Consider the following 57653-nt stretch of genomic DNA (forward strand, 5'->3'; position numbering starts at 1 on the left):
GAGTGTGATAGAAGATTTGAGGTTAGGATCAGATCAGCCATGATCTTATTGAATGGTGGAGCAGGCTCGAGGGGACGATTGGCCTACTCCTGCTCCTATTTCTTATGTTCTTATGTCTTTCGGATGAGACGTTAAACCGAGGTCCCATCTGCTCTCTCAGGTGGACGTAAAAGATCCATGGCGGTATTTCGAAGAAGAGCAGCGGCGTTATCCCCGGTGTCCTGGCCAATATTTATCCCTCAATCAACATAACAAAAACAGGTTATCTGGTCATTATCACATTGCTGTTTGTGGGAGCTTGCTGTGCGCAAATTGGCTTCCGCATTTCCTACAACAGTGATTACACTTCAAAAAGTACTTCATTGGCTGTAAAGCACTTTGGGACATTGTGGAAAGGTGCTATATAAATGCAAGTCTATCTATCTAAGGTCCCACAAACAGCCAAAGAACTAATGATAGTGTTGGTCGAGGGAGGAATATTGGCCAGGAAATTAGAGCTCCCTTTTTTTCTTCGAATAGTGCCATGAGATCGGTTACTCCCACAAGCATGCAGACAGGGTCTTAGTTTAACATCTCATCCAAATGATGGCACTTCTGACAATACAGCAGTCCATCCAGTATGACACTGAAGAGTACGTGCTCTGCTTGACCTCTTCTGGAGGTCTGAGTTATGTCATTGTTGAGGAAGAGTAATAGGAACTTTACTTCATGCAGACACAAGTTGTAGAAAGTGGGAAAGTATTCTATTCCCTAGAACAGACGTCCAGCACCTTGGTAAACACAAATAATTCCTTGGAAAAATACCTGTTTCTAGATACTACCCAGCATTGAGAGGTGGGCAGGTGCTCAGATTCCTTCTCCCTTACTATTTTCAGGTCCTTACTCAAAGCATATATCTATAGCAGGGACTACAGGAGACACATTTTTAAAAGATTGAAGTATTACAGAACAACAATTTGGTTCAACTGTGAATTGTAAAGTGGAGTCAAATTCATTTTTTTTTTGTTAAAGCACTCAAAAAAAATCTCAGAGCTGAGACTTGCAAGATTAAAGCTTTTATTCTTTCCGATATAAGCTGCATTACACAAATTAATCTTCTATTTCATGGGCCAACATTTCAAAAAATATTGCTTCAGAGCAAATATGGTTTTGCTGTAGTTGTACATTTAACCAAATCCAATATAACCGCAAGAAATAACTCTTGTAGGCTGGGGCTTGTTTTAATATTTCACCATCTTAAGCCTAATGACATTATCTGTTCAACAATTCAAACAAACCACACTCACGCAGCAAATGGTTTACCTGGCTTCTGATTTTGTTTCCCAAAAATGGTAGTTTTATATCATGTAAATATTTCAACAATTTTACACACCAGCCTTCTATATCTTGTCATCCAAGAGGCATTTCACTTATTGCTAGATACAAAAGAAGCTCAAACTGCCTCTTTAGCTGTGAAAAGTACAAATTATACCGCCACATTTAGCAGACAGATGTTTGGTGTTCAATACTACACTGCAGTTTAATCATGAGAATTTGCTTGCTTGAGGTGGAGGTCCCAGGAATCCTCCAGCCTGTTTGGTAGCTGCACGGGAAGGAGCCAGACCCAGTAGTTTCTGAATATTCTATGAGAAGCAGAAATAAAAATAACAAACCAAGGATATTGCTTGAAAGCAAGTCCAGTAATAAGATCATACAAATCTGAACAATGACATCAGTAACAGGTCACCTTTTAGTCAGTAACAGACAACATAAACTTGATATAAACACACAGAAGAAAGATTAAAATATTTGAGTAAGATTTCAGTACTGTTGGCTTTATAACATTCTGCTGCATGTAGAAATGTTTTTAAAAATTTACATGCTGTACTTAAGGGTTGTAACAAAAGTTCCCCAAAAAGTCTGCAAATTAAAAGGGTATTAGGTGAACATTTATGCATTTTAGTTTTAAAAAATTGCTAAATTCAATATGGCTGCAAAACAATGAACATCTTTTACTTAATATAAACACTAACAAAGGCTGATTTAGAAACATAGAAGATATGAGCAGGAGTAGGCCATTCGGCCCCTCGAGCCTGCTCCGCCATTCAATGAGATCATGGCTGATCATCCAAATTCAGTACCCTGTCCCTGCCTTCTCCCCATATCCCTGGAGTTAATAAATATCAAAACGTGGAAAACAGTCATCCAAGAAAAAATGTGAGGTAAAGATTTCTGCATTAAGGAACACCAGTCACAAGTAAACCCACCCAAAATAGTTTCCTAAACACAGGAAATACGAAGGAACTCTTAAGGCAGGATTTACAATTCTTCCTTCCCTTCCAATGTGGTGAGTAAAGAGCACTCCTGTACAAAGTAAAAATACTCAGCAAACCAAGTCATACTCACAACCAAGCACACACAAACCAATTCCACTCAATATTACTAAATAGAAAACGAATAGAAAGTAAACTTAAAAAAATAAATGTTATTGTACTCTAGGCTGTTGCTAATTATATTCAGTTTCAAATTGAAAATACAGGAAATATAGTACAGTACAAAGTCCAGCACCAGCTACTCTCGAGTGAAACTACTGCAGTGTGAAAATAGAGGTGAATCAGAAAGATACATCATGAAGTGAAGTTTAACTTCTAAGCCATTTGCAGTTAGTTTAAATCAGGCATTCTAAATCACGGGCAAATGTTACTAATTAATTTGCAGTATGCCAACCATTTATTATGCAAAAGCACTATGCTATACAGGCCACATCAGATACCACTCATGAAACAGTTTGCACAGGAGTGTACTGAGCACGAGCAGGACAAACTTTAATTTGTATTGAAGTCGGACTTAATCCATAACACAATGTACTATTGTATCATATGCCATTACTTTTCGTTCCATTTAGATTTATCAGCAGAAGTTAATAATTGTTAGCAGGGGCTCTCAAGCTTAAGAGTCAGCTTAAGAAAGATTGGTCTTTGCCCTATATAAAGTTGTAAGTTTAGATATTAATAGTAAGTTTGGTTTTATTTTCATGCCACGTCTCTGTTGGCAGTTTGGTGCTCTGTGTAAATGTTATGTTTAATGTCCACATGTCTTTCCACTCCCTCTCCTCTGTACTCCCTGCTCCGTATGAGCTATGCTTACCTGCCGAATAGACATTGTACATAAAATGTACAAGAAAATGAAAGAACAGTCAGTGTAATCTTCTCCAAGAAGGTTTCGATGGGACAGTCCCTGGATGTACGACAAGGGGACAAATGGGAGCTTTGCTACCACTCGGCCATCAAATCTGGAAGGAGAAAACAATTGCAAATTACACAATACAGTTCATGGCTGGAATGTGAAAGTTACCGCACATGGAGTGAACAGGAAATCAGAAGATCCTATTGTATAGTGCAATAGTCCATTTTTGAACACCACCTCATAGCAGGATATTTAATTTTACTTAAATAACTCAGAGCAAAATTATGGAAAGGAAGTGAATATGAAGGGATTTATTTAATTAAGGGAGCTCAGATAACCTCTTAAACCAGGAGACCAAAGCAAGTGGTTTGTGGACTTTTAAACCCAGAAATTAACATTGTTTTCTTATCATTCATTCTCTACCATCTACATTATTATGGTCTTAATAAAATGAAAACATCAAAAACAAAGTGGCTAGAGGATAAAAAGAACACATGATTATGATGATACCAGGAAATTATTTTGCTGCTCCAGAGCAGAATACTAAGTGAATAAAAGATTTTATGAAAATATTAAGACATCATAAAAACAAAGAAACATAGTATACTAGGGATACTGAACAAAAACCTGAGAATTGAGGTCTGTGAGCAAAGCAAAACAAATTCCCAAATGCTCTACATCAAAGTTTCTTTTAAAATAAAAGTCTTCTAAAAAAATGTTTGAAAGTTGTACTATTTGAATAATGGTTGCACCTCAAGCATTAGTGTGGGGGGAAAAATGATGCTGTGGCTTTTAAACAGTGCCAATGAACAGACTTCAACAGTGTTCAAACAATAGTCACTAAATAAGTTCTAAAATCAAACTGGGAACAGGCAATAAAATAAAATTTGAAGACTGGTAGTCATAATTAATAATTCCTCAGTCGCTTGTCTTGAAGCACTTACTACTCTGAGAATCCACTGTGCAACAATACAGATTTCCACCACAAGCAATTGGTCATTGCTTCTGTGTAATGTCATTTAGGGATAATAATTCATAAGAGTGCGTCAGCGGCGGGAGAAATCTCAGAGCGGCGGAGTGACTATAAAATGCCCCAGAGGCTCAGGTAGGCCAGTGCGTCAGTGGCGGCGGCGGGAGAAATCTCGGAGCGGCGGAGCGACTGTAAAAGGCCCCCAGAGGCTCAGGTAGGCCTCAGTGAGTCAGCGGCGGCGCGACTATAAAAGGCCCCAGAGCGTCAGCGGGAGAAATCTCGGAGCGGCGGAGCGACTATAAAAGGCCCCAGAGGCTCAGGTAGGCCTCAGTGCGTCAGCGGAGCGACTATAAAAGGCCCCAGAGGCTCAGGTAGGCCTCAGTGCGTCAGCGGGAGAAATCTCGGAGCGGTGGAGCGACTATGAAAGGCCCCAAGAGGCTCAGGTAGGCCTCTGCGCGTCAGAAATCTCGGAGCGGCGGAGCGACTGTAAAAGGCCCCAGAGGCTCAGGTAGGCCTCAGTGCGTCAGCGGAGCGACTATAAAAGGCCCCAGAGGCTCAGGTAGGCCTCTGCGCGTCAGAAATCTCGGAGCGGCGGAGCGACTGTAAAAGGCCCCAGAGGCTCAGGTAGGCCTCAGTGCGTCAGCGGAGCGACTATAAAAGGCCCCAGAGGCTCAGGTAGGCCTCAGTGCGTCAGCGGGAGAAATCTCGGAGCGGTGGAGCGACTATGAAAGGCCCCAAGAGGCTCAGGTAGGCCTCTGCGCGTCAGAAATCTCGGAGCGGCAGAGCGACTGTAAAAGGCCCCAGAGGCTCAGGTAGGCCTCAGTGCGTCAGTGGCGGAGCGAATATAAAAGGCCCCAAGAGGCTCAGGTAGGTCTCAGTGCGTCAGCGGCGGCGCGACTATAAAAGGCCCCAGAGCGTCAGCGGCGGCGGTGGGAGAAATCTCGGAGCGGCGATAAAAGGCCCCAGAGGCTCAGGTAGGCCTCTGCGCGTCAGAAATCTCGGAGCGGCGGAGCGACTTTAAAAGGCCCCAGAGACTCAGGTAGGCCGTGCGGCGGCGGCGGGGCGACTATAAAAGGCCCCAGGGGCTCAGGTAGACCTCAGTGCGTCAGCGGCGGGAGAAATCTCAGAGCGGCGGAGCGACGATAAAAGGCCCCAGAGGCTCAGGTAGGCTTACTAATCTCCAATCTCAGAGGGAGAGAAGTAAAAAGTAATCGAAGTGTGACGTCACCAGAAAGCAGGTAAGTGATTGGTTGGTGAGTATTTCTCTCTTTATAAACTTTAACTCTGTGGTTTATTGTTTCTAAAGTCTCTGTGGTGTAGCGGGGACTGTTTATAAACCAGGGCCCTGAAATATACCATTTAACTGTAGTGTAATTGGTGGGATTGATTTGATTTATTTAATTGCAATTAATTAAAGAGTAAGTCATGGCAGGACAGCCCGGTGCCGTGGTATGCTCCTCCTGCGCTATGTGGGAACTCAGGGACACTTCCTGTGTCCCTGACAACTATGTGTGCAGGAAGTGTATCCAGCTGCAGCTACTGGCAGACCGCACTGCGGCGCTGGAGCTGCGATTGGATTCATACTGGATCTTTCGCGAGGCTGAGGACGTCGTGAATAGCACGTTTAATCAGTTGGTCACACCGCAGGCAAAGGTTGGACAGGCAGAAAGGGAATGGGTGACCAACAGACAGAGTACTAGGCACAGGCAGGTAGTGCAGGGGCCCCCTGTGGACATCCCCCTCTCAAACAGATACACCACTTTGAGTACTGTTGGGGGAGATGGCTTATCAGAGGAAGGCAGCAGCAGCCAACTTCCTGGCACCAGGGGTGGCTCTGCTGCACAGGACGGGAGGAAAAAGAGGGGTAGAGCTATAGTAATAGGGGATTCTATTCTAAGGGGAATAGATAGGCATTTCTGCGGCCGCAAACGAGACTCCAGGATGGTGTGTTGCCTCCCTGGTGCAAGGGTCAAGGATGTCTCAGAGCGGCTGCAGAACATCTTGGAAGGGCAGGGTGAACAGCCAGTTGTCGTGGTGCATATAGGTACCAACGATATAGGTAAAAAGCGGGATGAGGGCCTAAAAGCGGAATATAGGGAGTTAGGAGGTAAATTTAAAAATAGGACCTCAAAGGTAGTAATCTTAGGATTGCTACCAGTGCCACGTGCTAGTCAGAGTAGAAATAGAAGGATATTTCAGATGAATACATGGCTAGAGGAATGGTGCAAGGGGGAGGGATTCAAATTCCTGGGACATTGGAACCGGTTCTGGGGGAGGTGGGACCAGTTCAAACCGGACGGTTTGCACCTGGGCAGGGCCGGGACCAATGTCCTAGCGGGAGTGTTTGCTAGTGTTCTGGGGGAGGGTTTAAACTAAAATGGCAGGGGGTTGGGAACCTGAGCAGGGGGACAGAGGAAAGGGAAACAAGGATAAAAGCAAAAGATAGGAAGGAGAAAAACAAAAGTGGCAGTCAGAGAAATCAACGGTTTAAATCAAACATGGCCACAGTAAATAATAATTCTAATAGGTCTAAGAGCGTTAAAAAAACAAGCCTGAAGGCTTTGTGTCTTAATGCGAGGAGCATTTGTAATAAGGTGGATGAATTAGCTGCGCAAATAGAGGTAAACAAATATGATTTGATTGGGATTACGGAGACATGGCTCCAGGGTGGCCAAGGCTGGGAACTCAACATCCAGGGGTATTCAATATTCAGGAAAGATAGGCAAAAAGGAAAGGGAGGTGGGGTAGCATTGCTGGTTAAAGGGATTAACACAATTGTAAGGAAGGATATTAGCTCTGATGATGTGGAATCTGTATGGGTAGAACTGAGAAATACCAAGGGGCAGAAAACATTAGTGGGAGTGGTATATAGACCTCCAAACAGTAATGCGGAGGTTGGGGATGGCATTAAAAGGGAAATTAGAGAAGCGTACAATAAGGGCACAGCAGTCATCATGGGTGACTTTAATCTACATGTAGATTGGGCTAACCAAATTAGTAACAATACTGTGGAGGAGGAATTCCTGAAGTGTTTACAGGATGGTTTCCTGGATCAATATGTCGAGGAACCAACCAGAGATCAGGCCATCTTAGACTGGGTATTATGTAACGAGAAAGGATTAATTAGCAATCTTGTTGTACGAGGCCCCTTGGGTCGGAGCGATCATAATATGATCGAATTCTTCATTAAGATGGAGAATGAAGTAATCGACTCAGAGACTAGGGTCCTAAATTTAAATAAAGGAAACTACGATGGTCTGAGGCGCGAGTTGGGTAGGATTGATTAGGCAATGGCAAACATTCAAAGACCGCATGGATGAACTACAGAATTTGTTCATCCCAGTTTAGCATAAAAATAAAACCAAAAAGGCGACTCAACCGTGGCTAACAAGGGAAATTAGGGATAGCATAAGATCCAAGGAGAGGACATATAAATTGGCCAGAAAAAGCAGTAAACCTGAGGATTGGGCGCAGTTTAGGATTCAACAAAGGAGGACAAAGGGATTAATTAAGAAAGGGAAAATAGAATGAGAGTAAGCTTGCAGGGAACATAAAAACTGACTGTAAAAGCTTTTATAGATATGTGAAGAGAAAAAGATTGGTGAAGTCAAGCGTAGGTCCCTTGCAGTCAGAATCAGGGGAATTTATAATGGGGAACAAAGAAATGACCGACCAATTAAATACATACTTTGGTTCTGTCTTCACAAAGGAGGATACAAATAACCTCCCAGAGATGTTGGGGAACATAGGGTCTGATGAAAGGGAGGAACTGAAAGAAATCAGTATTTGTAGGGAAATGGTGTTAGGGAAATTGATGGGATTGAAGGCCGATAAATCCCCAGGGCTTGATCATCTACATCCTAGGGTACTTAAGGAAGTGGCCCTAGAAATAGTTGATGCTTTGCTGATCATCTTCCAGCATTCGATGGAATCTGGAACAGTACCCATGGATTGGAGGGTAGCTAATGTTACCCCACTATTCAAAAAAGGTGGTAGAGAGAAAACGGGGAATTACAGACCGGTAAGCCTGACATCAGTAGTGGGGGAAATGCTAGAGTCCATTATAAAAGATGTAATAGCAGAGCACTTGGAAAACAGTGACAGGATCGGACAAAGTCAACATGGATTTACAAAAGGTAAATCATGCTCGACTAATCTACTGGAATTTTTTCAGGATGTAACTGGTAAAATAGATAAGGGAGAACCAGTGGATGTGGTGTATTTGGACTTTCAGAAGGCTTTCGATAAGGTCCTGCATAAGAGATTAGCGTGTAAAGTTAAGGCACATGGGATTGGGGGCAAGGTATTGACTTGGATAGAGAACTGGTTGGCAGACAGAAAGCAAAGAGTTGGAATAAACGGGTCTTTTTCCGAGTGGCAGGCAGTGACTAGTGGGGTACCGCAGGGATCGGTCCTAGGACCCCAGCTATTCACAATATATATTAATGATCTAGACAAGGGAACTAGATGTAATATCTCCAAGTTTGCAGATGACACAAAGCTGGGTGGACGTGTGTGCTGTGAGGAGGATGCCGAGAAACTCCAGGATGATTTGGACAGGTTGGGTGATTGGCAAAAGCATGGCAGATGCAATATAACGTGGGTAAATGTGAGGTTATCCACTTTGGTGGCAAAAACAGGAAGGGAGATTATTATCTGAATGGCAATAGATTGGGAGAAGGGGAAGTGCAACGAGACCTGTGTGTCCTTGTGTACCAGTCGCTGAAGGTAAGCATGCAGGTGCAGCAGGCGGTTAAGAAGGCAAATGGTATGTTGGCCTTCGTAGCGAGAGGGTTTGAGTACAGGAACAAGGATGTCTTGCTGCAGTTGTACAGGGCCTTGGTGAGACCACATCTGGAGTATTGTGTGTAGTTTTGGTCGCCTTATCTGAGGAAGGATGTTCTTGCCATGGAAGGAGTTCAGCGAAGATTCACCAGGCTGATACCTGGGATGGCAGGAATGACGCATGAGGAGAGATTGGGACGATAGGGCTTGTACTCGCTGGACTTTAGAAGAATGAGAGGGGATCTCATTGAAACTTATAAAATTCTGACAGGACTGGACAGACTAGATGCAGGAAGGATGTTCCCGATGGTCGGGGATTCCAGAACCATGGGTCACAGTCTAAGGATAAGGGGTAGGCCATTTAGGACAGAAATGAGGAGGAATTTCTTCACCCAGAGAATGGTGAACCTGTGGAATTCTCTACCACAGAAGGCAGTAGAGGCCAATACATTAAATATATTCAAGAAGGAGTTGGATATATTTCTTAAGGCTAAAGGGATCAAGGGGTATGGGGAGAAAGCAGGGACAGGGTACTGAATTTGGATGATCAGCCATGATCGCATTGAATGGCGGAGCAGGCTCGAGGGGCCGAATGGCCTACTCCTGCTCCTATCTTCTATGTTTCTATGTAAGAGTGCTTGGTTATTACAATCATTTAAAAGTCAGAGAGCTTCATTTATATATCTCCAAAAAAAATCTAGAGATAGTGGCCTAGAAATTGGGTATAGCCCCGCTTGGGGCGTTAGAATTGGCGCTGCGCAAATTTTATAGCCAGACGCAACTTCGCCACCTTGCGCGATATTGGGTTGCAGCGCCCCTAAAGGTGATTGCGGCGCAGAATCAGGCGTTACACGGGACTCCTATGGCGCTAACCTGGCGGCACTACTCAATATCGGGGCGGGCGGGCGCAGCGCAGGTGCTGTCAATAATCGATGACCACGAGACTTTCAGGCGCCGGCCAGCTCTTAAAGGGGTGGGTCAGTAAGGATCAGCAGCCACACTCTGCGCCTTGTAGGCCTCAAATTCGGCGCTGGGCATTCTGTGGCGTTACAAACTTTGAGAAGATGGAGAGCGTGAGGCAGAGAGCGGAGCGCTTTACCAATGGGGCATTGGATGCTTTGGTAGGCGCAGTGGAGCGCCGGCGAGCTGTGCTGTACCCCGACAATGGCAGGAGGCCTAATCAGAAGGAATACCGCAGAGCTTGGAGGAAAGTTTCTCAAAAGGTCAACTCCAACAGCGTGGTGACCAGGAGCCCTGTGCAATGCAGGAAGAAATTCAACGACCTCACTCGGGTCGTTAGGGTGAGTGGTGTTTCGGCAATCTTCTTCATCCCTCCATCTGCACCTGACTTTATGGCCAGAGGGTGCGCGATGCCCCATTGGCCATCTGTCAGCAAGCACCCATGGCCCTTTCTGGGATCACACATGCACATTAAACTCAGGGTATCATGTATGGGCTAGTCCACCATGGGGGGCATGAGATGACAACTCAGGGCATGATGTAAGGGCTATTCCACCATGGGGGGCATGAGATGACAACTCAGGGCATCATGTAAGGGCTATTCCACCATGGGGGGCATGAGATGACAACTCAGGGCATCATGTAAGGGCTATTCCACCATGGGGGCCATAAGATGACAGCTCAGGGCATCATGTAAGGGCTATTCCACCATGGGGGGCATGAGATGACAGTTCAGTGCATCATGTTTCATCACTTCCCGTCCTTTCTCCTGCAGGCCAAGCTGGCCAGGAACCGCAAAGAGCAGCTTCGGACCGGAGGAAGACGTCCTCACCTCCAGACCCTCACGTACCTCGAGGAGAGAGTTCACCAGATTGTTGGAGGCCGGATGACTGGACCTGTCACCACTGGAGCTGCCGACCCCATTGTGCACAGCGATGGTAAGGTCATCACCTTTTTGATCTGTCGCCTTCCACTTGTTCCCCCCACCAGCATGCTTTTCACTCTGAACCCATGTCAAAGCATTGCAGCAATCTTGCATCCCTTGCTGCCACCCTGTCCTTGCGCTAAAGCCACTCTTCAACCTCCCTGCTTTCAGATGCTGCATCACCAGCTCGGGAGACAGGCCCTCAAGCTGCCAGTGCCACTGACTCTGGAGGTGACCAGCAGGAGGAAGCCGGAACATCCGTGCCAGCCTCAGGCGAGCCAGCCCATCTGGAGACTGGGGATAGTACTTCACTGGAGGGGAGCAAGGGGGGGTGGGGGCGGCGGTGGCTCTGATGAGGAACCAGTTCCAGGAACCAGCAGGCTGCAGCAACGCAAGGGGGGTAGGGAAGCTCGGGGGCCGTCTCCCCGGAGGGCGAGTCAGGCCACGATGACTGCTGCACAGAGCGCGGAAGAGGTGCGGTCCCTCGCTGAAATGAGTGCCCAGGCTCAGCTCAGGCACACTGAGCTGATGGCTGCAGTGGCAAGGATGCCTGAATCCGTCGAGACACTGGCAAGGAGTGTCCAAGACTTCGGGGCAGCACAGGCAAGGAGTGCGCAGGACTTTCGGGCAGCACTGGAAAGGACTGTCCAGGACTTCGGGGCATCACTGGAAAGAACTGTCCACGGCTTCGGGTCAGCCCTGGAAAGGACTGTCCAGGGCTTCACCGAAGCAGTGGAAAGGACTGTCCAGGGCTTCACCGAAGCCCTGACACCTGCCATGCAAGTGCTGAGTGCTGCCACGCAGTCACTCGCTGGCCCCATGCAGACGCAGATTGAGGCCACGCGAGCACTGTCTGCTGCCACCCTCGATGGATCAGGCAGGATTACCCGGGGCCCTTGCAGCACCACAGCAGGCCGTCAATCTGTGGACCAGCTGATTGGGGCGCATGCTGTGGTGCTGCCCCGTCAGAGTGCCAGTGTGTCGGCTGACCACGGAGCAGGTGTCCGCTCTCAGGATGTCAGCATTCCTGATGCCACCGCTGGGACGTCTCCACTGCAGCTGCCACCATCTGCAGGACAGACTGCTTCCACCCATGCACAGTTGGAGCAGTCAGCATCCGGGCCCTCCAAGCCCAGAGGTCGTCCACGCCGTCCCTCAGGGGCTTCTGCACTTTCAGACACTCAGCAGGCGTCCCCCAGCCTTGATGCAGCCACTGGGGTCCAATTACGGAGAAGCTGCAGGGAGGGAAGGGGCCGATCTCGTAAGAGAAGTAGATCACCATCAAGGGGTCAAGAGTAGAGGGAGCTGCTGAGACGTCTTACTTGTAGAATTCAAGGCCATATACACCTGCTGTGAATGTTAGTAATGTTTTGGGTAGTCTGGCGGGTTTGCGAGACAGTTATGTGTTATTTCGTTAGTTATGCTTTCGGTTGCCATTGCTTTGCCATGTTGGAAGGAAGCACATTATTGAAAATAAAGAAAAGGTTTTATTGACAATGGCCATCTATACTATTTACAATCATTCTGGCCTTCATAGGCCTTGGGTGACCCAGACGGTTCTCTCCCAATGACACCAAGCATTCCGTCAGAGGGGCCTAGAACCAACCCCTTATGAGCCTCTGACGGACAGCCCTTCCAGTTTCTGGAACACTCCCGTCCTCCTCCTCCTCTGCTGGTCCTTCAAGGTCGGCTGGCATTGGCTGGGTGCGTTGGATGGCGAGGTTGTGGAGCATACAGCAGACAACGACGACATGGGCGAGTCGCTCCGACGAGTACTGCAGGGTGCCCCCCGAATGGTCGAGACAGCGGAACCGCTGCTTGAGCACACCGATTGTGTGCTCCACAATGTTCTGCGTCGCCTGATGGCTGGCGTTGTACTGCTCCTCTGCCGGGGTGCTGGGCGAACGGAGCGGGGTCATAAGCCAGAGGCACAGAGGATAGCCCTTGTCTCCGAGAAGCCAGCCTCGTGGGTGAGCCGGGGCCTCGAAAAAGTCTGCCACTGAGGTCTGACGCAGGATGAAAGCGTTGTGGCTGCTGCCAGGGTATTGTGCGTCGACCGCGAGGATCAGCTGCCGGTGGTCACAGACCAGCTGTACATTGAGCGAGTGGAACCCCTTGCGGTTGCAGAACTCCTCGGGATTCTGTACAGGCGCGCGCAAAGCCACGTGCGTACAGTCAATGGCGCCCTGCACCATGGGGAAGTCAGCTATTGCCACGAAGCCCTGTGCGCGCTCCCGCTGCTTCTCCGGTGTCAAAGGGAACGAGATGAATTGCCGCCTCCTTTTATATAGGGCATCTGTAACTTGGCGGATGCAGCAATGCACCGCAAACTGGGAAATGTTAGCAATGTCCCCAGTTGCTACCTGAAACGAGCCGCTGGCAAAGAAATTCAGGGCTACAGTAACCTTTACGGCCACCGACAGAGGGGTCCTGCACCGTATCTTCGGCTGCAAATCATCCTGAAGCAGGTGGCACAGCTCAGTCACCACCTCCTTGTGGAATCGCAGCCTTCTGACACACTGCTCCTCCGACATGTTGTGGTAGGAGAACTGTTGCCTGAAAACCCTCGCCGCGTAAGGTCTGGTGTGGCGACGTCTGTTGGCCCTCCTCCGTCTGGCCACTCCTGGCCCTCTCTCCCTCTGTCTCTGTGCCCTCTTAACATGGTCGACCAACAGGACGTTCCCCGCCAGAGCAGCCCCCATAATAAGAGCGAAGGTAAAGGTTGTAATGTCTCACCAGCAGCAAGGTAATGTTCACAGGGCTGACGGTCCGCTGGCTGAATGGCAATAAGGCTCTCCCACTGCAGCTCTGCAACTCTCTCAAACCAACCAACAAGTTGCGCTCTCAAAATGGCTGACGCTTTGATAACAGTGCAGTCCCCTTTAAAGAGCGCCCCCCTAGCCCGAGAGTGCCTAGGGAACGTTCCAGTGAGCTGTCACTATTAGCGCCAGGCGGAACGGAGGCGGGCGCCACTCAATTTCCGGTCTGGGGCGCCAAAAAGGCGTTGCACACTGAAATGACGTCATGATCAGCCTGCGCCCGTGAGCAGGCGTTAAGTTTTTGCGCCGGCGCTAAGAGCCCACTCAATATGGGACGAGGCGCTCGCCTTGCGGCGCCCGGCCGCTAGCTGCTTAGCCCCCCGCTCCTCGGCCTCTTTAGGCGCTAAGCCCTGGCGCTACCAACCGAATTTCTCCCCCAGTGAGTCTTAGAGAGCATCACATAGTAAAGCAATGTTACAAGTCCAGTCGTGAATGGTGGTGGACCATTAAACAACTAACGGGAGGAGGAGGCTCCATGAATATCCCCATCCTCAATGATGGTGGAGCCCAGCACGCGAGTGCAAAAGACAAGGCTGAAGCGTTTGCAACCATCTTCAGCCAGAAGTGCCGAGCGAATGATCCATATCGGCCTCCTCCTGAGGTCCCCACCATCACAGAAGCCAGTCTTCAGCTAATTTGATTCACTCCACATGATATTAAGAAACGGCTGAGCACACTGGATACAGCAAAGGCTGTTTGCCCCGACAACATCCCGGCTGTCGTACTGAAGACTTGTGCTCCAGAACTAGCTGCGCCTCTAGCCAAACTGTTCCAGTACAGCTACAACACTAGCATCTATCCAACAATGTGGAAAACTGCCCAGGTATGTCCTGTCCACAAAAAGCAGGACAAATCCAATCCAGCCAATTACCACTCCATCAGTCTACTTTCAATTATCAGAAAAGTGATGGAAGGGGTCATCGACAGTGCTATCAAGCGGCACTTACTCACCAATAACCTGCTCACTGATGCCCAGTTGTGTTCCGCCAGGACCACTCGGCTCCCGACCTCATTACAGCCTTGGTCCAAACATGGACAACAGAGCTGAATTCCCGAGGTGAGATGAAAGTGACTGCCCTTGACATTAAGGCAGCATTTGACTGGTTGTGGCATCAAAGAGCCCTAGTAAAACTGAAGTCAATGGGAATCGGGGGGGAAAACTCTCCACTGGCTGAAGTCATACCTAGCACAAAGGAAGATGGTTGTGGTGGCTGGTCAAACATCACAGCCCCAGGACATCACTGCAGGAGTTCCTCAGGGCAGTGTCCTAGGCCCAACCATCTTCAGCTGCTTCATCAAAAACCTTGCCTCCAACATAAGGTCAGAAATGGGGATGTTCGCTGATGACTGCAGTGTTCAGTGCCATTCACAACTCCTCAGATAATGAAGCAGTCCATGCCCCCATGCAACAAGACCTGGACGACGTTTAGGCTTGGGCTGATAAGTGGCAGGTAACATTTGCGCCACACAAGTGCCAGGCAATGACTATCTCCAACAAGCGACAGTCTAACCATCGCCCCTTGACATTCAACGGCATTACTATCGCCGAATTCCCCACCATCAACATCCTGGGGGTCACCATTGACCAGAAACTTAACTGGACCAGCCACATAAATACTGTGGCAAAAAGAGTAGGTCAGAGACTAGGTATTCTGCGGCGAGTGTCTCACCTCCTGACTCCCCAAAGCCTTTCCACCATCTAGAAGGCACAAGTAAGGAGTGTGATGGAATACTCTCCACTTGCCTGGATGAGTGCAGCTTCAACAACACTCAAGAAGCTAAACACCATCCAGGACAAAGCAACCCGCTTGATTGGCACCCCATCCACCACCTTAAACATTCACTCCCTCCACCACCAGCGTACCGTGGCTGCAGTGTATACCATCTACAAGATGCACTGCAGCAACTCGCCAAGGCTTCTTCAACAGCACCTCCTAAACCCACGACCTCTACCACCTAGAAGGACAAGGGCAGCAGCAGGTGCATGGGAACACCATCACCTGCAAGTTACACACCATCCTGACTTAGAAATATATCGCCGATCCTTCATCGTCGCTGGGTCAAAATCCTGGAACTCCCTCCCTAACAGCACTGTGGGAGTACCTTCACCACACGGACTGCAGCGGTTCAAGAAGGCAGCTCACCACCACCTTCTCAAGAGCAATTATGGATGGGCAATAAATGCTGGCATTGCCAGCGACGCCCACATCCCATAACAACTAATTTAAAAAAAACAAGGCTGACATCATGTGGTTCAGAATAAGAGGGGTTTAGTTTTGAACCAGCAACACCACCCCCCCCCCCCGACGGCTGTTGGTAAAGGCACTACTTGTTGTGTAACTGAGCTGTACAGACAAGGAAGATCCCTTTTCTTGATCCAAGTTTATATCGAGTTAATTGATCTCAGTTTGCACTTAGTGCCTCTGGGCTTAGAGAAAGGGAAAAAGAAAACCAGTCCGGGTTTCTAGTGATGGCTAACCAGTGATCGCTGCTGGGAACTGCATGTGTGTGGTTGAGCAAGGACAGCAGGCTCAGCTGTGATGACTCCCATGGTAAAATTAACACTAATGAAAATGTCACCCAGCAAGAATCAGCACTCAAAAGGTGAGAGATGATGTTAAACAAAAGTTTTTTTAAAATAAAAACTCGGCTGTGAAGTGCTTTGTGACTTCCTGAAGAAATAAAAAACACACCATAAATGTCAGATTCTTTTACTTACACTATTGTCCTCTGCTCTTATTCCTGCCCATTATAAAATCAGAATACAGGGGTGGGGAGGAGGAAGGAGCAGAAACGATGGGAAGGGAAGAGTAGAGTGAAAGTCAATGGTGTGCAGCACATGAAACATACAAAATCAGCAACTTTGAAAGAATCAAGAAATGGCTTTTAAAATAGAGATAACACTATGCATATGAAGATGAATTCTGAATATCTTGCGTTAAAATGAGAAGGAGATTTGATTGAGGTGTTTAAAATCACAAAGGGTTTAGAGTAAATAAAGAGCAACTGTTTCCAATGGCTGACGGGTTGATAACGAGAGGGCACAGATTTAAGGTGATTGGCAAAAGAATCAGAGGCAACATGAGGAAAAACCTTTTTCTTTACACAAGTGGTTAGGATTTGGAATGCACTGATAGGGTGGTGGAAACAGATTCAATAGTAGACTTCAAAAGGAATTGGATAAATACTTGACTGAGAAAAATTTGCCATGATATGGGGAAAAAGCAGGGAGTGGGACTAGCTGGATTGCTCTTCGAAAGAGCCGGCACAGATTCGATGGGCCGAATGGCCTCCTTCTGTGCTGTACTATTCTATGATTCTATGAAGATAGGACAAGTATCTAGAAAAAACACCAAATAAATTTGAAGGGAATCCAGTCTCAAGCTTTCAACACTTTCTAAAGCAAATATTTAATCTCAGATTTACTGGAACCAAAACTCTTGTGGGCATTAAATACCATTTATGAACATAAGAAATCGGAGCAGGAGTAGGCCATTTAATGAGATCATGGCTGATCTGATCTTGGGCTCAGCTCCATTTCCCTGCCCGCTCCCCATAACCCACCACTCCCTTATTGTTCAAAAATCTGTCTATCTCCACCTTAAATATATTCAATGACCCAGCCTCCACAGCTCTCTGGGGCAGAGAATTCCACAGATTTACGACCCTCAGAGAAGAAATTCCTCCTCATCTCAGTTTTAAATGGGCCACCCCTTATTCTGAAACTATGCCTCCTAATTCTAGATTCCCCCACGAGGGGAAACATCTTCTCTGCATCTACCTTGTTTAATATATCACAGACTCTTTCTTCCACATACACAGTTCTATTTCCCTGACCGGCACAATATTGCTGTGCAGGTGTCTTTCACATGGCGTTCCTACTCAATTAGGTTCTTGCAAATATAGGATTTTATCCTTGTGGTATATGGGCTCAAACGCTTTATGATCAGACATCACAACAACAGCTACTATAAAAATGCTTAAAAGGGAAGTTTTCAATCACATCTAACATGATATTAGTGGTTCATTTGTAAGGACATGCATATGTAACAATAGCAGGATAGCTTATTTGCATAAGCCTATTATTAAACACTATGGGGGCCGACTAAGATTTTTTTTAAATTTCTACCATTTTCCACTTGGGATTTACTAAAATCACTGCAGTTATAGTAGAGCAGGAGTTTTCAAGCCCCAGATTTTGAGAGCCACTTAAGTGTACACTGTGGAACCTCTCAACCACATGATTTGCATATATCTCTAGTTACTGATACCAATAGATCTTGGTGTTCTCATTTAGGATTTATATACCAGTGAGGCAACAGCACTCAGAACTGCCCTTTTCAAACCTCCAGGCCAACAAAATTCAACTACAACAAATCTGCAAGAAATGAAGAGAAGCACCAATTGGAATCGAGTTGCCCGAGCTTCATGGGCTAGGTTTCCAAGACTCAAGGAGCACATTTGGCCAACAAGTCAAAGTGTAGATAGCCCTGGGGAACGGGGATGAGCTTCAATGTGCCAAATGTCCTTTTCTTCTAATGGGCTTCAGTGAGATAAGATTAATGGAGCTAGCATTACAGCACCTTCGGGTCGCCACTGTGTGATACTGTGGTGTGCATCTATAAATTGATCTCATATTTAGAATCCTAGAATCATACAGCACAGGAGGAGGCCATTCAGCTAACCGTGCCTGTGCCAACTCTTTGAAAGCTATCCAATTACAGGAAACTCTCTTTTTACCGGCACCTAAATAACCGGAAATCTCTGTTAACCGGCAAAATTCAGGAGTAGGTTCAGGTAAGTTTTACTTCATATTAGTGGCCGTGTAACCGGGGTTCCTGGATCTGTGGCCGTGTAACTGGGGTTCCTGCACCTGTTGCCATGCAACAGGGACGCCTGGATCTGTGGCCGTGTAACCGGGGTTCCTGCACCTGTTGCCATGCAACAGGGACGCCTGGATCTGTGGCCGTGTAACCGGGGTTCCTGCACCTGTTGCCATGCAACAGGGACGCCTGGATCTGTGGCCGTGTACGGGGCTCTCGTACCTTAGTAAGTATACCTCTGTAAGCCGGACTTTTTGATCAACCGGCACCACGCCGGTCCCGGATAAAAAAAGTTTCCTGTAGTCCCACTCCCCTGCTCTTTCCCCATTGCCCTGCAATTTTCTCCCCTCAAGTGTTTATCCAATTCCCTTTTGAAAGTTACAATTGAATCTGCTTCCACCACCCTTTCAAACAAATTCTCCTCATCTCCCCTCTGGCTCATTTGCTAATTATCTTAAATCTGTATCCTCTGGTTTTCTGACCTAGAAGATGGGGCAATGAGAAAGAGAGAATATCTATTGGAGACTCATGTGGGCCGCTCTTTAAAAAATGTATTCATTCATGGGATGTGGGCATCGCTGACAATGCCAGCATTTTTTGACTAATTGCCCTTTGATATAACTGAGCGTCTCTAGGCCATTTCAGAGGGACAATTAAGAGTCAACCACATGGCTGTTGGTCCGGAGTCACATATAGGACAGACCGGGCAAGGAAGGCAAGTTTTCTTCCCTAAAGGACATTAGTGAACCAGGTGGATTTTTACGACAATCTGGTAGTTCCATGGTCACCATTACCAGCTATTTATTTAATTTTAAAAAATTAAATTCCCCAGCTGCGATGGTGGGATTTTAATTCATGTCTCCAGATCATTCGTCCAGGTCTCTGGATTACTAGTCCAGCAACATAACCACTGTGCTACCGTACTGCATTTGTCAATTTGAAACTTAAGTTGCTTTTATACTGATCGGATACCACCAGCTCCCACTGTGCAGGTCCCATGCAGCCAGCAGCAACCCAAAATAAACTTAGCAGATTTGTAAGCCAGCAGTCGATAAGACTTCCATTTTTTTTTTTTTTTAAATGGTCTTCACAATTACCACTGGTCATTAGTGCTCTGGTAAATGTGCTCTTCCAGATTGGGTGTTCATGACATTATAACACATTGGCTGTAGAAGGAATCAGTGAATGTTTTGTGGCATGCATCCACTTGTTGCTGACGTCATGTCATCAGTATTTCGCACATGAACATTAGCCAAACAGTTTGATCTGGTCTACGTGTTCACAGAATGTTAGGTTTGCAGCCAATATGTATTGCATAGGTTTTAAAGAGGACACAGATTTAAGATAATTGGCTAAAGAACCAGAGCGGAGATGAGGAGAAAAAATTTTTACGCAGCGAGTTGCTATGATCTGGAATGCACTGCCTGAAAGGGTGGTGGAAGCAGATTCAATAGTAACTTTCAAAAGAGAAATGGATATATTCTTGGAAAAAGGAAAAAAATGCAGGGCTATGGGGAAAGAGCAGGGAAGTGGGACTAATTGGATAGCTCTTTCAAAGAGCCGGCACAGGCACGATGGGCTGAATGGCCTCCTTCTGTACTATATGATTCTAAATGTGGGAAAGAAGAGCACGTAGCTCACTGTACCGTGTTCCTGCATTCTTTGATCATGAAAAGTAAAAACAGCTTTAAAAGCTTATGGCAATTGGTATTAACACCACTGTGTTTTAGATTTAGGTCACTGGACTCTATTTAACTCAAAAAGGCATATTACAATTACCAAGCATTCCCCCTTCATTGGCTGCTTTTTCAAGGTGCCAGAGGGTTTGACTGGAAGTGGATGTTTTGATACAATTTTCTCACCAACTATTTCCATGTCTATAATGGTATTTCTTGTTTGAGTTATTTCCCAATTGCAAAATACTTCCTTTGCAACAGGAATCATGCAGCTGCTCCGTATATAGCTCAGTAAAAGTTACGGTTCAAAGGCGTGTGGCACAACACTTAGAAACAGTTATTTCCCACGACACTGTTAACACAATGGTTCTACAGCACCCACGTGTTCAAATGCAACAACTATTTCACATGGAACAGAACTTTATTCCCCAAATTTTCCCACTTTATCAATAGCAGAATTAAATCATACAAGATGTTATATAGAATTTGATATTGATCTATTGATAAATGCAAATATATAAATAGTAGTTTCTTCAGCAGCCCCATATAGTAGGCCAACCAACCCCAGGCTTGCCAACCAGAAGGAAGTTCTTCCCCAGATCTTAAGATGTGCACTTTGAGTCCAGTGACCTAAACCTAAAACACACAGTGGTGTTAATGCCGATTGCCATAAGTTTTTAAAGCTGTTTTGACTTTTCATGGTCGAAAAATGCAGGAACATGGTACAGTGAACTACGTGCTCTTCTTTCCCACATTTAGAATCATACAGCACAGGAGGCAGCCAATCGGCCCATCGTTTCTGTGCCAGCTCTTTGCTTCCCCAACCCACAACTCTTTCAAAGAACAGAGAATGAAAGCAACATCTGCCATATGCAATAATTAACAAAGTATGATAGTCATGGAGAAAGTCACAGCCCATACCATCCTATGCTTTGTGGTAGCAGCCACCTATTTATTTTTGCATCCTTGCATCATGTTTCACGACATCTGACTGTTTGGCACAGAATGGCTTTTGGTATTAAGCCACAGTATGTTTGATACAAAGTCAAATTCAAGATTCTAAGAATGAATTCCCAAAGATCCAGCATATTCTTTATTTCTTGAAAGAGAAAAAGACTTGAACCACTGGGACACAGGGGCATTAGGTATGCGAACATATGAAAAAAGGACAGGAAAAGACCAACTACTCTATTAAGCCTGTCCCATGCTGACATGGTGTAACCTATGTGCACCATCAACCCCAAACCACCCTCCCTCCATTTATATAATCTCCTGCGAGATGCAATGCAAATGACTAGCTGAAAACACGTCACTGAGGCCGACTCACTGGCAGAGACTGAACTGTTTCTATACATCAATTACAATGTATTTACGTTACTGAACCACTTCGAGTAGGTGTTTGAAAGTCATATTTGCAAACTTGCCATTGCAGTGTTAGAAAGTGACATATTTGCAACATTTGTTCTGGTTGCCTGGCCTGGCCATGTGGCTGAGGTAGGGCCATGCAGACCTGCATCACTGGGCTTCACAGGCAGGCTGAGCACTCAGGATGCCTGCTCCCAGGGAGAAGAAAATGGCAGCAGATGTTGGCTACTCTGGAGGCACCATGAAACCTCTTGGTACCTCCGGAGTTAGCAGTCCTGTCTCATTTGGCTCATAGTGCTGATGTCTATTAAAAAAGAGGCAAAAGCACAATTAATCTATTTCATTCAAGTTTTTTTTTTAAATGGAAGGACAAATTAATTGGATTAAATGGCCTCCCTAATCTGCAAACACCTTTGTGAATATCATATATCTTTATAGTCATCCAAGTTACAGAATTAATGCTAAAAGACCATGTTTGATACCTTGCTGCAAGTTAACTTTGCAAAGAAAATATTGATTAATACGGATTAAGATTAAAATTGAAATTGAGTTCTATAGTAACGTTCTGCAATACCTAGGCTGCCAGTTGTGGAAAATACCCAGCCACACATTTGGGTTATCTTGTAAGAATCCCAGTTTCAATATTCATACACAGATTTAAAGAAAGATTCTGTACATAATCACAAATGATAAAAACTCATGAACGCAGGATATTGCTTTAGGTGTACTCACATGGAATTAAACATGCCCATCAAAGCAGTGAAGCAGAATCCAATAGCAAACATAGACTTCATTCGCACCTAGCACAAGGAGTATGAAAATTAACAAACAAGTAATTTCTAAGGAACAACTATATATTACTCACTTTGGAGATGGATCCATGTTGATCAGGGAATGGAGTACAAGAGTAAATGGTAAGTTCTTCTATGTAGGAACACTATGCCTGAATCCATATTATGCTTTTACTTGTAGGATGTTACATGTTAAAATACAGCTGTAATTTCACTACTGCCTGAAGAGATGACGCCAGAAAGTACAATTATACTGACTTTCACTTCCCTCAATGACTCGAGGCATATTTGTAAATATCAGTAAAGTGGCAGTAACCAAGTAAAAAGTACAACTATCGTCGTTCTGCTTAATGAGTTTTCCCCAACAGAAACCACCCCATTTTTTGTTGAATCGGCATTCTCAAAATGTTGTACCTTAGAAACAAGATTTACTTACCATTGAGAGGTCCCGATTATTATTTTTCAGTTTTTCCTCTTGTCTCTCTGAAAATAATGTTAATAAAGTTAAGTTTACCCCTTAAAATGATGCAAATACATTTTTGTTTGCCCCTTCCCAAATTAAATCACTTCATATCCGGTTTTATAATATTCACCTTCACAAAGCCACATCTGCCAGGTGTGGAGTTTACAAAAACAATGCTATTCCACAGCAAGACACTACACACACATAAAACAGGGCAAAATGTGGTGTCAGTTTTCAATGTTTAAGGCATCCATTTTAGAAGAAACTTACCTTGCAACACGCAAATGTTATCAAAACCACTACTTGCTACAATGTGGTAGGAACCATGTGATCGGCTGTATGTTAAGTAAAAGTTACTGAAAGAGGGCATCTACCAAAAGGGACATTAGTGCAGTAGTAGCTTGCAAGCATATATTTATTACAGCTTATCAGCAGTATGTTAAGACTGTACAGCCCAATTGGTAGAATTACATTTTCTTTTTGATGAAAGCAACCCTTTGCAGTTGATTCAATTCTCTGTTTTCTATGTCAGTTGTTTTTCAAGATTGCAGGCTAGACAGCTAATCACTGGAAAATACTCCATTGTATTATTACTGTGACAACAGGGAGATAACTATATTATGTGACACAGTTGTGAAATAGCTACAGTTATAATTAAAACCATCTTCTAGTTCCCAATTTCAAAATGGAGGCGTGCAGACCAAGGGAACAAGTCAGGTTGTAAATTAGTCACCATACAAAGGCTTTGTCTTAGATAGTTTACTTGCTCAAAGCATCAATAGCTCCTGGGTAAACATACTGGGCTGGATTTTGCCAAGACCCGGGAGATGACGGGAAACCCGGAAGGTCGGGTTTCCCGGCACGCATATTCCCGAGCCCCAGGATCCCCGGCTGCCTGCAGTAAAACCAGGTTAAAGTAGAGACTTCAGGCCTCATTATAATATGCAAATTGCCAACCCACTTCCTGGCAGTGGGTTGGCAACCCACCCCCCCCGTCCTGCCTGAGTGGAAGGTGAATGTGGGCGGGTTGGAGGCAGGCTGGGGTCGAGGTTCAGATTTGCACAACTTTCACTTCCCCCCCACGCCTCCAACTCACCCGTTCTCACTTCACAAAATTCCAGCCACTGTATGCAATCACTGTATGCTTGTCAATCATCCTGGGGTCTGGGTTGATCATTTGCATCATCCATATAAAACTTTGGACCTTGCAGGTCTACAAAAGACTTTCATCCAAGAGTCCTGTCACATACCAAGAATTTTAAGAAATACCTTCTAAAAAAGGATTATCTTAACCCCTTGCAGACAGATTCCATTTTTGTTGTAAATATTATAGTTTTAGTACCTTTAAGTGTTTTACTTCTTCTGTGTATTAATATATTTGGAAACATGTGTATTAGTTTTAGCCTATAATAAATATTGGTCTGACAGTATAAGGTTTAATGCCTTTGGAAACACAGGAGGATGTGACGAACAACCACAATATCTCAATATCTCTGGCTGCTGACATTACAAAAGAAGAGTAGCTGTTAATCCCAGGCACACTATGTTCTAGCGTGGCAGGCGTACATGTGCTGGTTTCGCTTTATAGGAGATTCAGCCCATGTATGGAAACTGCCTTTTTCCTGGGAAGACAAAGCAGAAGTGTAGGGATAAAGTTCAAACAGTTCATCTTCCCTTCCTTTTCAGTTTGGCACCTACATGAATTAAAAGGTTAATCCCCCATTTGGCGTGAAATTGGCTCGCTTTTTTTTTTAACAAAAGGGACTCTGGAACCAACCTAGTCAATAAAAACTGCAATAACAACAGAAAATGCTGGAAAAACTCAGCAGTTCAACTTGGTTGCGTCATTGGAGCAACCAGTTCAAGCTGTGAGGTATTCTCCAAGCAGTCTCAAGATCATACAAGATAACTTATATACAAGAAAACAGCTGCGTTCCATTAATATGAATTACAATCTTCTTCTCCCCAATTAAAAAAAAACTTTAATTGTTTAATTGTAAGAGAATCAATTCTGAGCAGTGCACAGAGAAAAACAAAATATTCCCTAGTTTGCTGTGATGCAAGGTATGGTTAACCATCCAAGGGTGGCATTAACATAAGAATTGACAGAACTGCCCGGAATAGCACATCATCAATTTAACAGTGGAAATGCATAACATTTGGTATATTGGAAAATATAAGCACTTTCAAATAACACTGCAAACAAAGCCTTTTTCTAGCCTTTGCCTGTACATTTAGTCACAGGAAAATATTGCAGAAGACATCTATCTTGAACAAGAGACTGGGAGCAAGAGGGGAGAGAAAAATGCTAGGGTTGAAGCTTTTTAAAACAGAATTTTTCTTTAAAAAGTTATATCTGACTCCCCATAACCAAGCTGTGCCCTTTGTGATCAAGTAGTCCATGTCATAATATAGGTAGCCCTGGGTAATAATTATCCTACTTAGCAGTAATACTACACACTGGAACTTGTGTAGGAATCCCAATCGGTCTTTCAAAAGCAGAAAATACCACACTCAACAACTTGCATTTATATAGCACCTATAATGCAGAAAAAGCACATCCCAGGGCGCTTTCTAGAGCTAAAGATGATGATATTAGGACAGGTGACCAAAAGCTTGGTCAAAGAAGTGGGTTTCAAGGAGGGTCTTGAAGGAGGAGAGGAAGATGCAGAAGTTGAGGTGTTTTGGGAGGTACTTCCAGAGGGTTGTGCCAAGATGGCTGAAGATACCGGCTGTCAATGGTTGGATGAAGGGGGTGGGGGAAAGAATGCACAAGAAGCCAAAGTCAGTGGAACAGCAAAGGCAGCTGAACATATGGTCTTAATCTTAGTGACAAAGAAGTCCATGAGCTCCTCACACTTCTTATTGAAGGTGATGGAGAGGGATTCAAGGAGGCTGTTGCTAGTGCAGAAAATAAGCCTGGGATACCACTGCTCTCCAGGATGATTCTGGATTAGTGGACGGTTTTAACAGAGGAGAGCGAGGCTCAATATTGCTTGTTGTAGTCCAACCAGATCTGGTGATGGATGGCTAAACCAGTTGTGCATCAGATATACTCAAATCTGCACTGCTTGAACTTGAGGGAGCAGAGATGGGGGCCATACCAGGGGGAATCGACTGAAATGGGAAAGAACAAAGGTTTTTTCTGGGCACAAGGGCATCATAGGTGACACTCCGTGTCAGATTGGTACAGGCTAAAAGTACCAAACTTATTTACAGTTAAGCATTTTACTGAAACACAGAAAATACTATACAGCACAATAACTGCACTTGCAATCTAGAAACAGTCCATATTTTGCTAATTTACCCTTTTATCAAGCTTCAGACTTTCTTTAGGCAACAAGGGCAGCACGGTGGCATAGTGGTTAGCACTGTTGCCTCACAGCGCCAGAGACCCGGGTTCGAATCCGGCCTGGGGCGACTGTCTGTGTGGAGTTTGCACATTCTCCCCGTGTTTGCGTGGGTTTTCTCCGGGTGCTCCGGTTTCCTCCCACAGTCCAAAGATGTGCGGGTTAGGTTGATTGGCTATGATAAATTGACCCTTAGTGTTAGGGGGATTAAATACGTGGGGTTACGGGGATAGGGTGGGATATGTGTTGGTGTAGGGGTTACGGGGATCGGGTGGGATATGTGTCGGTGCAGGCTCGATGGGCCGAAATGGCCTCTATCTGCACTGTGGGGTTTCTGTGATTCTGTGATAAGCAGTCCTGGCAAAATAATCTTCCAATTATACATTATTAAATCTATTGCAAAGAAACAGAACATACACAAGCCTCCTCCCACTATCATCATCTCTTCCAACCCTGTCCCTACATCACTATTCCCTTCTCTCTCATGTATGCATTAAGCCTCCCCTTAAATGCACCAATGCCATCTACTGCAACTCCTCCATGTAAGATCAAGTTCCATGTTTTCACCACAGTGTGTAAAGAAATTCCTCCTAAATTCTTTATTTGATCTGTTAGTGGATATCTTATATTCATGCCACCTTGTCCTGGACTCACCCCACAAGTGGAAACAGTTTCTCCACGTCCACCTCATCAAACCCCTTCATAGTTTTAAAGACCTCTAACTCTTCTCTTTTCCAGAATAAAAGAACCCAGACTGTTCAATCTTTCCCGATGACTACATCATCTCAATTCAGGAATCATTGTTTAACCTTGTTAGTCTTTCTGCACTTTCTCCAGTGCTTCAATATCCTTTTTCCACCCCCCTCTCCCCCCACCACCCACCCCCTGCCAAATTCCCACACAATGCTTTGATAATGACCTCCTTCTACTGAATTGAAGTAAAGTCTCTCAGGGGCTCTCCCTACTGCAGAACCTTACTTTTTGTTTCATATTTTCCTTTTATCTTCTGAGGTATTGTCCTTCGCAGCCATCTACAATGAGTGTACAGACCATTCACAATTGACAAGACAGTGGGGCAATGAGCTGAAACGTGGCCACATTAATCCCAGAAAATCAAACAATGAGCTATGTTTTAAACAACTGATCCATACTTCAAAAGCAACTCCATTTGAGAAACTGTTATGATGCTATTTCAGTATAGCACAAAAATTAGCATTTTAAAACTCAATGCCCCTGATCACCCTGGATCAAAGAAAGTCTCAACTAATTCTTGAAAAAACAAAACTGTCCATTCTCACATACACTAAAGCAATGGTGGCCATCTCGTGGCAATACAGTACAGTATTAATTTTGACCGAGTTCTTTACAAAACTGTGACAGTGTCAAATTCTGTATTTATTACGGGGGGAGAAAGGAAAGAATGGCGGAAGTGAAATCGGATTTCAAGTAAAACAAAGACGGGGAAGTGAAGGGGGCCAAAACTGGCAGATGATGGCCAGACCAAAATGAGCAATGTTAAAGCATTTGTTACTCCCCCCATTTCAAACTGCAATGCTCATTTGACACGACTACTTGAATATCTATTTTATAAATAGTTAAATGATAAGTTTGTTGAGATATTAAAACCCAGCTGATGAGCGGTCTTGGTTTCGCGTGAAAGGCACTATTTGCACACAAGCTATAACAGAAAAATGCTCTTGAAGCGAATAATTTCACTATGATATACTCCACTGATCATTACCTATTTTTTTCTTTTGTTGCTTCCCTGCAGATTCCGTAATGGCCTCTTTCTTTTTTTCTACTGTTGGAAAAGAAAAAACAGTGAGAAATCAAAATTAGTCAAAGATGAATTGAGTGGGCACTAAACTATCTCGCCACCTATCCCCAATACAAAAGCAAAATACTGTGGATGCTGGAAATCCGATATAAAAACAGGAAATGCTGGAAATACTCAGCAGGTCAGGCAACAACTGTGGCGAGAGAAACAGAATGAATGTTTCAAGTCGATGACCTTTCGTCAGAACTGGAAGAAGTTACAGATGTAACAGGTTTTAAGCAAGTGTAGGAGCAGGGAAAAGGGGGAGGAGAAGAGAGGAAAGAACAAAAGGGAAAGTCTGTGATAGGGTGGAAGGCAGGAAATATTCAATGACAAGGGATGATGGTGCAAGATGAAAGGAGATGGTAAGGGGACAAGTAAAGAAACAAAAGATGGGTCTAGAGGATCTGTAAATGGGAATATCAGAATCATCAGCAACAGCTGTCGTCCGAAAAAATGGGGGTAGCGGTTATGACCTGAAATTGTTAAACTCGATGTTGAGTCCAGGAGGCTGTAAAAGTGCCTAACGGAAAGTTCCCTGAGCTTACATTGAGCTTCTTTGGAACGGTGTAGGAGGCCAAGGACAGAGGTCAGAGTGGAAATGGGGGGCAGAGAATTAAAATGACAGGCGACCAGATGCTCGGGGTCCCCCTTACAGACTGAACAGAGGTGTTCCGCAAAGTGGTCACCTAATCCGCGTTTGGTCTCCAATGTGGAGGAGACCGCATCATGAGCAGCAAATACAGTATACTAAATTGAAAGTACAAGTAAATCACTGTTAATGTTTGGGGCCCTGGACGGCGGGGAGGAGGTAAAAGGGCAGGTGCTGTATCTCCTGCACTTGCACAGGAAGATGCCACCTATCCCTGTTAGGATCAGCCCTCCCCTCTGTCATAGGTCAGGAGTGAAGTCGCTCACTGACTATTTCATTGTGTTCAGTTCCATTCACAACTCTTCCAATAATTAGCAGCCCATGCCAGCCTACAGCAGGAGCTGGATGATATCCAGGCAGGGTTGATAAGTGACAGATAATATTCACATTGTACAAGTGCCGGGTCATTATCGTATCGAAGAGGAAACCTAGTCATCTCCCCATGACTTCTCAACAGCACTTCCATTGTCAACTCTCTCACCAACATCTTGGGGATCACCATTGACCAAAAACTGAACTAGATGCACCATATCAACACCGTGTCTACAAGAGCAGGGCAGAGACTGAAAACTCTGACAAGTGGCTAACCTCTTTCTTGTGTCCATCAGTAGTAAGACACAGACTGCAGGAGAACAGTACAACAGGTGTTTACTCAACGTGGCTCACTCTGGAACTGACCGTACAGATTACTACTCAGTGCTATATACAGGTGTGGTCACTGCCAGTACTACAGTATACATGAGCTGTAAAAAGTAGTTCCCCCCCTTAAAGGTCTATACATTACAATTCCTCCCCTTTTAGATTAACAGTACCATAACACTCATTTAACAATTAAATATCAAACGAATTACAATTAACACTTAACATACGTTAGCTGAAAATAGTCCATTTATATATTCAGTCTTTCGGGAGGCTTCCTGATCCTTTCTGGATAGCGCCTTTCCCGAGTGTCTCGCTCTTGGTGCGGAGGCGATTCTGGCACCCTGTCGTCAGTTGGGTCATCACCTTCCGATGCTACTGTTTCTGGGGTAGATGCGATCTGTACGTCGGGTTCCTCACCAGGTACGTATGGGCAAGGCATGGGGTTGACTTGTTCCTGTGACTCTAGGATCTGGTCAGCATGGCGTCTCACGATGCTCTCCCCAACGTCCACTGTGTACATTAGTGGGCCCTGCCGTGTGCATATCGTTCCTGGCTGCCATTTTTCTGTTCGGTAGTCACGGGCCAAGACTGGTTGCCCTACATTGAAGCTCCTTGTTGGCTTCTCATGGATGTGCTGGAATTGCTTACTCTCAACATCTCTTCGTACGTTTGGTCTGAGCAAATCCAGGCGAGATCTTAACCTTCGGTTAAAGAACATCATGGCCGGGCCTGGTTGGTGACTGCATGTGTCGCATTCCGGTAGGCGAACAGGAAATTGTCCACCTTATGCTGCAGCGGAATGTTGTCATTGTACATAGCCTTTATTGCCTTCTTAAAGGTTTGAACGAACCTCTCAGCCAATCCATTTGTGGCTGGATGATACGGGGCGGATGTGTAATGCCTTACCCCATTCTTCTGCATAAACCTCCGGAACACTTCGGACACAAACTGTGGTCCGTTATCGGCGCAAATCTGTTCTGGCAAGCCGTTCCTGGCAAAAATGGTCCGTAGGACTGCAATAGTTTTCTCCGTGGTGGTGGAGGACATTTTGATGACCTCAGGCCATTTCGAGCGCGCATCCACGGCTATTAGAAACATTGAGTCCATGAATGGACCAGCAAAATCAATATGCACCCGTTGCCATGGAGCTGAGGGCCACTCCCATGGGTGTAGAGGGGCATGTGGTGGTGCATTTTGGACTTTCTGGCATCCTGAGCAGCTCTTGGTCAGGTCCTCGATTTGTTTATTGATTCCCAGCCACCACACATAAGCCCTGGCAAGGCTTTTCATTTTTACCCCTCCCAGATGACCCTCATGAAGCTCACTGAGCACTCTATCCCTTAACTTGGGTGGAATTACCACTCGGGATCCACACATCAAGGTCCCCCGGCACACTGACAGCTGTTCTCTTCTTGTCGAGAATGCTGGCAACAGTGAGTCGCCATGTGCTGGCCATCCCTTCACTGTCAAATCATATACCCGAGACAGTGTCTGGTCATTTCGGGTCTCCTTTTCTATACGAGCGTTAGTTACCGGTAGGTATTCAACTATAGTCGAATGGAATATTTGGACAGGATCCACTGCTGGTGCTTCCTCCGCAGTAGGCAGTGGCAGGCGTGATAGCCCATCAGCATTTCCATGCTGTTTCGTGCCCTTATATTCAATCTCATAGTGGTGCGCCCCTAGAAAGAGTGACCATCTTTGTAGTCGTTGCGCAGTCATCACCGGAACGCCCTTCTTCGGATTAAAAATGGAGACAAGAGGCTGGTGGTCAGTCAGCAAGGTGAATTTCTGCCCGTGCAGATAGTGATTGAACTTTTTCACTCCCCACACTAGGCTGAGGGCCTCCCTGTCAATCTGGGCATAGTTACGCTCGGCTGAGGTTAGTGATCGTGACGCAAAGGCTATTGGCCTCTCTGAGCCGTCCGAGAATTTGTGCGACAGCACCGCTCCAATGCCGTAGGGTGACGCATCACACGCCAACCGAATTGGTAGTGCTGGGTTGAAATGGGCCAATACCTCTTTCGATGTGATTAGTGTTTTGCTCTTCTGGAAAGCTCGTTTACATTCGTCACTCCACTTCCATGGCACTCCAGTTTGCAATAGGGTGTTCAGTGGGTGTAGTATTGTAGACAAATTTGGCAAGTACTTATGGTAGTAGTTTACCAGCCCGAGGAATGACCTCAGTTGTAACACGTTTTCCGGTGCTGGGGCCTTGACTACTGCCTCAATCTTTTCTGGGGACTTATGTAACCCATCTTTATCGATAACGTGGCCACAATACGAGATGTTTTTTTAAAAACTCGCATTTGGGGCGGTTAGCTCGGAGCCCATATTCCTTCAATCTAGTGAGCACCTGCTCCAGGTTGGCAAGGTGATCACTGTCATTTTCGCCAGTGACCAGGATGTCGTCCAAATAACACTGGGTCCCTGGGATCCCTTGCAGGACTTGTTCCATTGCCCTTTGCCAAATAGCTGGAGCTGATGCTACCCCGAATACCAGCCGGTTGTATTGGTAGAGACCTTTATGGGTGTTGATTGTGAGGTATTTTTTTTGATGCTTCTTCTACCTCCATTTGCAGATACGCCTGGGCCAGATCAATCTTAGTGAAGCGTTTCCCTCCAGATAGCGAGGCAAAAATATCTTCAATCCGCAGAAGTGGATATTGCACGGTGTGAAGGACTGGGTTCACTGTTACCTTAAAGTCCCCACAGATGCGAACCTTCCTTGGTTCCCCAGGCGTGCTGCTCAACGACTTTTTCATCACAGGGACGATGGGTGTAGCCCACTCGCTCCAGTCTACCTTGGACAGTACTCCTGAACGTTCCAAACTCTCCAGCTCTGTTTCGACAGCTGGGCGGATCGCATAAGGTACCGGTCTGGCCTTAAAAAATTTTGGGCTTGCGTTTTCTTCGATTTTAATTGTTGCTGTCATGCCTTTTAGTGTTCCGAGTCCTTGCTGGAACACTTCTTGCGCGTCGGTTAGGATCTTTGACAGTCGCCCAGGTGTGACGTCGTCATCCTTTTTGTCAGCCAGTCAGTGCTTGTATGGAATGCCAATCCAGCTGTATTTTCCGGATCCATTCACGTCCCAGTAATGGTGGTCCTCCATCTTGCAATACATACAGGTCTAGTTTTGGTGTTTCCTTACCGTTATATATAACGGTCACCCTTATTTTTCCTTTGGGGTAGACTTTTTGCCCCGTGTACGTCTTCAAAATAATTTTTGTGTCTCTCACGGGTATGTGTGAGAATAGCCGCTCGTATTCCCGTCGGTTTATGACTGTTAGGGCTGATCCTGTGTCCAATTCCATTTTTACCTGGACTCCTGCTATCTTGAGAGTGACCCAAATGGTTCGGTGATCCTCCGTTGTGATCACATTATGTAGTTTCAGACAACTCAGTTCCCTGCTTTCGGAGTCTGTATCACTCTTTTGTTCGTCTGAACTATTCTCCGTCGCCTTATGTACCTTCTTGTACTTTTCTTTTGGAGATTTCTTATTGCTGGTTTTCTTTCCCGACCTGCAGACTCGTGCTATGTGTCCTACTTTTCCACACTGTCTGCACACTTTGTCTTTGAACCAGCAATCATTGTGGTCGCGTGTTGTTCTGCCGCAGCGATAGCACTTCTCTGTTCTGTATGACATTTCATTTGTGCCATATTCTTGCCGTCTCTGTTGTATCTCTGCAGCGCCCCGTGCTGCTGCTTCATATGATACCGTAATGCTGAAAGCCTTGTCCAGCGTAAGGTCCTTTTCAGGTAAAAGCCGTTTCTGGGTTCCTTCACCTTGAAGCCCACACACAAACTTGTCCCTTAAGGTATCTGCCAGTCCCGTTCCAAACTGGCAGTGTTTCGATAGTTTGCGCAGTTGTTAAATATTCAGCATTGCTTTAATCCTTATGCTGGTTCCGTTTGTGAAACTTGAATCTTTCTGCTATCAGCAGCGGTGTGGGGTTTAAATGTTCCTGTAGTATCGTCACTATGTCTCCAAAACTCTTTTCCACTGGCTTCGCTGGGGTTACTAGATTTCGTCATAAGCCATACGTCTTTGCACCCATTAAATTTAACAATACCGGCGCTTTCTTGTCATCTGACACCTCATTTGCCTTGCAGTATACCTCTATTCGTTCGACATATGTAGTCCAATCTTCGACTTCATTGTCAAATGCGGTGATACTGCCACTCTTCGGCATTTTGGGTGTGGTTTAAAATGGCGTCTCCCGCGCTTTCCTTCCTCCTCCGCTGCTGCCAACGGCGCTCTTGGCGGTCCTCATGGCAATGGCGGCGCCCTGTAGGTTTTGCGCGCTTCTCCTGCGCTGCTGCCAACGCCGCTCTCGGCGGTCCTCGTGGCAATGGCGGCGCCTCGCGGGTTTCTGCGCGTCTCTCTCCCTCTCCTCGACGCTGCTCGGCCCCTGAACACTGGCTGCGCCCTGTGCGCTCTGCCCTCTCTCTCTCTCTCCCCCTCCCGTCGACGCTGCCCGGCCCTTTGCTGTGCCGCTCGGTCGGGCTCTAGCCCGCAGCTGTCCGGGAAGGGTCTGCGCACTACCTGTTGCCAGCCCGTTTCGCTGGACCACCACGACTGGAAAGCCAAGCCTGGCTCTCAACAGCCTCCCCCGTAATTCTCGAGTCTCTGCTGGATGACTGGGCGGTTGCCCGTGGTCGACGCCAGTGTCTCTGGCCTTGACCTCCAATCTACTGGTCTCCAGGAACGAATCCCTGGGAGGTGATGCAGAGTTGCAGGTAGGATCGAATTTGCCTCGTCGCCAATGTTGTGTCCGTCAGTAGTAAGACACAGACTGCAGGAGAACGGTACAACAGGTGTTTACTCAACGTGGCTCACTCTAGAACTGACTGTACAGATTACTACTCAGTGCTATATACAGGTGTGGTCACTGCCGGTACTACAGTATACATGAGCTGTAAAAAGTAGTTCCTCCCTTAAAGGTATATACATTACACTCCTCACCTCTCAAATCCTCTCCATCACCTATATGGCTCAAGTCAAAAGTGATATGCAATACTCACTACTCACCTGGATGGACACAGCCACACCACCACCCAGGATAAAGCAGTTTGCTTAATGAGTGTCCCTCCCTGCCAGTGGAAACAATATCCACCCCCTCCATCACAGCGCACTGTAGCTCCAGTTATACATGATCTGCAGGATACACTGCAGCAATTCACCAAGGTTACTTCAACAGCACCTCCCTCCCTTGAGCACTACCAAAGAGAAGGACTAGAGCAGCAATGGTGTGAGAATACCATCATCGCCAAGCTCTTCAAGACACTGACAGACGTATATCATCACTCCTTCATCATGGCTGGGTCAACATTCTAGAATCCCCTACCCAACACCACTATGGGAGCACCATCAGCACAAGGATCACAGTGGTTCAAGAAGGCCCACTGCCATCTTCTCAGAGCAACTGTCCACATCCCACGATAGAGACAGATATATAAATGTTTTTTTTTTTAATCACTCATTGTCTGAGCTAAATGCAAAGTGATGCCTGCTCCTCTTGCCAACTTTACAGATTCAAGTAGCGAATGAGTGTTAGACACTTAACCAGAAGTAACTACGAATTGCAGAATGGCTCAATGCACAGAAGAAAAGTCACTTTTGCCACTTGAGTTTCACACAGCCCCGGGCATAAGCAGAGTGCTGCTACCTGTAAAATGTCAGAAATATGGCAAACCTGTGGCAATAGTGGAGAAAAGGGACAGGGAAGGAGTAGTCACATTTTATCTTATAGAAGATAAGTACTTGTTGCACAAATGCAAGAGTGCAATTTACTTGCTCACATCTGCAATTCAATACACATTGAGTTCAAAATCCTCAACCATGCTATCATGGCTGGTACAGAGCAGAGATTATTCAGAGTTTCAGCAGGAAAAAGTCCAAGAGCAAGATGGATATGGTGTGAGGCACAGGAACAGATCAATATATCATTTAAAAAACTTACCAACAATTTATAAGAAAATAGATCTTGCAGACAATATTTTTTTTAATGTTATTCCTATCCAGGTGATTTCTACAGCACCTTAATGCATTTCCCAGTTTAATACTTACACTTCTTACTCTGTTTTTCTACTTCTGCCTTTAGTCGTTTGTATTTGTCAGTTCTGTACACCAGTACCCATGTGATACCTGAAAATACAAAAAAAGTTTACTTTTTCCCCCTCCATATTTCTTCCAAGACAATTTAACACAGAAACAACCAAATATTATTTAATTGGAGAGGCAAGAATACATAATACCAAAAAAAATAATTAATTTTGTTGTCTGAGATAATATGCAGAATCATATTGCAGCACAGAACAAGGCTATTTGGTCCATTCTGGCTCTCTGAAAGAGTTGTTGAAGACTCAGTGAATAGCTTTGAGATCCAGCACAGGGACAATGGACTGAATTCCCCACTTTCATATCTCCTTTTAAATTCTGTTCAATTATTTATTTATCTTCTCAAAAACGATGATAGATTCTGCTTCTACTTGTGCCTGTCCTTCTGAGTCATTGCCATAGTATACATTACTGAACATCTCTGTCAATTCCACACTCAGGAGATCCCTGCACTGCTTCCAAACTCCTCTTCCTGCTCCAATAAATGGCTATTACCTTCCTTTCCTCACTAACTTGCTCTACCTCTGTAATGAGCAGCTCCTGGAATGTACAATCCAGGGACCCTTCAGCCTCTCCTTTGTGAAAGAATATCCCCAGCTGCTCCCCAAGCCCAGAAACTTCTGAACTTGAGCACAAGTAGTTAATAACATTGCCTGCGCGTGCACTCATCTAGATGCATGAAGACCTCCCACATCATTGGCTTTAGCTATCTTCCCCCTCCCCTATGCAATGATATGGTTTTCTCTTAAAAGTTTAAATTCAAATAACTACTTAGTGATTTAACCACTCACTTCATTTTAGGTCAACTGTACTTCATGGGTGAATTCCGACTAAGGCTAAACTCCACACTCTACTGGCTCTTCACACTCCACGGGTCTTTCGCTGCTCAAGATTAATCTCTCACAAATTCATACTCTTAACTTGTACATTAGCCCAACAGCCATAGAAAAAACAATCAGAGAACAGGTATCCATCCCACATTTTGCAATTGAGGGTCAAAAAGGTTGATTCGGTGATGCTAATTTTGTATCCTCGATATTCAGCTCTTATGCTGTTCTTACTGAAAAATAAATGATAATGTTCCAACTCTGGCATCTAAAATACTCCTTCTTTACAGCAACGATATCAGGTTTGACAGGGTCTTAATCTTTCACTAAAGTCTCCATTTTCCAAAGTATACCAGTCTAAGATCATATTACCACCGTTGTGGATCATGTTTGCACAGGTGCCGATACCAAAAAAAAAAATCACTTATTACTTTGAAAACTGAACCAGCAAGCACTGGTCAGTCACTAGTTTGATTGCATTTCAAAACCCACAATAGTGATACAGCTCTCTGGTCCCTTGCTGATTTCCACACCTCAGCAACTGATTGTCATTGTAATTCTGCATCACAGGGTCATAGCCAGAGTTATACAGCACAGAAAGAGGCCCTTCGGCCTATCGTGTCCACACCGGCCATCAAGCCCTGTCTATTCTAACCCCATTTTCCAGCACTTGGTCTGTAGCCTTGTATGCAATGGCGTTTCAAGTGCTCATCTAAATGCTTCTTGAGGGTTCCTGCCTCTACCACCCTTTCAGGCAGTGAGTTCCAGATTCCAACCACCCTCTGGGTGAAAACATTTTTCCTCAAATCCCCTCTAAACCTCCTGCCCCTTACCTTGAAACGATGCCCCCTGGTTATTGACCCCTCTACTAAGGGGAAAAGTTCCTTTTTATCTACCCTATCTATGCCCCTCATAATTTTGTACACCTCAATCAGGTCCCCCCTCAGCCTTCTCTGCTCCAAGGAAAACAACCCCAGCCTGTCCAGTCTCTCTTCATAGCTGAAGCGCTCCAGCCCAGGTAACATCCTGGTGAATCTCCTCTGCACCCTCTCCAATGCAATCACATCCCTCCTATAGTGTGGCGACCAGAACTGCACACGGTATTCCAGCTGTGACCTAACTAGCGTTTTGTACAGCTTCATCATAACCTCCCTGCTCTTATATTCTATGCCTCGGCTAATGAAGGCAAATATCTCATATGCCTTCTTAACCACCTTATCTACCTGTCCTGCTGCCTTCAGGGATCTATGTACATGCACACCAAGGTCCCTCTGATCCTTTGTCCTTCCTGGAGTCCTACCATTCATTGTGTATTCCCTTAACTTGTTAGTCCTCCCAAAATGCATCACCTCACACTTTTCAGGGTTAAATTCCATTTGCCACTGTTCTGCCCATCTAACCAACCCGTCTATATCGTCCTGTAGCCTAAGGCTTCCCTCCTCGCTATTTACCACTCCACCAATTTTCATGTCATCTGCGAACTTACTGATCATACCTCCTACATTCATATCTAAATCATTAATGTACACCACAAACAGCAAAGGACCCAGCACCAATTCCTGTGGTACACCACTGGACACAGGCTTCCAGTCACAAAAACAACCTTCGACCATCACCCTCTGCCTCCTGCCACTAAGCCAATTTTGGATCCAATGTGCCAAATTGCCCTGGATCCCATGGGCTCTTACCTTCTTGACCAGTCTCCCATGTGGGACTTTGTCAAAAGCCTTACTGAAGTCCATGTAGACTACATCAACTGCACTACCCTCATCCACACACCTAATCACCCCCTCGAAAAATTCAATCAAGTTGGTTAGATATGATCTCCCCCTGACAAAGCTATGCTGACTATCCTTGATTAATCCTTGCCTCTCCAAGTGGAGACTAATTCTGTCCCTCAGAATTTTTTCCAATAATTTCCCTACCACTGATGTTAGGCTCGCTGGCCTGTAATTCCCTGGTTTATCCCTACTACCCTTCTTGAATAATGGTACTCTGGCACCTCCTCTGTGGCCAGAGAGGTTCTGAAAATTTGTGTCAGAGCCCCTGCAATCTCCTCCCTTGCCTCACATAGCAGCCTGGGATACATCTCGTCAGGGCCTGGGAATTTATCTACTTTTAAGCGCACTACAACCGCTAGTACCTCCTCCCTCTCAATACTAATTTGTTCAAGTATATCATGTTGTATCCGTGTGTTAATGAAGACACGGAATGCAGGAGTTGGTTTACAGGTGTTTACTGGACAAAGTCTGGAGGTGAACTAACAGATACAAGACAATATACAGGCTTATATAGCCCGAGTGGCCATTACCGGCATTACAGTACACAGGGGGCTCTTAAAAGGCACATACACCATAATTCCTCCCCTTTTAGACAACCAGTACATAATATTTTAAGTAATCATTAATTAACATGTTACAAGAACAATAATCTACACATTGTTGCAGTTAATCAATTATAAGTCAGTCTCTCTGGAGGCTTCCTGACTCGGTCCGGATAACGCCTCGGTGGTGTAGTAGTTTCTGGTGGTGTAGTAGGTTCTTTTGGCGTAGTAGGTTCTTTTGGCAAGGCTGATTCGGCTTGAATGCCAGTGTCGGGTTCATCTGGTTCCAGTATCACCGGATCGGAGGTAGATACTATGGGTATCTCTACTTCATCATTAGGCGTATAGAGTTGTGGTGTAGGTTGTCCCTTTTCGGATGACTATGATCTGGTCAGCATGGCGCCTTATTATGCTTTCTCCAATGTCCACGGTATACATCAGCTGTCCTAGTCGTGTGCAAATAGTTCCAGGCTGCCATTTCTCGGTACGGTAGTCCCGGGCCAAAACCTGTTGACCTATCTGGAAGGTTCTAGTTGGCCTTTCATTCATGCCTTGAAATTGCCAGTTCTCCACGTCCCTTCTGATGTTTGGCTTGATCAAATCCAGCCGGCATCTTAGGCTTCTATTGAAGAACATCATGGCGGGAGTTTGGTTTGTAACCACGTGTTGCATTCCTGTATGCAAACAAGAAGTTATCTACCTTATGCTGAAGTTTTATGTCTTCATTACCCATGGCCTTTATGGCCTTCTTGAAGGTCTGGACAAACCTTTCAGCCAATCCATTGGTGGCGGGATGGTATGGGGCGGACGTGGTGTTTTTTTAAGAACTTCCTGAATTCTTCGGACACAAATTGCAGTCCATTATCAGAACAGATCTGTTCCAGCAGCCCATTCCTGGCAAATATGGTCCTTAATACTGTGATGGTTTTTTCCGTGGTGGTGGAGGACATCTTTATTACCTCCGGCCACTTGGAGTGTGCATCAACCGCGATTAAGAACATTGAGTCCATAAATGGACCAGCAAAGTCGATGTGTACCCTTTGCCATGGAGATGAGGGCCACTCCCATGGATGTAGAGGGGCTTGTGGTGGGGAGTTTTGGACCTTCTGGCATCCTAGGCAGCTCTTGGTCATTTCTTCGATGTCTCCATCGATACCTGGCCACCACACAAACGCTCTGGCCAGGTTCTTCATTTTCACTCCACCCAGATGCCCCTCGTAAAGCTCCTTTAGCACTTTATCCTGGAGTTTGGGTGGAATCACCACTCTGGATCCACACATCAAGGTTCCTCGGCACACTGACAGCTGTTCTCTTCTTTGCGAGAATGCTGGCAACAGTGGTTCGCCATGTGCTGGCCATCCCTTCACCGTTAAATCGTAGACTCGAGAGAGTCGGGTCATTTCTCGTTTCCTTTTCAATGGCAGAATTTGTTACTGGTAGAAATTCCACTATGGTTGAGTGGAACATCTCCACTGGGTCTACTGTAGGTGCCTCTTCTACCGTTGGCAACGGTAGGCGCGATAAACCGTCAGCATTCCCATGCTGTTTTGATCCTTTGTATTCTATGTCATATTGGTGTGCCCCTAGGAAAAGGGACCACCTCTGTAGCCTTTGCGCTGTCATAATGGGAACACCCTTTTTAGGGTTGAATATGGAGACGAGGGGTTGATGGTCAGTCAACAAGGTAAATTTTTGTCCGTGTAGGTAATGGTTGAATTTCTTCACTCCCCATACCAGGCTGAGTGCTTCCCTGTCGATCTGGGCATAGTTACGCTCAGCTGAGTTCAATGAGCGTGACGCAAAAGCTATCGGCCGTTCTGAGCCATCAGGGAATCTATGTGACAATACCGCTCCTACGCCGTAGGGGGATGCATCGCACGCCAGTCTGATTGGCAGTGATGGGTTGTAATGAGCCAAAACTTCCTTGGACGTGATCAAGCCTTTACATTTATGGAAGGCACGTTTACAGTCCTCGCTCCATTCCCAAATTACTCCCGTTTGTAGCAGTTCGTTAAGAGGGTGCAGAACAGTTGACAAGTTCGGTAAAAATTTATGGTAGTAATTTATCAATCCCAGGAACGACCTTAATTGTGAGACATTTTCAGGTGCTGGTGCTTTTATGACTGCTTCAATTTTCTCAGGGGACTTATGCAACCCTTCTTCATTAATTATGTGGCCACAATATATTTGTTTCTGGAAAAATTCGCACTTGGGGCGGTTTGCTCATAGGCCCCGTTCTCTCAGCCTAGTGAGCAACTTCTCCAAATTGGCAAGGTGTTCGTTGTCGTTTTCTCCTGTTACAAGGATGTCGTCTAGGTAGCATTGAGTCCCAGGAATCCCTTGCAGGACTTGTTCCATAGCTCTTTGCCAGATAGCCGGAGCTGATGCTATTCCGAAAACTAGTCGATTGTACTGGTACAGGCCTTTGTGTGTGTTTATTGTGAGATACTTTTTAGAGGCCTCCTCAACCTCCATCTGTAAATATGCCTGTGCCAAGTCAATTTTTGTGAAACGTTTCCCTCCGGATAGTGAGGCGAAAATATCTTCTATCCTCGGAAGAGGATACTGTACCGTGTGAAGGACTGGGTTTACAGTCACCTTGAAGTCCCCAAAGATGCGAATTTTTCTCTGTTCTTCAGATTTATCATTATTTAACGTTTTCTTCATGACCGGGACGATGGGTGTTGCCCACTCGCTCCAATCTATCTTGGATAACACGCCTGTCTTTTCCAAATTCTCCAGCTCTGCCTCGACTGCTGGACGAATTGCGTATGGCACTGGCCTTGCCTTAAAAAACTTGGGAATTGCCGCATCTTCCACCTTTATTGAGGCGATGACGCCTTTCAAGGTTCCTAGTTCCTGTTGGAACACTTCTTTGGCGTTGGCCAAGATGTCTTTTAATCGTTCAGGTATGATGTCATCATCATTTTTTTTCTTACTGGTCACCGTCAGTGCTTGAATGGAGTGCCAGTCCAAACGTATCTTCCTGATCCATTCACGTCCCAACAGCGGTGGACCACCATCTTGCAGAACGTATAAATACAACAGGCACCTTTATTTTCCCTTTGGGGTATACTTTCTGCCCCGTATATGTTTTCAAGATAATGGATGTGTCTTTCAAAGGTATATGCGGAAATAGCCGCTCGTAATCCCGTCGACTTATGACGGTCAGAGCTGATCCTGTATCTAGCTCCATTTTAACTGGGGACCCCGCTATCGTGAGGGTAACCCAAATGGTCTGGTAATCTTCTTTGGCAATTACATTATGTAATTTGAGAGAGCTTAGTCTCTTGTTTCCGGAGTCGCTATCGCTCTTCTGGTCTTCGGAGCTACTGTCCGTCATCATTTGTACCTTTCTGTACTTTTCCTTATTGATTTTTTTTCTGTCAGTGGATTTTTTGTTTCCAGATCGGCATACACGTGTAATGTGTCCCATCTTTCCGCATTGCCTGCATGCTGTCCTTGAACCAGCAATCCCTCTGGTCATGGGTGGATCTGCCGCAGCGATAACATCTCTCGAAACCCCGTGTCATTTCATGGGTGCCGAAGTCTTGTGGCTTTTGCTGTATCTCTGCAGCTCCTCTTGCTGCTGCTTCGTATGATACAGCTACACTGAAAGCCTTGTCCAGTGTCAAATCTTTCTCAGAAAGTAGCCTTTTTTGTGTTCCTTCACTTAGGAGACGAATTTGTCTCGTAGAGAATCTGCCAGTCCTGCCCCGAATTGGCAGTGTAGGGTATCAACAATCTCCTTAAAATTTTTGTCCATCAGTTTGGCTGGAGTGATTAAGTTTCGTAACAGCCTGTATGTCCTTGCGCCCATTAGATTTAGAAGTACCGATGCCTTTTTATCATCCTTTATTTCATTCGCTGTGCAATATACTTCCACTCTTTCCACATATGTGGCCCAATCCTCTACATCACTATCGAAAGTAGTAATGTTGCCAGTCTTAGGCATCCTAAAAAAAAAAAATGTCGCCTCCCGCGCTTTCCTTTCTTCCTTGCTGAAAAAAAAATGTATTTGTTTGCCTGCGCCTTCACTGCTTGGCCCCGCTGTAGAGCCAGCCGATCGAGCCCCAGCCCGCCGCCCAGGAAGGATTATTGCAGTACCTGCCACCAGCCTGGCTAGCTGGTGAAACCACAGTTTTTTTTTTCTTTTTTTCTTCTTCCTTCGTCTGAGGAATCGATCTCCTTGAGGTGCTGCCGAATTGCAGGTAAGTCCGTTTCCAATTCGTCACCACTGTTGTATCCGTGTGTTAATGAAGACACGGAATGCAGGAGTTGGTTTACAGGTGTTTACTGGACAAAGTCTGGAGGTGAACTAACAGATACAAGACAATATACAGGCTTATATAGCCCGAGTGGCCATTACCGGCATTACAGTACACAGGGGGCTCTTAAAGGCACATACACCACATATCACAATCCCCCTGCCTGATTTCTACGCCTACATCGTCCTTCTCCATAGTGAACACAGATGCAAAATATTCATTTAAAACCTCACCTACATCTTCCGGCTCTACACAGATTTGTCATGGGAACAGAATTTTTTCCAATAATTTCCCTACACTGATGTTAGGCTCACTGGCATAAAAATAAAACAAAAAAGGTGACTCAACCGTGGCTAACAAGGGAAAGTAGGGATAGCATAAGATCCAAGAAGAGGACATATAACAACAGAAAATGCTGGAAAAACTCAGCAGGTCAGGCAACATCCGTGGAGAGAAAGTTGAGTTGACGTTTCGGGTCGAACCCTTCTTCAAAACTGGAAAGAAAATGGATCGAAGGCAGGGCTGCGATCGGACAAAAGAAGTAAAAGAAACAAAAGTAGTAAAAGAGACAATAAAAGGTATTCGAAGCTAGACGAGATAGTAATAGGCTGAGATTAGGTGTGAAGTGTACTGGCAGGGCAAGAGATAGCTGCCAGGTGTGAGAGAGAAACAAAAGGAAAGGGCGGGGGGGGGGGGGGGGAAAGAAGTGGAAAAATGTGTTTCTCTCTCACACCTGGCAGCTATCTCTTGCCCTGCCAGTACACTTCACAACTAATCTCAGCCTATTACCATCTCGTCTAGCTTCGAATACCTTTTATTGTCTCTTTTACTTCTTTTGTTTCTTTTACTTCTTTTGTCCAATGGCAGCCCTGCCTTCGATCCATTTTCTTTTCTTTCCAGTTTTGAAGAAGGGTTCGACCCGAAACGTCAACTCAAATTTCTCTCCACGGATGTTGCCTGACCTGCTGAGTTTTTCCAGCATTTTCTGTTGTTATTTCGGATTTCCAACATCTGCAGTATTTTGCTATCGTAAGAGGACATATAAATTGGCCAGAAAAAGCAGCAAACCTGAGGATTGGGAGCAGTTTAGGATTCAGCAAAGGAGGACAAAGGGATTAATTAAGAGGGGGAAAATAGAGTATGAGAGTAAGCTTTCAGGGAACATAAAAACTGACTGTAAAAGCTTCTATAGATATGTGAAGAGAAAAAGATTGGTGAAGTCAAGCGTAGGTCCCTTGCAGTCAGAATCAGGGGAATTTATAATGGGGAACAAAGAAATGGCCGACCAATTAAATACATACTTTGGTTCTGTCTTCACAAAGGAGGACACAAATAACCTCCCAGAGATGTCAGGGGACATAGGGTCTAATGAGAGGGAGGAACTGAATGAAATCAGTATTTGTAGGGAAATGGTGTTAGGGAAATTGACGGGATTGAAGGCCGATAAATCCCCAGGGCCTGATAATCTACATCCTAGGGTACTTAAGGAAGTGGCCCTAGAAATAGTAGATGCATTGCTGGTCATCTTCCAAAATTCTATAGACTCTGGAACAGTTCCCATGGATTGGAGGGTAGCTAATGTAACCCCACTATTCAAAAAAGGTGGTAGCGAGAAAACGGGGAATTATAGACCGGTGAGCCAGACATCGGTAGTGGGGAAAATACTAGAGTCCATTATAAAAGATGTAATAGCAGAGCACTTGGAAAACAGTGACAGGATCAGACAAAGTCAACATGGATTTACAAAAGGTAAATCGTGCTTGACTAATCTACCTGAATTTTTTGAGGATGTAACAAATAGAATAGATAAGGGAGAACCAGTGGATGTGGTGTATTTGGACTTTCAGAAGGCTTTCGATAAGGTCCCTCATAAGAGATTAGCGTGTAAAGTTAAAGCACATGGGATTGGAGGTAAGGTACTGACTTGGATAGAGAACTGGTTGGCAGACAGGAGCAAAGAGTTGGAATAAACGGGTCTTTTTCCGAGTGGCAGGCAGTGACTAGTAGGGTACCGCAGGGATCGGTCCTAGGACCCCAGCTATTCACAATATATATTAATGATCTAGACGAGGGAACTAGATGTAATATCTCCAAGTTTGTAGACGACACAAAGCTGAGTGGGCGTGTGTGCTGTGAGAAGGATGCCGAGAAACTCCAGTATGATTTGGACAGATTGGGCGATTGGGCAGATGCATGGCAGATGCAGTATAATGTGGATAAATGTGAGGTTATCCACTTTGGTGGCAAAAACAGGAAGGCAGATTATCTGAAAGGCAATAGATTGGGAGAAGGGGAAGTGCAACGAGACCTGGGTGTCCTTGTGCACCAGTCGCTGAAGGTAAGCATGCAGGTGCAGCAGGCGGTTAAGAAGGCAAATGGTATGTTGGCCTTCATAGCGAGAGGATTCGAGTGCAGGAGCAAGGAAGTCTTGCTGCAGTTGTACAGGGCCTTGGTGAGACCACACCTTGGGTATTGTGTGCAGTTTTGGTCGCCTTATCTGAGGAAGGATGTTCTTGCCATGGAGGGAGTGCAGCGCAGATTCACCAGACTGATACCTGGGATGGCAGGAATGACGTATGAGGAGAGATTGGGTCGATTGGACTTATATTCGCTGGAGTTTAGAAGAATGAGAGGGAATCTCATTGAAACTTATAAAATTCTAGCAGGACTAGACAGACTAGATGCAGGAAGGATGTTCCTGATGGCAGGGGAGTCCAGAACCAGGGATCACAGTCTAAAGATAAGGGGTAAGCCATTTAGGACAGAGATGAGGAGGGATTTCTTCACCCAGAGAGTGGTGAACCTGTGGAATTCTCTACCACAGAAGGCTGTTGAGGCCAATTCATTAAATATATTCAAGAAGGAGTTAGATATATTTCTTAAAGGCTAAAGGGATCAAGGGATATGGGGAGAAAGCAGGGACAGGGTACTGAATTTGGATGATCAGCCATGATCTCATTAAATGGCGGAACAGGCTTGAGGGGCCAACTGGCCTACTCCTGCTCCTTGTTTCTATGTATCTCAACATTGGAGAAAAAAACCTCAATCTAGAACATAGGTTATCAAACAGGGTTCCTGAACAATAGTCCAGGAAGGAATTCCAGGGAGATTTTACATCTTCAAATTTCTGTCTGTCGATCATCAGATTTTGTATTCTTCAGGTTTATTTGTACATTCTTTTGTCGTACACAAAAACATTTTCTATCACAACCCTATTTTCCTTTGGAAAAAGTCAATATTTTCCAGGTTCCCCCAGAAAAGTTTGCAAACCTGTGCTCTAGAAGAAACCATTTAGTTTGAGTATGCTTTTACAGTGTTGAAGTTTTGGCAAACAGTTAATTAACCTCAACAACTGAAGGTAGAAGACTAGGCTAGATGGAAGAATTTAGATTTGTAGGTAAGTCATGTTTTAAATATATTTGGGAAGGTTTTAAAAACAATTTATTTTGTGGTGAAAGCATTTCACTAACTCATTTAAAGCTAAAATGTTGTCAACCTGTTTCAGTCTCAAAACAGTTTTTGGAATAAATAATGTTTTTTCTGTCCAGGTGTTTCAAGAAAAGGCATTCCAACATGGACTGTTCACTTTAGCTTTTCTTTGCTGATTTTCTCTCGTCATCCATTTCTCAGAGTTTAAGATGGCACCCAACCACAAACCTCTGGCATAGTTTAAAAAAAAGCTAATCAGAGTAGTGCTTATTTACTACTCACTTCAGCACATACTGTGGAACCAAATGTCCTTCAATACATTTGAGCTACTTAACTTATAGCAACACCACACAATTTTAGTTTACAAGCAACAACATTCTCTTGCACTGATAAACAATTCACTCTAACCATTTACGTTGCTACAGATCTTTAACACTTTTTACTTTGTGTATTTAAAGAATAATTCTTGCACTTTGTATGGTAGTTTTCTCCTCCTCCAAGTGCCACTTGTCATGGGATACAGTTCCATGAAACCCTCCTCCCTGCTGTCTTCACCCAGGTGCCCAATCAAGCACGAGCCTGGTCAGCAAGTGATAGGCTGTTCAACCATGGGACATCACAGATCATCTATTTGCTCTCCTTCTCCTTTGAGGTACTCTTCAATCATTACTAACTGTCACTTAGTCACCAGTACAACTTCACTTTCTCCACTTCACAAAAGGCCCACAATGCTATTTATCACCAGTCCCCAGCACAGGCAATTATCTGCACATAATAGTGGCACTTGGTTTCCTGTCAAAATATTATCAAAGCTCCCAACCAGTGTTTTCAGCTTGTCCAGTTTTGTTCATAATTGAACTTAATTCTGGTACATCAGACACAACCTTTGTGAAAACAAAGTTTCTTGCCCCCAAGCAAACCTATATGAAAATGTAACACTGTTCCATGCTCGCACTCGTGTAATCGCATGGGATATCTTAGATGGCAAGGACAAGGATGCAAGCTCTGGCCATGTGTCCATGTTTCGAAAGCTCCATCTCCATTCTAGGTAACTGGGGCAAACAGTATAAACAACCAATAAGTAAGTTTACCCAAAAGGTAAGTTTATACTCCTACTCTGACAGTAGAAACAAGTTTAGAAGGAAATCTGAGAAATAAACTGGTGGTGAATGCCAACATATTGCCACTGCCAGGCAACAAACCATTCTCCCAGATCATATTTACAATAAAAAAGACTTGCATTTATGTAGCACTTTTCACAACCACTGGACACCCCAAAGCGCTTTACAGCCAATGAAGTTTCGTTGAAGTGTAGTCGCTGTTGTATTGTAGGAAACGTGGCAGCCAATTTGTGCACAGCAAGCTCCCACAAACAACATGCTAATGACCAGATAATCTGTTTGAGTGATGTTGGTTGAGGGATAAATATTGGCTAGGACACCGGGGATAACTCCCTTGCCGTTCTTCGAAATAGTGCCATGGGATCTTTTATGTCCACCGGAGAGAGCAGACGGGGCCTCGGTTTTAACAACTCATCTGAAAGACAGCATCTCTGACAGTGCAGCACTCCCTCAGTACTGGAGTGTCAGCCTAGATTTTTGGGCTCAAGTCTCTGGAGTGGGCCTTGAACCCACAACCTTCTGACTCACGTTGAGTGTGCTACCCACTGAGCCACAACTGACACAATAACAATTACACCAAGGTGGTAGCACTCTCGCCTCGGAGTCAGAAGGTTGTGGGTTCAAGTCTCACTCGAGTCTTGAGCACATAATCTAGACTGACACTCCAGTGTAGTTCTGAGGGACAGCAGTACTTTTGTTAAACCAAGTCCCCGACTGCCCTCTCAGGTGGATATGAAAGATCCCATGGCACTATTCGAAGAGCAGTGTCCTGACCAAATTCACTAAAACAGATTACCTGGTTATCATCTCATTGCTGTTTGTGGGAGCCTGCTGTGCATAAATTGGCTGCCATGTTTTCTACAACAGTGACTCCACTTCAAAAAGTACTTCATTGGCTGTAAAGCGCTTTGGGACATCCCATGGTCATGATGGGCACTGTGTAAATGCAAGTCTTTATTTAGAAAGTGTATTAAATCCTGGGGAATGTTACCAACTGAGCGGACCACCGTTAATAACGTTCTTTATTTAAGGCTAAAGGGATCAAGGGGTATGGGGAGAAAGCAGGGACAGGGTACTGAATTTGGATGATGAGCCATGATCTCATTAAATGGCGGAGCAGGCTCGAGGGGCCGAATGGCCTACTCCTGCTCCTGTCTTCTATGTTTCTATGTTCTTTATTTTGCCAGTGTTCATCCCGCTCACTCAGGTGCCTGGGTAGGTAACAAATCTGTACATGCTGCCTGGAGTGGGCGACAGGGCCCAGCCGGCATCCAACCGCCGCCGACAGGAGACACACTCACCTTCGGCCAAGAGGGCGGTGCAGACCGAGATGAAGACGATCAGGATCGTGTCAGCGCACATGGTACTCATGGCGGCACCAAAAAACGAACGACGGGCGCTTTATAATTGTCCCGGGAGGAAGTGGGCTGAAAGTCGGGCCCCACTCCTCCGAATCAGACAGATTGACGAACACCCAGCCCGGGCCGCTCCCTAGCAACAGGCCGGGGCCGGCGCAATGGCTGATGGGAGGAAAGCGCCCATTTTAAATGTAATTTTTCGCGCGTTCAATACTGAACCGGGTATTCCGATAGGGATTCGGCATGTTTTAAAAATATATATTTTTACCAATGATGGCAGTCGGTTAATTTCGGGCTGATGATTGACAACGCGGCATTGCGCACGCGCAGTACCGACACCCCAATCGGAACTAGCCCCGCCCCCTCCTGCCGATTGGGTGATAAACAGAGAGCCCGCGGCTCAGGCAGCACATGGGAGGAGAGCAACAGAGAGCCAGCGGCTCAGACAGCACATGGAGGAAGAGCAACAGAGGGCCAGCGGCTCAGGCAGTACATGGGGGAAGAGCAACAGAGGCTGCGGTTCAGGCAGCACATGGGAGGAGAGCAACAGAGAGCCAGCGGCTCAGGCAGCACATGGGAGGAGAGCAACAGAGAGCCCGCGGCTCAGGCAGCACATGGGAGGAGAGCAACAGAGAGCCAGCGGCTCAGACAGCACATGGGGGAAGAACAACAGAGAGCCAGCGGCTCAGGCAGCACATGGGGGAAGAACAACAGAGAGCCAGCGGCTCAGGCAGCACATGGGGGAAGAACAACAGAGAGCCAGCGGCTCAGGCAGCACATGGGGGAAGAACAACAGAGAGCCAGCGGCTTAGGCAGCACATGGGGGAAGAGCAACAGAGACTCAGGCAGCACATGGGGGAAGAGCAATAAGAGGCTGTGGCTCAGGCAGCACATGGAGGAAGAGCAACAGAGAGCCAGCTGCTCAGACAGCACATGGGGGAAGAGCAACAGAGGCTGTGGCTCAAGCAGCACATGGAGGAAGAGCAACAGAGAGCCAGTGGCCCAGGCAGCACATGGGGGAAGAGCAAACAGGCTGCAGCTCAGGGCGATGGCCCTTCACCTGAGAGACCACCCGGCCCCCTTTGCAGTGTTCAGTTCGTTTGGGGTTCTGTGTGGTCAGTTGGGATGTCAATCAGTGACCGCACGAGTTAAAACAAGCTGAGCGCCTCCCTTGTGTCTGTTATGGTAGCAAAGGCCGCTCTTCAGTTTAAAGCAGGCAAAATGTGGACAAACTGCCCCTGTTCATCTCCATTATCGTTCTTCAGGCCACACATCAACTGAAGCCAAGTCAGGTAACCTGCTTTTTATATTTCTGTGCTTCCCCACAGTTACACATTGGTGGGAGGAGGGTGGTCAAAGATTTTTATATCCATATATCACTCCACTATATATAATTAAGAAACTTGTACAAATAGGCAAGGCCCAGAGTGCAGGACACAACCAACGTTAAAAAGACTTGGGAGATTTTAAGAGGGTTGAGGAAATCAAGAAGTAATGGTTAGCTGGCACCTAGCTTGGGTTTTGAAAGTCTGTAGATAATATGAAGGAGGTGATGACACTCAGTAGGTTAGTCAACATCTGTGGAGAGAACAGACAAGTTAACATTTCCAGTGTAGTCCCTTTATCAGATTCTCAGTTATAGTCCTTTGGGCCAAAAGCTTGGTCAAAGGGGTGGGTTTTAAAAAGGGTCTTAAAGGAGGGGATCAGGTTAGAGAAATGGGTTTACGGTGGACATTCCAGAGTGTACGGCCTAGATGCCTGAAGATGCAGCTGTCAATGGTGGGGTAATGGTGGCTGGGCTTGGGAGGGGGACAATGCACGACACCAGAGGTAGAGCAACATAGAATTTGGGGAGTTGTAGGTCTGGAGGAGGTTACAGTGATAGGCAGGGTGAGGCTAAGATGGGATCTAAATACAAAGGTGAGGATTTTAAACTTGAGGGATGGGGGACTGGGAGAAAATGAGTACAGGGGTGATGGATGAGCAGAACTTGGATAGGATACAGGCAGCAGAATTCTGTATGAGAAGAAGTTTATGGAGGGTAAAGAGTGGGAGGCTGGCCAGGAGAGCATTCAAATCTGGAGGTGATGAAGGCATTTTTAAGGTTCAGCAGCAGATTGGCTGAGGTAAGGGTGGAGGTAGGTGATATTACGGAAGTGGCCTTCTGTAGTATAAAGGATGATTTTCAGGTAAGTTGTGGATCATATCACCAGGCCAATGTATGTACTATATTGTAGGTGTCTTCACACTACTACAAAAATACTGCGGTTGAAACTGACAGTTAAACAAACGTGGTTTAATGTACTGAAACAGTTACAAACAAAAGAACGCAGGAGAAACTCCACACAGGTCTGTACACTAGCTGGATCCACGAGGACTGACAGAAACGCCCTACCCCCATGACGTCATCACGTTTCCCGCCGTTGGGAACGTCACGTGACACGCGTGATGATATCATCGCGTCAGATCGCGATTTTATCGATCCCGCGCTGTTTGAACAGAGCAAACACTTAAAGGTAACAACTATGGTTAAAGACAATTATAAACGTTACTGCAAGAGTCTCTTGATGGCTTTGCCACATACGCCCCCCCAGAATTGTCTTTAACGAGGAACGTCAATTGCAGAGGAGGTCGGACAAGCCTGTTTGACCGACTCCTAAATTCCTGGAGAGGAAAACGCTGAGCGGGTGGCGAACTGGCAGGTAGCACGGTGTGGGTAGGTGCGGCGGTAGCCGGCGGCCGGCCCCAGCACGGGGGCTGAGCAGGTTCGACTGGCTGTTCGAGGTCCAGGTACGCAGGCTTGAGGCGATCGACGGAGATGTGATCCGGCTCACCCCCGAAGTCGATCACGAACTCTTGTCCCCAGCCTGTAGAACCTGGAACGGACCCGCATATGGAGGTGCGAGCGGGGTGCGATGGGCGTCTTGGCGTACAAAGACGAATTTAGCCTTTGACAGCTCCACGGAGACGTTGGAGGAAGGCAAACCGTGCTGCGAGGTCGGAACTGGTCTGAAGCACTGAGCCGCATCCTGGTGGGCCTCTCGCTGACCGGCTGCAGACCACGGCCGTGTAGGTGATGGCAGGAATTCGCCCGGAACCCGAAGTGGCTGGCCGTAAACCATTTCTGCGACGGAAGATTGTAAATCCTACTTCAGCGCTGTACACAGTCCCAGCATAACCCATGGCAGTTTATCGACCCATGCCGCATCCAGAAGGCTGGCCCTGAGCGATGCCTTCAATGAACGGTGGAACCGCTCGCATAACCCGTTCGCCTGCGGGTGGTAGGCCGTAGTACGATGGAGTTTAGTGCCCAATGCGGAGGCCACCGCATTCCATAGTTCTGACGAGAATTGCGGCCCGCCGTCGGACGAAATATCCGCCAGAACACCGAAACGGGCTACCCATGATGAAATGAAGGCTCGAGCGACACCCGCAGAGGTGGTAGACGTCAGGGGAACCGCCTCTGGCTACCTCGTGGTGCGATCCACCATCGTCAGAAGGTGTGTAAAACCACGGGGCGGTGGAAGTTGGCCCACCAGGTCGACGTGAATGTGGTCGAACCGCCGCTCTGGTACCTCGAAGGTGGCCAGAGGGGCCCTGACGTGCCGTTGCACCTTGGCCCGCTGACAAACCACACAAGTGTTCGCCCAGTCATGGGCGTCTTTGCGTATCCCTCTCCATACGAATTTGGAGACCAGCAGCTTCTGCGACGCACGCACCCCGGGATGCGACAGCCTGTGAATGGTGTCGAAAACGTCTCGGCGCCAGGTCAACGGAACAATTGGACGTGGATCACCCAAGGAGCCATCGCAGAGGAGAGTGGTACCCACCGAATGGAACGGTACATCTCTCGGCTGAAGGCTGGCGGGGTCAGAACGAAAAGCTTGCGTCTCCGGGTTGGCAGCCTGGTCAGCAGCCATTCTTGCATAATCAATGCCTAATTGAACGGCCTGGACGGCGGCGCGGCAGAGGCAATCCGCTACGACATTGTCCTTGCCGGCCACGTGCTGGACGTCGGTGGTAAACTCGGAAATGTATGTCAGCTGCCTCTGCTGCCGAGCCGACCACGGTTCGGCAGTCTTGGCCATCGCGAACGTCAGCGGTTTGTGGTCGACAAACACAATGAAGCAGCGCCCTTCGAGGAGGAATCGGAAGTGGCGGATGGCCAAAAACAAAGCTAACAGCTCTCTGTCAAAGGTACTGTACCGGCGTTCGTGCCGCCGCAGCTGGCGGCTGAAAAATGCCAGTGGCTGCCACGTGCCGTCGACCCATTGCTCCTGGACGGCCCCGACGGCATAATCCGACGCACCCGTCGTGAGGGCGATAGTAGCTCCTGGCCGGGGATGTGCCAACATCGTTGCGTTCGCGAGCGCAGTCTTCGTATCCCCGAAGGCGCGAACCATGTCTTGCGACCAACCAACGGGCTCCTTTCCCGTCTTGCCCCTGAGGGCCTCATAGAGCGGCCGCATGAGTTGTGCGGCCCTGGGGACGAACCGATGGTAAAAATTAACCATCCCCAGGAAATCCTGTAAGGCCTTCACGGATTGCGGCTTCGGGAAAGCTGTGATCGCCTCCACCTTAGCTCGAAGCGGCATTGCTCCCTCGGAAGTTATGCGGTGGCCTAAAAAGTCGAGTTGCGACAGGCCGAAATGGCATTTGGCCGGGTTTACAATGAGGCCGTGCTGCTGAAGATGACGAAAAAGAACACGGAGATGCTTGAGGTGTTCCTCCTTTGTGGTGCTGGCAATCAGAATGTCATCCAAGTAGACGAACAAAAAATCGAGATCCCACAGAACCGAATCCATAAGGCGCTGGAACGCCTGCGCCGTGTTTTTAAGCCCAAAGGGCATGCGGAGGAACTCAAAACAGTCCAAAAGGGGTGATGACGGCCGTCTTTTGAACATCCTGGGAATGCACTGGCACCTGATGGTACCCACGGACGAGGTCGACCTTAGAGAAGATTGACTTCCCCGCCAAATGCGCGGCGAAGTCCTGGATGAGCGGGACGGGGTAGCGGTCGGGCGTCGTTATATCATTGAGGCGATGATAGTCGCCACAGGGCCACCATCCCCCGCCCGGCTTGGAGACGATGTGGAGCGGCGAATAATCCCCATCCTCTCCATCGCGGCGAACTCCGCCTGCGCCGACGCGAGCTTGTTAGGCTCTAAATGTCGCGACCTGGCGTAGACGGGAGAGCCGGTCATCGAAATATGGTGCTCCACCCGATGCTTGGCGGTCGAAGCTGAAAAGGTGGGCTTGGTCAGTTCGGGGAAATCCCCGAGAAGGTGGGAGAAGTCGTCGGGAGGTGGCTGATTGCAGGAGACCGAGTGCGGCGCGGCCATGCTGCGCGCACATGAAATACCATCGAGCGTGGCAGCGTGAACGAGGCGACGATTCTTCACATCCACCAACAGGCCGTTGGCGCCGAAAAAGTCGGCACCCAAGAGAGCCTGCGAAATTTGCGCGGTGACGAAATCCCAGCTAAAACGTTGGCCACCAAAACAGACTTGTACCCGCTGGTTCCCGAAAGTGCGAATCGCACCCCCATTGGCAGCTTGGAGGAGGGAACCCCGTCTGCCGGACTGAAGGTTGAGGACCGAGGCGGGAAGTATGCTGCACTGTGCCCCCGTGTCGCACAAAAAACGATGGCCCGAGATGGAGTCGGTTAAATACAGAAGATTCCCAGAATCGCTGATCGTTATCGTGGCTGCGGGGCATGCCCCGGCTCCAGTGTTCTTGACTTGCAGCGGTCTGTTTCACGGTTTGGGCACGAAACTGCAAGGCGGGCAGCAGCAGCGGGCTTTCAGGCCAAAATGAGCGTGGTAATAACAGTAACCGGTCGTCGGAGGCGTCGAGGCGGGGCCCTTCGGGGCTGGGCATTGCGCAATGGCGCAGTATTGCTGTCGGACCGCGTATATTTTATCCGCCTCTTCGGCGAGCGCGATGCAATCCCCGGTGTCCGACCTGGCGAGGGCTGCTTGGACCTGTTCCGGAAGCTGACTAAGAAACAGCTCGCAAAACAGGAAACATTGGGGTTCGGACCCCAGGAGCGTTAGCATGTGGCTCATTAGTTCCGAGGGTTTCGAGTCGCCTAACCCGGGTAGTGTAAGTAGACGGCGAGCGCGCTCCGCCTTTGTAAGGCCAAATACCTGCAGCAGCCGTGTCTTGATGGCGACATACTTGTCAGCGGTCGGGGGGTTCTCCAGAAGGCTGATGATCCTCGACGCCGTCGAGCTGTCGAGGGCGGAGACCATGTACAAATATTGGAGCTGGTCCTGCACGATGTTGCGGAGCTCAAATTGTGCCTCAGCCTGCACAAACCAGGAGGCCGCCTGTAGTTCCCAGAATTGGGGGAGCTTCAAAGCCACTGCGTTGGTTTCCATCACTGGCCTGTGCTCCGTGTCCACCGCGAAAAACGTTCACAAGGTTACGGGGTCACCAATGTAGGTGTCTTCACACTACTATGAAAATACTGCGGTTGAAACTGACCGTTAAACAAACGTGGTTTAATGTACTGAAACAGTTACAAACAAAAGAACGCAGGAGAAACTCCACACAGGTCTGTACACTAGCTGGATCCACGAGGACTGACAGAAACGCCCTACCCCCCTGACGTCATGACATCATCACGTTTCCCGCCGTTGGGAACGTCACGTGGCCCACGTGATGACGTCATTGCGTCAGATCGCGATTTTATCGATCCCGCGCTGTTTGAACAGAGCAAACACTTAAAGGTAACAACTATGGTTAAAGACAATTATAAACGTTACTGCAAGAGTCTCTTGATGGCTTTGCCACAATATTATAATAAACAGGGGCCAAACATTTATATTATTGATTATATATTTGTGACAAAATTTGACTACGAACCACATAAGGACATATTCGGACAGGTAACATCAAACCTACTACACTTCACTGTGTTGTCTATTTGCAAGCAAAAAAAACATAGGTTAGCCCAATACTTTTTTGTGAAATTGGTGCCACTTTATCCTCAATGGCAGCTTTCATTGAAATCAGCCCTTTTGCTTAACTTTTTCTTAGTTTAGAAGGCAAAATGACATTGCCATAATATCTTGTCATCTCGATTCACACCAAGCCTTACAGTCTTAAAGTAGCAGATTAGCCTAGGCTTTCCGTTTGAACGGGGCATCTCTGGCATGGTGAAACTTCCATCTGCAAAGGGGAAGCCCAGCCTTCCTGACCTTATCTTTCTGACCCTGGTTGGGGTGGTTTCCTAGCCTCTTCCAGGGAGTCACACGAAGTGGGGCCAGAAACTAACTGCAGGAGGTCTCAGAAGCCGATTGCGGAAGGAGGACAAGACAGTCTCTAAGCACCTGAAAGAATTTTTTTTTGGTTGCAGAATTTCACCTGCCATTGCTAGGGCCTGACCACGGCAGTGTTCTGAGAGTGAATGCACAGACAATCTCTCCTGGAAAAAGAACATTTAAATCAACGCCAGCTAACATTTGAAAGCTGCACCCCTGGGCCTAACAGACTGTGCTTGCGTCCAACGCTCAAACGGGGCAAATGACTGAGACCGTGTTTCCTTCATTTTAATTTTATTTACACGCCTTCCCTCGCCTTCCTGAACCACCTTCTGGAAAAGCAGAGTTGATCCTGAGCACAAATCTGGCCCCGTCCACTGGAAGATTTATGGGATGGGGCCAAAATGTCTAGGCCGTGGGGTCTTTGTTTAGAAGAGCTTAACTGGTTATAACTTTAAAATGAATGGACTGAAATCAATTCATCACATATTGTGATTTGTGACTGCTGTTTGGTTTTAGATAGACACGGAAAGGTATTGGGCCTGAATTTGCGGTCGGAGGCTTCCCGCAGGTGAATGCCTCCGAACCGCAAGAAAAGTACGAACCTACTTGATGGTCCTGGAGGTTTGAATACTTGTGGTCCTGGCCCATATGCATGCGTAAAGGCCCATGTATCCCAGGGATGTAGGCGGTGTCCCTGGGATCATGTGGGCCAGGCCAACCAACCAATCAAAAAAGGGGATCCCCATTATGCTTATGGAGATTCCATTTATGTATGGAATCCTCATAAGCATGAATAGGAATCCCCTAAAAAACACAATTACACACCAGTTAAATAAAAATAAATCATTACATGTTCAAAATTAATTAAAATACAATTAAAATTACATTTTTGTTTTAAATGTTTAATTTTTGAAAAATAAATTTAAATGTTTTAAAGGAGCTAAAAATAACATAACTAATTTTCAATTTTTTTATGTTTAAATAATTTTTTTTAAATTATTTTAATATTTATTTAAACTCTTACACTGGTAAAAGGCCCTACGCCTGCTTTTACCAGGCGTAAGAGTTTCACAGGCATTTGCTGGGCAAGTAGCCCAAATCTCCGCCAGCGAATGTCCATTTCCCGGGGATGCGGTGGATCTGTCAAGCTGAAACTTGACAGATCGCAAGTTCCGGGTTTTCGCGCATGCACAACACATGCAGAAACCCAGAACTTGTGGGACACTTACGACCACATACGCACCGCGTACGCGGTCATAGGCCCCAGAAAATCCGGGCCAATATATACCTGGGAATCAAGATATCTTAAAAACTCACTTGCAGAATTCCCTAGATTCCATTATGGTCCCCATGGATTGAAACGTAGCAGCTGTAACCCTGCTATTCAAGAAAGGAGGGAGAGAGAAAACAGGGAACTATAAGCCAGTTAGCCTGACATCAGGGTCATCGACCTGAAACGTTAACTTTGTTTCTCTCTCCATGATGCTGCCTGACCTGCTGAGTGTTTCCAGCATTTTCTGTTGTTGTTTCAGATTTCCAGCATCCACAGTATTTTGCTATTGTGCAGCCAGACATCAGTGTTGGGAAGTGTCCTACGCCCAACCATCTTCAGCTGCTTCATCAATGACCTTCCCTCCATCATAAGGTCAGAAGTGGGGATGTTCGCTGATGATTGCACAGTGTTCAGTTCCATTCGCAACTCCTCAAATAATGATGCAGTCCATGCCCGAA

At 46.3% G+C, this 57653-nt stretch overlaps 1 protein-coding gene across 1 annotated transcript; it reads right to left on the reverse strand.

The window, feature by feature from the left end:
- Positions 1-1039: 1039 nt before the first annotated feature.
- Positions 1040-48819, reverse strand: LOC147121774 (calcium load-activated calcium channel). The gene is made up of 7 exons (XM_085982267.1): positions 48595-48819; positions 35275-35352; positions 27834-27893; positions 22716-22762; positions 22221-22288; positions 3127-3271; positions 1040-1622 (listed from the first exon to the last, which is right to left on the reverse strand). Exons 1-7 carry the CDS (start codon positions 48662-48664, stop codon positions 1524-1526), a joined length of 567 nt encoding a protein of 188 aa, XP_085838393.1. The 5' UTR covers positions 48665-48819; the 3' UTR covers positions 1040-1523.
- Between the last annotated feature and the right edge of the window lie 8834 nt (positions 48820-57653).

The sequence above is a fragment of the Somniosus microcephalus genome, chromosome 3 (assembly GCF_052327205.1).
Source record: "Somniosus microcephalus isolate GS21.2 chromosome 3, FLI_Smic_1.0, whole genome shotgun sequence".
NCBI lineage: Eukaryota > Metazoa > Chordata > Chondrichthyes > Squaliformes > Somniosidae > Somniosus > Somniosus microcephalus.

Excerpts from the sequence above, each read along its gene's own strand:
- LOC147121774 (XM_085982267.1), bottom strand. The coding sequence starts at position 48,664 with ATGAGTACCATGTGCGCTGACACGATCCTGATCGTCTTCATCTCGGTC. Across the intron at positions 27,894-35,274 it reads AGAAAAACAGAGTAAGAAGT|TAGAAAAAAAGAAAGAGGCC; the intron begins GTAAGTATTAAA and ends CTTTTCCAACAG. Across the intron at positions 3,272-22,220 it reads ATGGGCATGTTTAATTCCAT|ATTTGATGGCCGAGTGGTAG; the intron begins GTGAGTACACCT and ends TTCTCCTTCCAG.